Raw genomic sequence first — 72,089 nt, 5'->3', positions numbered from 1 at the left:
CATTGACCGTGTTGCCCCCCTTCCCCCAATTCGTTGAGGCTTCCCTGGATCATATGTGGCAATGCCTTCGAAATTTCGACACTTTTTCTAAGTAACTGTCTTCACAATGGCTAGAGTGTATGGCTTGGAGACATCAAGTGAGAAAAATTAGCTAAATTCACTTCTCACTTGTACATTCCTTAATTAATACAAGACAATTTTCTTTTCGTAGAATCGCAGAGAAGGGCTTGCTTCTTGATTATTGAAATTTCAGAGTTACAGTTTGAATAGTTTTGCAGATTCTTCTGTAATGCGTGACCAAGTACAGCCATAAATTGCCAATTTTAAGTAATAATAACTCATGAACTATTCATCAGAGCACAAAACAACTTTACAAAGATGATAAGTGCATTGTAGCCTATAGAAAACCACTAAATATTGTTGTTCTGCGTTGAAAAGGGGAAAAGATATGAATTTATGAACTTTTATTGTTTTGCCCATCTTCATGAGCGCCTACATAAATTTTTAATTGCTTTACACGCAATATCTCTTCATATAAACTTTGTATAACAGTTGATTTAAAGATACAGCAAACTTCATTTTGTTATGTTCAACAGTTTTGCTGGAAACGCAGTACAAAGGAGGCTAACACAGAAAAAATGTCGTTTTTTGCTCACGCTGTTTTCATTGCCGTCAGGTAACACTTCAAGCTAGGCGATAATACTAGGTGACCTTGCAAAGCGCAAACAGCAAGCTTTCTAATGCAGTGTAATTTATATCCGTCGAATGAGCTTAGAAAGCACAGTGCGTCCGCACACAATGACTAAAATGCAAAGCGCATGGAGCTGGAGTGGGAACGCCACATTTAAAGACACCCTGAAACGATTTTGATAATTTTATACAAATGTACTTAGTCGTTAGAGTAGGTCCTTCTGATCATTAATTGACGCATCTAAGTACTCCGCATAAACAGTGTAATTTATTCTAAGGTTTTAAAAATGTACATCGCTGCCGATCGCAGCATACTGCTCGGCGGAATTTTCAGCCGCCCCTGCCCATACACGGCCGGTCTCGAGGGGAGCGCGCGCTTCTCTTCAAGAAGGAAAGCCCGCGCTCCCCTAGAGACCGGCCGTGGCGCATATGACATAAATCACGCAATTGACGTCAGTAGGGCGAGCTATCAGGTTGGCTACACAGGGCGCGTCACCGATAATTTTTCTGCCTTTATGGTGAACAAATGATGTTCGTAATAGTTGGAATGTTAGTTAATTTGTTTCTATAAAAAGAAAGTAACAGAAATATAATGCACAAGAACAATTTCTCACTACACTTGAGCACTTCCGGCACACCGCAAGTGTCGTCTGCTTGTGTTACAACGTGCTCCATTTTCACGAGGGCTCCGCAGTCAGAGTCGGTCTCAGTCTTTTCGTGAGCACTATGATTCGACTTTGTTGCGTTGTGGACTGCAAACGTAGCGACTGGCAATATGTCAAGCTGCGAAATCGTGTCCCTCTGCAAGGCAGCAGACGAGCGGACTCGCTGCTGCGCATCGGACTGCTGCTATCCTATCGGCGCCAGGATTTGCGCGTCTGCGGCCGTCACTTTACATCGGAAGATTACTAACGCTGTAAGGATCGGGGTCAGGCATGAAATAGATGGTAGCTGGCCCATGCCGTCGTCCAACTCATCCACGCTGAGGACGTTGTTGAAAAGAGGGACTTGTGCTCATCGAGAACGAGGAATATGGGATTTATTTACAATATCTACATGAAGGGTGGAGAACGTTACTGTTCATCAGTCTAGCATGACTGAAAGAGAATGCACACCCAGCAGCTGCGTAACGGCTCCTTAAAAACCCTCTGTCCTCCCTAGATCTCTAGGTGAGGGAAAACGGCCGTTCAACCGTCGACTAATGGGGGCGTCCAAAGTAATGTCTTTGAGGGGGAGGGTTTACACACTCACTTCCGCACAGGTTTCACTGAACACACCGAGGTGAGAGGGGTCTCGCAGACAGGGGTCTTGCCCCGAGCAAGCGCCTCTTGATCCCGGGGTTGACACTGCAGTCAGTGGCTGCCGCGTCTGTCCATTGACTGTGACGACTTCTGGGGCCCGTGAGACCACACCGCAAGACATCCCCTTCCAGGAATTTCCCCGCTCCAATCAAACCCTGAAGGCGATGGCGAATCCCCTAACAATACTTGGTCCGCCGACCGCGTCTAGACATGCCGGCGCCGATGGGCCGTTGACGAGGTGCATTGTCGTTCTTACAACGCTAGCTGGTATGGTTTCCAAGGTCGCTGCTCCGACTATCGCCGCACCCGCAGCTGCGGCAGGTTGGGAAAATTTTGTAGGTCGGTACCCCTGCAGGCCGATCGTAACAACGCAATAACGTTTCGCGAGTCCGGTATTAGGGTAAACGCAAGCGCAAGGGAACAGGGTCTGGCCGTTTGACCGTGTCCTTTCACGGGATGGGCAGAAGCGCAAATGTGAATGGTCTGCACGGTGCAGCCACCTGGTGGCACAGAGCTGAACCACACACAGTAGCAGAAATGAAATGTGTTCTTCTTTGCTGCTTCTGTAAATATTTCGCAGGAGTGTAATCGTTAACACGTTCTTTTTGTATATGTTTAAAATGTTTTACACTCGGTTAGAGCAATATTAGTTCTTTGTTTGACTGGTTAAGCTCTGCGCCAACGTGTGGCTGGACCGTGGGCACCGATCAGGCAGCTCACGTGCGTCTACGCTAATGTTCCTTCATCAGCTTGAGTTTAAGCCTCCACCGTACTGTCGAAACGTCCAACTAGTCTGTGGTTACCGGAATACCCGACACGTTCGGCGCTGCGACAGAATGCCCGCAACGCACGCTGCTTCGATAGCTCTCGCTTGGGGTCGACTACCAAGCGGCTGGCGGAGAGTTTGGAGAGGCTTCGCATGCTCGCTCCTAGAGAACCAGAAGTCTACGACACGACGCGCCATCATGACGCAGAGCCAGTGAAGGCGAAGCTTCCCCCGAATGCAGAGATCTAACTTGGATCGGGCTTGGACTTGACTTGATGAAGTCGGCCCGAAGCAAGAGGCGGACTTCAAAACGCCCAAGTCGGCTTTCGCGTTTCATAGACGCTCAAGCTGACTTGCTTCGTCAAGTCAAGACTGTGCTTCAACGCAAAAGCAGGTTGCTCGTCTGTGTTCGAGGTTAACAATACATTTATTAGCGTAAGGCACGTTTTACAGCAAAAAAGTATGTATCTTTCCAAATTTCCACCAGGGCATAAGTGCTGAAGTATAGTTTGCGTAAACTTATTCCATCTGGCTACGTCCGCCGCTGCGATGGGCAGTGTTGCTTGCGGAAAGCGCGCGTTCCCGGCGGGTTTAGGTGGTCTTCAAATTTCGGTGTTATGGCGCGCTTTTTGAGTTGCAGGTTTCACCATTTTTTCAAGTCGCCGCTACACTTTTAGGCGGCAGTGTATTTGAGTGCAAATCAATTTTATCGTCACACTTATTTTGGTTTTAGCTTATCTTTAACTCTGAGGTATTGTTGCGTGTTTGTATAACTGGCCGTAGAGAAGCGAACGAAATGGTTGGTTCGTATGGTGGCCTTTAAACGGCTTTTGTTCTCGATTGCTGCAAGACGTTCATGCGCCGTCTGGGCCGGCAACCGGATACAAGAGGCCGAGACGAGGCACACGGTCGGTTTCTGAGGGAGCTCGCGCGTCCCTTTTCGCCTATAGGCATTCCAGAGGAAGGCGACGGCCCTTGTTCTGCTCGGGCTACGTGACCCTTTGAAGAAAAGACCAACCTATTAGAACGCACTAGGCCGGAGGCACAAGCAAGAGAAAAACTGCACCATGTGCTGCGAACGAAGAGTACCGAGCGCCGTAGAGTCCCCCTGCCCGGACCCATATGGGTGACAACACCCGATAAAAAACAAAATAAATAAATAAAATGACACGTGCAAACGATTTGTCTACTTCGCATGGAGGGTTTGTTGAGAACAACGAGAGGGAGAGTGTGGCACAGTCGTAAACATTGCAAATTGGCAGTGCGTGTCGTCTGCTAGGAAAGTGTCGTCTGTTAGGAAAACAAGTTTTGGGGCTCGCGCGACGGCCGCGCACCGCATTTGGTACGAAACTGCTGTTCTGTCAACAGGCTTTGACGCTGAAATGTCGCACTCACGCACGGTCTGCTCCCAAGAGAATGCACCGCAACGCAAGACGGCACCCCGTTTTACAGAAGACGAAAAGAGCCTGCTGACGACACTCGTGAACGACTACAAGCATATTGTGGAATGCAAGAAAACTGATGTCGCGTCGTTGACCAAGAAGAATCAGACATGGAAAAAAAATAGCAAAACGTTATAATGCCAACCACGGGATTACGCGGCGCGATCCCCTGCAACGGAAAAAATGCTGGACGAACCTGAAGCAAAAGCGGTAAGAGGAAGCTGCGAACGAAAAGGGAAAGCGCCACAAAACTGGTAAGCGCACATGTACTGCATGACTGACTTATTGGGGCTACTTTTTATTATGTTAATGCGCATGTTTCGTATTCGGTGGATGAGTGCGTGACAGTTCGGCATGCTGAGCGTAAATATGGTCGTGACCGCTAATAACTGGTGATGGCATGTGTAGTCACAGGAGATGAGAAAATACGCTCGCAATCAATCTTTCCGCGACTGCGGGAAGCGCACCAGCATCGGGCGCGGGTGCTTCGCGATGAGCAGAGTCACTATCCAACTGCGCGGCACACTGTTGACTGAGGAATGCGGACCGGACCTCCGGTGACTGTTTGAAACGTGCCAGCGCCGTAAAACATCACAGCCATCAGCAACTGCAGCATGGGAGGCACACAGGCGGTCCTCTGTTGTCCCCGCTTACCCGGATAGGCAACATAGCGAGAAGTCGCACGGCGTTCTTCGTGAATCCGTAGCGACCGAGGAATTGTTCGTCGCTGTACAGCTCCATCCGATTCCCTCGGTCACGTAGGGTGGGTCGCGGAATTTTCGGCAAGGGCTGCGCCTCTGAAAATGCTGTATCCATGGCGTGGCAAGCAAACTCGAAAGCAGCTAACCTACGCGCGACGTCCGTTCGGGAGGCTGCCATGTTGGAATAACACACGAAGTCAGTTTCAAGCTAGCGCGGGAGCAGACTTGGAACTTGAGGGGATTTCGACGCAGCCAAGTCGTTCGCAAGTCGTCCGCAAGATCAAGCACGATTTACGACGCGCGGCGAAGCTGTCTTGAGACTGCCAGAAGTCAAGTTCGAGCCAAGTTAGATCTCTGCATTCGGGGTAGTCCCGATCACTCGGCGAACGAGTTGAGGAGAAAATGCATCACTATGGAGGAGGGTAACTTGTAATCGTCCCTAGCTCTCTTAATATGAGACGTTTCACACAAATTGTGGTGCGAACGATTAACTTTAGCTGTACCCTAAGCGTCTACAAAATTTGTCCAAACCATTTCAGGGGCCTTTTAAAGGGGCCCTCATCAGGCCCCATAACAAATTTTGGTTATACGCTGGAAGTTACGTGTCCTCTAGGGAGCGTTCTGCCGCAAATTTTTTTCTAATCGGCTCATTAACAGCCGAGATAGAAATATTTCAGTGCCGCGAACCCATGATTTCAATAGGTTGGCTCCACTGCCAAGCAGGACGCTCTCTCCACTCGGCCTTCGCAGGCGAAATCCCTTCCCTGCGTTCTCCCGTACCAGACCTCGAGGATCGCGTGACGTCACATTGATGCATTTTTTTTTTCTCCTCCCTTCCTTGTTTGGCGCTTCGCACTTCCACTGATGGCGCCGCGCGCGAGCTGTTGTCTCGTTCGCGCAGCGCACGATTTTGCACTCTGTGCACAAGGAAACATGACTAGCGGTATAATTCAGTGCTACATGAATACTGAGGCAGAACAAATGGATCGTGGAGCATGATCACGCGCTGGAGCACGTTAAAAAATGGCATAGTTTCGGTACCTATGCGCGTGACCGCACGACCGTGGGAACAAGCAGACGAAGCGGAAGTACATCTCTCTTGCTTCGCTGCGAAGTAAAACAAAAAACACGCAGACATTCCGTTTGTGTGCTTTATTATTTCTCTAAACTTCAATTCGTCAATCCAAGCAATAGATCGCACAGATAATAGATGTTGTCTTGAATAATTCTCGAAGTTACGTGTCCCTACGAGCGACGTCGCACTGCGGACTCGAGTACCCAGGAGCAGGGACGCGCTACGTCATCCTCTGGTTTGGAGCGAGGCGACTGCGAGGAGAAGGAAAAACGGCGTTCGGTTTGAAATTTCAGATCGTTCCGCGGCGCGTAGCGATGTAATATTTTGCAGATATGATCGTTATCGCTCAATGTATGCTCTGCGCTTGTCAGCTCAATATGGCCAAACCTGGTGAGGAGCCCTTTAAGAGGAAGCTTTAGCTCGGGCCCAACTCCGACGCGGCCTATTCAAATACGTGTAAAACGCAAAAACACTTTTCTGGGATAATCCCTGGACCGATTTTAACGACATTTGTTGCATTTGAGAGAGAAAGTGAAATTATATAGTGACTGTTGGGAGTGGAATTTCTATTTAGGGCCTGAGTACTGTGAGAAAAAAAATCAAAATTGGAAAAAATAGACGCACGAAGCTTATAAATTAATAGCTCTGCATGAAGAACGGGTATTGCGGTTCTGTAAATGCCATCCATTAGATCATTCAAAGCGGACAAATTCAATATGACAATTTATATCTTACGCGAATTTGTTACGTGGTGTACAAGGGTTCTGCAAAAGCTGTATTTACACATTATTAAATTTTTTTTAGATTCATCTGTAACATATCAATTGTGTCCGATTCAAATGTACTATGAGACAGAATTCAGAGAATTGTGATATAATTTCTTTCTTGCTCAGTTAGAGAATTGTACTCGTTTTCTTAAATTTTTAAATTTTTGCCATTTTTTAATAAAACATTGACGACATAAATAAGGAATACGAAACTTAGAGTCACTAGATTTTAAGTGTTTCCTTTAAATGCAACGAATGTTGTCTAATTTGTTGCAGTGGTAGGCGTGAAAAACGAATTCTCCTTTTACATATATTTATAGATGAACTGCACCTCCGCCGCAGGTCGGCTCGGCATTGCGCTATCTTCGGGATCGGCTCACGTATGTGGAGGGGAGTCTTGTATTGCACACAAAAGCCCTTAACAGCTTCGCTGGAAAAAATATAGGATGTTTGGTAGCATATACAATAACTCTAGATGCCGACTGTTGCAGCGTATGTTGCAGCGCCACCACCGCTCTCGAGCTCTCTCCATGCTCGTCGTGACCGTGCGCGCCCGATGTAGAATGATCCAAAGATATTTGAAATACTAGGTCACTCTACCCAAAGTACAAAAGCTCTGGTCGATCGACTTGATCGCCCTTGTGACGGCAGTCGGTAGGCTGTCAGCTGTACAGCTAAGGCCCCTTCCTCGTCGTTCCCGCTCGCGCCTCTCTGGACGCGTTGCGTTCGAACAAAGGTAAGGCCAGCGCCTACTTTGGAATTTGGTAAAACACTTTACCCGGTCGCGCACTTTCACCTGGGGGCTTTTACCGTCTCATTTGCGACCAATGCGCATGTCCACACGGCAATTAAGCATGTCTTCGTTTCAGTGTCGATCACAACCACAGTATCGATGTAATCGTCATTGCCATAGTACAGGTGTTCTCTTATAGTACTTCACAGAAAAGCAGCGACTACCTGGACTGCTGGAAGTCCCGCGTCAGAATGAAACATATGTGACATTGATGTACGTATTCAAAAATGTGTCCCCGCGATAGTGCATCCTCCGAAATGTGGTTCGCCAATCGCTGTTTATGCTGATTTCCGATAACTCCGCATTATATTACCACTGTTGATCATGCCACATGAACCAACTAGTCTGCCAACAAGATATCTTGAAGTTCACCAAACCACGTCGTTTGCTACAATAAGCGCCCGTTCCATTTAAAAGCATTTTTTTAAAGCACTTCGCGGACACGCCATTGTATCCCTGAGGCCATGCCATGGGCCATGCAAACAGACATCAAGTAGTGACACCGGTTGTCGAGTTTCAGGAGCACGGTAGAAGTAGCACGCTCGCTACAATGTCAACTTAAGGATGTGTATACAAGACTTTCTAAAGGAATGCAACCAGATCAAAAATACGTTTTAAAATGTAAGCACGCTTGGAGGCAAAATATTATTTATTCATAAACTATGCATCCGTGTAGGCATCGGCGTCGGTGGTTCAGTGGTAGAATACTCGCCTGCCACGCGGGTGGCCCGGGTTCGATTCCCGGCCGACGCATTATTTTTCTTTTCAGTGATACTTTTTTTTTTCTTTTTCAGTTTACGTATTTTTGACAATGCTCCTAGCACAGCATACATGTATACACGCCGCTCACTCGTTCTAGCTGATCGCTTGCATTGTCACTCAATCATTGTCGCTCGTTTCTGCATATTCTAATCCCCGTTTCTCTCTCTCTTTCTCTTTCTTTAGGGGGACAGCTGAGTAGCGGCACCACAGAATGAACAGCACTTCCACTAATCAATAAGTACATTGTTATTAAATACGAGTGTCCACAGTGCATTTTGGATCACGATCGAGCCTGCTAATTTCTCCACAGCTTTGCTACCTTCGATAGCTTGCCCAAGGAATTTGATCCCGATCAGGCTAGACCACGATCGAAAACACACCCCGACGCCGCTACTAACGAAACTCCTACGCTTAACCTGGCCAACTGCATTTACCGATGAAGATTAAGCATAGGAACAACCCAACTTCCCAAAGAAAACACTTCCGTTGGACATCAAAGTCATATGTCCCAATGCCCGTGCATCGTTTCCGAGGCAAATAGGAAATCCACTGAACGTCCAATTTCGGATATACACGGACGTCCCACTGATATTGCACATATGGACTTTTGTAGGCATACACGCAAATAGTTATCTATCCTTCAATATTAAGAGGCTTAGTCTTTGAGTTTCTTCCAAAACAACCCGGACTGCATGAAAAAAATAAAAAAGCCATCTAGGACAAATAGCTATCTTCGTCCCACGAATTGAATCCGTATTTCGCGCGAGCGCACTTTCTCTCATATTTCTGTCGTCACTGCTTATATCTAATTACTCTGTTATTGTTTACCTAATTGTTTGTCTAATTCTTTCTATTATTTTTCTGCCCCCGTCAAGATCAGCACAACTACGTACATATTTGCCTCTTCGAGCGTCGAGTGTCGGGCGCTGAATTCATCCGCTCCGCGCCGCGCTACCTGCACGAGTTGGCCCCACGCCAGCTGTGCCGATGACGTCATCAGCAGCGCCGCTCGCCGGTTATCTTGGTCATTCATAATCCGGCGCGACAGCTGCCCCGCTGATCTTGTTCTTGGCGCTCTGCCAACATTTATGGCCGAGCTTCGTACACCCGCATGGCGAATCTTTAATATACGCTCACCCGTAAAAGCCACTCAGTTGTCTTCAAAACAATACATTTGTCCAACTTTTTCTACCACTGTTCGAAACAACACTGAAGCTCTATCATCAAGCTTAATGCTGTTGACTGCCTCCTGGGAAGTTGGGTGCCCCCTGGAAGATTGTCTTCACCTTGCGTTCAGTGATAAATATCCTTCATTTATTAAACATTAAATTCTTCTTTAAAAATGAAGAAAAAAAACAAATCGGGGACCTCAGTCCAATGAAGAGGGGGCGTGGGGAATGCCAGCTCATACCTAAGAGGCTAATTATCACGTCATAGCCACAGCAGCTGGAGCCTTACGTGGCACCGTCGTGATGCAGAAACCAATCACTTGCATTCCATAATTTTGTGCGCATCTCCTCCGAACATTTTTTCTTAATCGCCTTAATAATTCCAAGTAAAATTGGTGAGTGGCAGTCTGTCCATGATGAGTGAATTCTTGCCGCACAATTCCACAAACACCGAAGAAGAAAACAAGACACGATGAGCATCGCCTTCCCACAAGCACACTATAGTCACATTGTTTCGGTCTTGGTGAAGAAGACATCTTCAACTGGCCCGAAACTTGCTTGGTTTCGGAGTCACAACTATATAACCAGCTTACGTCACCCGTGACAATATTCAAAAGAAGGTATGGGCAACTTCCGACGCAATTTTTTTCAAGTCCTGGTACAAAATAAGACACGCGTTCTTTGTCTTGCTTTTTGTCCTCTTTGAGAAGGTGGGGAACAAACATCGCAGCAACACATCTCATGCCTAATTCTACTCTCAAAATCCACTCACCATGAGCTCCAATTTGCGCCACCAGCTTCTGAAATCTTGACAAACGTGTGGCGACGACTGTCGTCGGTTTTTTGTCGAACCTCCTCAACAATCTCGTAGGTATGACAGGTTGATAGAATGACTAGACAGAGTGAGAACAGACTATCACGCTAATTTCTCCTCACGGAACCACCCAAGCCACTGAAAAACTTGTTTATGCCTCACTGCCTCCTCCACAAACATTGTTTGATGCATTTCAAGTGTTTCTTTGGTTTTTCTAAGCAAGAATCAAAGCCTCAAGGAGATTCACTCTTGGTTACAAACAGACATCACAATTTCGCAAGAGTAGCAGTAGAATAGTTGGGACGATTCTCACTACAGACCCATACCACATCCTAAGGTGATGTCAGCTTGTGTATACTAACTTGCGAAGTGCCCACCTACACCCACACAGCAGAACACAGCAATACAATTACAAAGTGTTCTATGGAGCCAGTCTCGCCTTGTATGTGTTCTCATATCTTTGGATTATATAATCCAAAGTTATCATGTTTATGGCTCACATGTGCATTGCACTTTGCATATTATCTATGCAATTTACTTTGAAAACATCATTTAGTTAAATACACCACTTGTGCCTTGTGGAAAGCCTGCAATAAAAAGTACAGTGCACTTATGTGCACGCATGTGTGCAGGTAAATATACCCGTCCTTGCTGTGGGGGTGTCCTGCGCCTTGCATCCATCACATAGCGCATGCTTGTGAGTGTAATACACTAGTAAAGGGTAATACTAAAGGTAATCTAGTATTCATGAAGCAGATGCTCTGCTAAAGGCGGTTACACCTCTTGTGTTCGAATGAACGCTAATACCCTGGAACAAGCATGCTAGATAGGTGACGGGAAGATTGGTGAAGACAAAGCTAAGAGCCTAAAATGAATGGAACAATAATGCTCATGTCTATGGGAATTCGAAGCCATGTTGTCAAATATTTTGCATGCTCGGTACTGGAATCTCTTTCAACTTGCACTAAAATCAATGTACCCAGGTGTCTTTTACCTCTCCTCCTCGAAATGCAGCTGCGATGACAAGGAATAAAATAGTTGAACCACGATAACGATCCCAGATATACTAATGAATTATCATACATACAGTGGAGTGAATATAAAATGTTACACTGATAGTGTGACATGTAACATATGTTAGATATTACGAGGATATTTCCGTGCCAGATGCAACTTTGTTATAAGGAGATTCAACTAATAAGTATTCAGCAGCACATCACAGACTCTAGGCCAGGAAGGTTTCTCGCATCTTATCCAGATCAATGGATCCACATCCATATTCTCTCATACTTTCATGATATAGTTTCACGGCCACCAGGAGTACATGCAATACCGCAAATATATATCAGGATACCTTGCACCATGCTCCTTGCACATAATCATCAGACACCTGCGTACTCATTTGCTAACTAAATTTATACATGGGCTCAATTTGGAGGTTTGGGCATAAGGAAATATTTAGGGCAACTTCATTTGCCTAATGTTAATAGTCTGATGTGTATATCCATGTCAAATCCTACACACAGGATGTCCATCAATGTACAAAATCTAAGGTATAGTCAGAAGTCCTGAACATATTGAAGCCAGGTGTTAGGTTTATTACAGAAGTAATCTTGCTCTGCTGAACTAATTAACGGATTTTTTTGGCAGCCAGCTGCTGTAGTTAGATGCGAAAAGTTGGCCTTGCTTTAAAGTGTGTTGATAAATTAACATGCATGACAGCACTAATATGTAGTGCACAAACACCACATATTTTACGCAGGCACTGTTTTTTGTCATCACCACTGTTTAGATTAGGACAATGTAATTTTGTTTTAAATGTTAGGAGCTTAATTCAAACTCAAGACGGCATCACAGAAGGGCGACTTTCTATAGACCACAGCATTTTTTTGCATTTTACGTTTACTTTTTTTACATGTTTGCCCTTCCATGCTTAATGTGCAAGCTCGATCATTGTGAATGCAAGGTAGACTGCTGGCTACGTCGTCCACAAGTATATGCAAGGGTAGCATAATGTGATGTGTTTTGTTTAGCACCACATTTAGAAGCAGAGCTTGCCCTTAGTGTTTCTCTCAAAACAATGTAATGGTGGTGCCATCTGTTGCAAAACATTTATGCAATGTGTTTCATCCGAACAATGGCAGATGTTGCCACCATTCCTTTAATTAAGCTGCATTGATTGTCAATACTGCATAACCATGTATGGCACCTATTTGTAATTTTTGAAGAAACATGGACGGTAGTGAAACAAAGCATGGTGTTAAACAAAATAGTACACTGTAAACTGCTACCCCGGCCCACATGAAGTAATTACTGTGGATGAGCTAGTAATGTAGGCAGGAGAGCCTTACTTGAAATACACTCAGTATTTCACAAACAAACATCATAGACAATATCCTAACTCCATGTGGAAAAATTGCATTACAGTCGAATCTCGTTAACCTGTTCATGCTTACTTCAAACTTTCGGTTTATTCGAACCGACTCTGTGGTCCCGTCAAAGTTATGTGTATTCCAGTGGGCGAAAACGCTCAGCAGTTCGAACGCGCGCGCATTTGCGACGGTTAATTCGAACATACTGCGCTCCGACAATGCCCTCATCATAATAATCGTCATCATCATCATCATCGGCCTGGTTACGCCCAATGCAGGGCAAAGGCCACTCCCATACTTCTCCAACTACCCCGGTCATGTACTAACTGTGGCCATGTCGTCCTTGCAAATTTCTTAATCTCATCCGCCCACCTTTCTGCCGCCCTCTGCTACGCTTTCCTTCCCTCGGAATCCAGTCCGTAACTCTTAATGACCATCGGTTATCTTCCCTCCTCATTACGTGTCCTGCCCATGCCCATTTCATTTTCTTGATTTTAACTAAGATGTCATTAACGCGCGTTTGTTCCCTCACCCAATCTGCTCTTTTCTTATCCCTTAACGTTACACCTATCATTCTTCTTTCCATAGCTCATTGCGTCGTCCTCAATTTAAGTAGAACCCTTTTCGTAAGCCTCCAGGTTTCTGCCCTGTACGTGAGTACTGGTAAGACACAGCTGTTATACACTTTTCTCTTGAGGGATAATGGCAACCTGCTGTTCATGATCTGCGAATGCTTGCCAAACGCACCCCAGCCCATTCTTATTCTTCTGATTATTTCACTCTCATGATCCGGATCAGCAGTCACTACCTGTCCTAGGTAGATGTATTCCCTTACCACTTCGAGTGCCTCGCTACCTATCGTAAACTGCTGTTCCCGTCCGAGACTGTTAAACATTACTTTAGTTTTCTGCAGATTAATTTTTAGTCCCACCCTTCTGCTCTGCCTCTCCAGGTCAGTGAGCATGCATTGCAGTTGGTCCCCTGAGTTACTAAGCAAGGCAATATCATCAGCGAAGCGCAAGTTATTAAGGTATTCTCCATTTACTCTTATCCCCAATTCTTCCCAATCCAGGTCTCTGAATACCTCCTGTAAACACGCTGTGAATAGCATTGGAGAGATCGTATCTTCCTGCCTGACGCCTTTCTTTATTGGGATTTTGTTGCTTTCTTTATGGAGGACTACAGTGGCTGTGGAGCTGCTATAGATATCTTTCAGTATTTTTACATACGGCTCGTCTACACCCTGATTCCGCAATGCCTCCCTGACTGCTGAGGTTTCGACTGAATCAAACGCTTTCTCGTAATCAATGAAAGCTATATATAATGGTTGGTTATATTCCGCACATTTCTCTATCACCTGATTGATAGTGTGAATATGATCTATTGTTGAGTAGCCTTTACGGAATCTTGCCTGGTCCTTTGGTTGACAGAAGTCTAAGGTGTTCCTGATTCTATTTGCAATTACCTTAGTAAATACTTTGTAGGCAATGAACAGTAAGCTGATCGGTCTATAATTTTTCAAGTCTTTGGCATCCTCTTTCTTATAGATTAGGATTATGTTAGCGTTCTTCCAAGATTCCGGTACGCTCGAGGTCATGAGGCATTATGTATACAGGGTGGCCAGTTTTTCTAGGACAATCTGCCCACCGTCCTTCAACAAATCTGCTGTTACCTGATCCTCCCCAGCTGCCTTCCACCTTTGCATAGCTCCCAAGGCTTTCCTTACTTCTTCCGGCGTTACTTGTGGGGTTTCGAATTCCTCTACACTATTCTCTCTTCCATTATCATTGTGGGTGCCACTCGTACTGTATAAATCTCTATAGAACTCCTCAGCCACTTGAACTATGTCATCCATATTAGTAATGATATTGCCGGCTTTGTCTCTTAACGCATACATCTGATTCTTGCCAATTCCTAGTTTCTTCTTCACTGCTTTTAGGCTTCCTCCGTTCCTGAGAGCTTGTTCAATTCTATCCATATTATACTTCCTTATGTCAGCTGTCTTACTCTTGTTGATTAACTTCGAAAGTTCTGCCAATTCTATTCTAGCTGTAGGGTTAGAGGCTTTCATACATTGGCGTTTGTTGATCAGATCTTTTGTCTCCTGCGATAGCTTACTGGTATCCTGTCTAACGGAGTTACCGCCGACATCTATTGCACACTGCTTAATGATGCCCACAAGATTGTCGTTCATTGCTTCAACACTAAGGTCCTCTTCCTGAGTTAAAGCCGAATACCTGTTCTGTAGCTTGATCTGGAATTCCTCTATTTTCCCTCTTACCGCTAACTCATTGATCGGCTTCTTATGTACCAGTTTCTTCCGTTCCCTCCTCAGGTCTAGGCTAATTCGAGTTCTTACCTTCCTGTGGTCACTGCAGCGCACCTTAACGAGCACGTCCACATCTTGTATGATGCCAGGGTTACCGCAGAGTATGAAGTCTATTTCATTTCTAGTCTCGCCGTTCGGGCTCCTCCACGTCCACTTTCGGCTATCCCGCTTGCGGAAGAAGGTATTCATTATCCTCATATTATTCTGTTCCGCAAACTAGATCTACTAATAACTCTCCCCTGCTATTCCTAGTGCCTATGCCATATTCCCCCACTGCCTTGTCTCCAGCCTGCTTCTTGCCTACCTTGGCATTGAAATCGCCCATCAGTATAGTGTATTTTGTTTTCACTTTACCCATCGCCGATTCCACGTCTTCATAGAAGCTTTCGACTACCTGGTCATCATGACTGGATGTAGGGGCGTACACCTGTACAACCTTCATTTTGTACCTCTTATTAAGTTTCAGAACAAGACATGCCACCCTCCCGTTAATGCTATAGAATTCCTGTATGTTACCAGCTATATTCTTATTAATCAGGAATCCTACTCCTAGTTCTCGTCTCTCCGCTAAGCCCCTGTAGCACAGGACGTGCCCGCTTCTGAGCACTGTATATGCTTCTTTTGGCCTCCTAACTTCACTGAGCCCTATTATATCCCATTTACTGCCCTCTAATTCTTCCAATAGCACTGCTAGACTCGCCTCACTAGATAACGTTCTAGCGTTAAACGTTGCCAGGTTCATATTCCAAAGGCGGCCTGTCCGGCTGCCTGTCCGCCCGCCCGCCTCGCCCGCCCGGACGGACAGGCGAACCTTCGCCGACCGATTTTCCGGTCTTTTTGCCCTGATCGCAGGTCCGAAACGACATTAATCGAAACTACCACCACCACCATTTCAATTATCTCGCGGCCTCGAGCCGGAGCTCTCGCACGTAGATCCGCCGGCAGCTGTAGCTACACCGCGGCAACACTAGGCCTACAGCTACTTCGACGTTTGCTACCAAGCTTCTTGCTGTTCACTGCCGTGTTTTTAATTGAAATAATTCTCCGCTGTTAGAAATGGCACTGACTGCACCTTTGTAATCCTCGCCAATGGCTTCGGAGCGCGTAAAGCATGGCGCGTTGCACAACGCCGGTTTCCGAAAGTCAGCTTCGCCTCAATACGGCAGTGTTAGGCGTTGAAGCATACCAAACGTTAGAAAGGGCAATTGTTACGAGACGTGGTGTTTCCTTTAATTATACACGCGTGCACCCGCCGTCTCCTATCACAGTACGAGCACGATGCGCCTAATAAGGGTACTGACAGGTCTTTAGAGCTATTTCGTACGTGCCTGTAGCGATTTGAGCCCTCGGGGACACAGCTCTGGATTAGGGGGGGGGGGGTCGAAGGGGACTGTAGCCCAGGGCCTCAACTCGGACAGTAGGAGAAAGGGGCTTAGTATATGGAACCATGGGCAACGGAACTTAGAGTGACATGTATGAAGCGAGAAAACCTGAACGAGCAGGTGGGGCCCCCGCCTGATGTAACGTACACCATGCGTTCAGCCTGATCATTTGGGGAAAGCTTGTCGAGCTGCAAAAACAGGAACCCCCCCGCCACCCAGGCGGGGCCCTATTTCTTACGAAGCGAGGTGCGTTTGCTTGGAAGAGTTTTCGTGGTTTTCTGACTGTCCGTCTGTCCAGTGCTGTCTGGAGATGAGGGGCAAGGGGGAAACACCTAAAATATGTAATGTGGGATGAGGACCTAAATCTCTCTTGCCCCTCGTCGTCACCCTTCACCTCTCAAATAGTTATGCCGCTGTCCTTCTCATAGAAAGGATGTGTTGCAGTACCCAACAGTGCCTCCCATTCGACTTTTCTTTACCGCGTGATGGTAAGGCGGGGAGGATGAGTCCGTTAGCAGATGATGATGAGCCTGATGGCAGAGTCTAGGCAGGGAAGGAAAGAAGACGTCACACGTGCTTTTGTCCGCGTGCCGTGGGGCGTGGAATGTTCACTGTTCGTGCTAGGGTTGTGGAAGAGTGAAGGGGGAAGTTGGAGAACTGGACACAAAGGCCTGTCTCCAGGGCCCATTCCTGCCTAGTGGCTGCGCACCATCGCGCGCGCTCGATGGAAAAAATATACGTCAGACTGGTCGTCGAACTTTCCAGAAAGAAGTCGAAAAAGATGACTCGGAGGCGACGGAGGGCCCGTAACTTCGCCCGCGCTAGGAGTGGCCCTCTCCCCTTCGTTCTCGCGCTCGGCGTCGTCGGGGCGAAAGAAAAATCGAGAATCTCCCAGAACAGACAATTGCTTCTAGCCAATAGGAAGACGAGACCGGAACGGGAGAAGGAGTGAGTGTGTACGGAGAAGGAGGGAATTTGTACAAGGATTTCTATGCGTATGTGAACGCCTGCTTTAGCGCTAGTAACAAACAGACGCGGCGCGTGTCTATAAAAGGAAGTTGATCGCGGGCTGCGATTCAGCCCCGAACCGCCGGTTAATTAAGCTTGCATAAGCCCGCCCACTGATCGAGGAGCTCCCGGGGGACGCACCACTCTCGGCCAGCCACGGACCATCCAGGCAGTGTGCGCCTGTCATGGGGACAGCCACCGTTGGACACCTGCGGTCGCGTCGGACTGACGAAGTGTCCGGTGAACAATTAGCATCCATTCATGCGAAAATGCTCGGTCGGAAGCATCAAAGTGGTGCGTCTAAACGAAAGGAGAAGTTAGAAAGAGAAGAGCGTGAAAAGAATCTACCAAAGATGACAACGTACCAACTTAATGCAGCTTCCGCGGAGCATTATGATCGCTTTACCCAGAGTCCGTATCAAACTCCCAATAGTACCGACTGTGCTTCTGTGGAGGACTTGCCAACTCCATCACAATGGTTTCCTGGCAAGAAGCAAGGTTTGACTCATCTTGGTTGTCTGAATCCTGTGAAAACGGTGCCAACCTCGGGTGTCCATATTTGTGAGCAACCGACGCTAACCGAGCTCTGTCCTGTTCCTGAGTCAGCAACGTCTATGCTACTCGGCTGGGCCCCTGCCACAGAGCTCCAGGTGTCCGGTGCGCCACGCCCGATTTCTACTACTGCTGATCAACAGGTGCCAAACCTCCCTGATGAGCCTCCTTCTACTGACGAGCGCCAGGAAGCAACGCTCCAAGAACCGACTCACTTGTTTCCTGTTAGTGTGGCTTCAAATAATCATGTTCCCACCTACAAAGTGTGCCTCGAAAGGACGAATGAGACGGCTTCTCGTTGCGGCAACAGAGAAGTACAGACACCCCCGCAGCAAGAGGTACGCTGCGAGATTCTCCGAAGTGACCCTACCAAGTGGCCGGACGTTATTACTGACAGCTTTCGGAGTGTATGCCTTGAGAAAGGGCCATTGTATTTTCAAAATCGGGCAGAAAATTTTCTGTCTTCCGAAAGGCGATACAAAACTCAGAAACACTATATGTCACCTCATCTTTTTGTGTGAAAGGCTTTAAATGGGGAGGCATATGAGTGACACTGGTTAATGTACTCAGAGTCCAAAGGTTCCGTTTACTGTTTCATGTGCAAACAATTTTTGATTTCAAGAAACCCCAGTGCTTTCACCATGCATGGCTTTTCTGATTGGAAAAGAGCAGAAGAAAAGGTTTGCGCACATGAAAATAGCGTCGCGCACTGGAACTATGTGGCTGCATGGCTCGTCCGCTCTAACTCGAGCAGCACAATTGACAAGGAGCTGGTTAAGCATCTTGTCACTGAGACCACTTACTGGACAGAGGTGTTGAAGTGCGTAGTTGTTGTAGTTAAGCTTCTAGCTGAGCGCAACCTAGCATTTAGGGGCAGTGAGGACATTTTTGGTTCACCGAGAAACGGCAATTATATGGGAGTGCTTGAGACCATTGTCAAGTTTGATCCCTTTCTAGAGGAGCACATCAAACGCTACGGGAACAAAGGAAAAGGTCACCCATCGTATCTGTCAGAAACCATTTGTGATGAATTTATCGAGCATATGGCAAAGGCTGTCAAGGAACGTCTCGTTGACGAAGTGAAACGCACAAAATACTACAAAAATGATTTGTAGCCAGCATATTCCGCTGAAATCGTTCAGTTTGCGATCTTTCTGCACAATTCTGTGCGCCAGAACACGAGTCCCCTGGGAATAATGAAGTTGCTGCACGAAAGAAAGCTTATTGATGTGCTTCCGAACCTTTCTATTGCTTTGCGAATGTACTTAAGCATACCCGTGGCAAACTGCGACACCGAACGATCGTTTCCCAAGTTGTCGCTCATTAAAAATCACCTTCGTTTGAGCCTCCTTGACGACAAGGTGAACTCGCTTGCTATCATGTCCATTGAAAGTGACCTCCTCCGCGATCTATCCTTCGAACAGACTTTATCTGGTTTCGCCAAAGCGAAGGCGTGAAAGATGGCATTTTAAAAGAGAACTGTTTGCGCTATACATGAAGAGTTCCAATAAGTTTGTTGTGTCGCCTCCCAGCCTCCATGTTGCCAATGAAACGCTCAGCAGTGTAATTCAAGATATGCAAATCTTTCTTGTTCATCTCTTGTTTGTTCTTGCGATATTTAGCGTGCTTATAAAGAACTGTATTTTTGTTGTTTTTGATAGTGCCACGTTTATTTGGTGTTGTCCTTGCTTGCCTTACCTTTAATGAAAATATTTTCAAATAATGTTTTGTAATTACAGTTCATAATTTTCTTCTATATTCTAGTGCATTTTTATGACGCTTGCCCCAAGTATTATATATATCTATTGCATATTAATAGAGTAACGTGTATAACGATTACTGCAGTCTGCTGCTTGAATTTTAATAAAGAATGTTTTGGATATAACTATGCATCTTCTCACGAGATTAAACTTAGTGATGCAGACAAAGCCTAGCTTCACAAGGATTGACATCTGAGCTGTGTTGTCTTTTCTACGTTCTTGTTCGTCTTGAGTCACTAAACCTTTCCTTAAAGCCTAGCTATTGCTGAAAACACAATGCAGATTAATCACAAAGTGAACGTATGTGTTGGTGTTTACAACAGCACGTGTTTCAAGCAAGTGTTGTTTTCCTTATATTAATAACAATACTAATCCCGTTGATCGCACTTTGTTCTTTTTAATTTGGTGGAATTAAAATGAAACATTACATATTCCCAGTAGCGTAGCAGGCGACAGGAGGGGGGTGGGTCTGTATAGGGAAAGGGGGCCTGCATGCGCATTAGCCCAGGGCCCCCGTTTTTCTTAATGCGGCCCTGCGGGGACAGCAAAAGGCATGCATTAATTTCTTCGGACGTTTTCGCGGCCCCCTAGGAAGTCGGAAAAGTCGAACGTTGACTGCGATTTGTGAACACGTGCAGCTAAATCTTCTGGAACTTCCAACTCATGCTTTAGCTCAGTGCACATGGGCCACTGCAGCTAAGTCCTCTATTCATTAAGCTTCCTTCAATTCGAACTTCTTTCAATTCGAAGAAATTTTCGGGCCCCTTCGAGTTAGAATTATCAAGATTCGACTGTACAATCAAATCCCTCTAATTCAAGTTTTACGAGCTTCTCACTGCTGTGCACGCACTTTAATACGGAGCTATCCCAAGCAGAGTGGCATTAGACTACACTCGGTGTGAAATGTGAAGCAGGAAAACCACACTTGACAGCTCTGCACAATATACACCGTGACACTTTGCTTTTCTTTGTGAACCTGTACAGGCAAAGATCACTGGAGAGGCCAGTCGACAAGGTGGCGGCATATCCTCGGGACCGTGGTTGCATCACATGATCGTAACCGAAAGACGAGGCAGTAGCCAACAGGCATCATCAGAAACTTGCCGTTATCGTGTTGCCCCTATAGAGTCCAGCTTTGTTTCAGTGCACTGTTTTACAAGCTTCCAAAGTGTTAGAGTACACATCCCACATTACCATGGTCCTTTTCAGTGGAGCACGGGCACGGGGATTTAAGGGTTGTAATGACACCTCCCCCACTTCTATCCTTCCGTGGAAGGTCCTCCTCTTAATGGTCGCAACGATTTCCATGCCAGAATTCCCCCTTCCAATAGAAATTATGGGAGTGCTAATGGCTCTTTCAAAGCATTATTGCTTTTAACAAAATACCGCTTAATTACGAGACATATCGTTCCCTGTGGTAAATATTTTTCTGCCCCATTTTAGCTTTGCTCAACTGGGACTTTTGAAGTGCACCCATAGCACAGTGCACAAGTGTTTTTAAACGCCACCCCGATCGGAATTCAGTTGCTGCAGCCAGGAACCAAACCCTCAACCTCATGTGTGGCAGCAACACAGCCACTCAACCGCTGCAGCGGGTCTTTGCTAACTTTGGGCGACAACGCGAGTCGCTGCTGGCAAAGCTGACAAACAGCAGGAAACAAGACGTCAGCATTTAGTAGCAAACACAACATACAAGCAATCCTTTATTATACAGCATGCAACGCATACAAAACAACAGGTTCAAGTAATATACATGTACTATATTGAAAAAAAACTAAGAAGAAGGAGGTGGACGGTAAATCCACATGCCCGTTGTTGTGAAACGATTTTGAGGCATGCGTAACAAAGGCTTGGCCAGCGGCTTGATGAAGGAAAGGAAAAAAAAGAAGGGAGGTGAAATTCAGCCACAGCAAAGACTCTACAAGCTTCTTGGAGGAGGCCATAGAAAAGTAGCGCACGTTGAATGCAGTTTTGTTCAGCATCAGAGAAAACAAGCTTACCCAGTCCAATGAGTGAACAGCCGCATATCAGTGATCAGTTTTTTTTTTAAATCGCAGCTGGTAGAGGAACTAGTACTGATACTGAGCATTTTTACCTTCATGTTGTACACACTACAGTCAGAAGAAAAACAGCAGAAAAGCCAGTTTCATGTTTCTGCTTCAAAGACCACTCAGCGTGGTGTCCACTCTGCTCCGTACAGAAAAAATTTACTTTAGAGGAGTGTTTGCTACTAACAAATTGGATAGCACATTGCTTTCTTTCTTTCTTGAAGCTGCTTTGGTTCTCTTGTGATGGTGACCGCACAGAGCTTCATGCTGTTTCACTAGAGATGCAGTTGTTTGACCACTGGGGAAGTTATGGGTAGCACAAACATTTTCAATGATCTGGCTCAGTTAAGAAAATAAAGCGCTTTGCAGGTTCTATTACTGCTCTTTGTGGTTCCGTTTCATTAACTGCTTTCCTAAAAATTTCCTTAGAGTGTAGCTGAGCCTCACTACAACAAACACAAATGACAAATTATTGGGTATAACAAAGCAAATTTAAAATTTGCTTGGTCATGCCTTATTTCAATGAGTCCTGGTTTATGGAAGCCAAACATGCGGATTCCAAAACAGTATCAGTATATTGAAGCAAAACATTGTTTCTATGTGGCTTAAAATATGTATTCTAGTAGCAAAAATGTCAAATATCTCAGCAAGAGTAACTTGAAATGGCCCATTCTAAACTTGTGAGCACTTATTGGCTACTTAAGGGGTAAGCTCAGCTTGGGTACTGATGTCCGACTATACTATACAAATGGTTTTGTTTTCCAATTGTACGAATGTTTTGAAAAGAGTCGTACGATCGAAGTTAACAGCTAAGTGAGGCAAATCATTGCTATACCAAGAATGTCCAATGACAAATTAACTTCAACATGGTCAATGGAAGCCAGAAGGACGATGTTTAAACAAATACACATACCAACCATTTTTCCCGTGCTGCCTTAGCAGATCTCCCTCTAGCAATATTACTATTAAACTCCATGCTTCAAATGTCAGTTTAAATGCCTTGCAGTTCTCTTTATTTGATCTCTCTTTATGAGCCCATTGCCCCACTTGGAGCAAAGAAAATATTGTGTTTGCCTGTCATTTCTTTGACCTGCGTCTATGCATCGTCCAGGTTTTCCCTCTCACTTGTGCAATTCGCAACCATGCATGGAAAAGAAACAAGAAGGATAGAACATGCAAGCCTTTACCTCCCTTTACTGCCATCTTTTATCATATATCATATAAGCTGTTTGTCGTGACCTAAAACCTTCCGAGTCGTGACAACCAGTTTTGAGCCCGCATGATTTGCTCAATATGGCACTTGCATCCTGCACATCTTCCCATTAAGCATCCAGGAAACAGTGCAATCATTGAAAGTAGTGGTCAGTCACATCCAAACACTAAGTAGACCTATAAAGAAAAGTTGATTGGTTAAAATGACTTGGCTCCTGATTGGCTGCAAGTTTGAGTGACACTTGAGTGGGAAAATGTGCAGCTCTGCACAACGAAAACAATCACTCCAATAACGTGAAGAAGCGTCACTGAACTGCGTAACAAAACGTTGGTCCCGCAAGTCTGAACAGGTAAGGAGGAAGCCTGTCCTCGATAGCCTCAAGGCATAAAGGACCAATATGTCAGGGTATCAAGCACAGTACCGTTGTCATGGCAATTAAATAAGTACTACACCTACAGTAGCACAGTGCTCAAAGAACCAGTTTATCAAGGCTTATTAAAAGTTGGATGCCGCATGTGTGCCTTCAGCATCGGGCTAACATGTGCTGGCAAGTCCAGCAAAGGACCTTCCATATCTTGAGGCCTCAAGAAGTCAGAAGTGCCAATGGCGTGAATTTCGGTTCCAGCCCAGCCCAATGCTAGAAGTAGGCGTTCCACAGACTGTGTGAACATCATTTGCAGTCACTGAAATGATCTGTGAGCCAAAATGTGTAGGATCCCAAACGGCATGTCAGTGGCTCTTGTTAATAGTAGTAGTCGGCGATGTCAACAAACAGCGAGAAACTTTTCCCTGGCTATAGTCTTTGGGTTTTGCTGTAAACGGTGAACATTTAACTGCTACATCACCCTCTGGTTAACAGAACTCGAGATGCCCGCGACGACTTGAGCCACATATAGGGGGCACATGACAAAGGTTTTCCGTCTGTCTTCCTTAAACAAATGCACACATGAAACATAGACCTCGCAATTTTCACCGAGAAGGCATCCATAGCGTATGTTTCGCTCCGATTACCACCGGTAACATTTGAAAAACGGCATGTGCGTGCACAGTGCAGGCAACAGTGGAGGCTGGCCATAGTTGGTGCTGGTGGGACTACTTGATGGAGAAGTAGATGACCAGGGCCACTACGGCAGCCACCACGACCACGAGAACGAGCAGACAGCAGGTCTTTCGTCGGTACTTCCTCTGTTGGAAGAAGAAAAGCAAATTGTCACTTTGGCACTGTCGACAGATAGCACCTACAGATAGGGCTTCCTAACACTTCCATCAGTTTGAATCATAGAAATAGTTTAAGTGCCTCTTTCATTCTTAAGTGCGGTAAACTATTAAAATATGGGGTTAACAACCTGAAACTGCACAATGGGCTATGAGGGACATTATAGTGGAGGGCTCCAAATGAATTCAGACTACCATTGGTTACTGAATGTGCATGCAAGTGTAGTAGACACATGTTTTTGCATTTCACCACCATCAAAATGTGAACACGGCAGCCGAGATTCAAACTCGTGACTTCAGGTCCTCCTGCATTCTTAAAGGACCCCTCACCAGGTTTGGGTACTGCAAGCCGACACGTTATGTAGATCACCAGGTGGCAATCACATCTTCAAAATATAAAACCGCTGCACCTCATGAAAACAGCTGAAATTTCAAACAGAAATCCTCATGCCCTTCCTCTCGAGGGAGCCCCACTTCCAGCCATAGAGCTAAGGTTGCATGGAGAAATAAGTCTACGAAAAACGGACCGCCTGCAATGTCACCAACTAGGGCATGTGATTGTGGTATATCAACCGAGGCAGAAAGTGCAATATATACTTTGACTGGGAGTGCATGACGCAACAAAAAGAGGCAAGGCTGGCGATGTAACGTGATGTGATCCCTTGGCTGCGGTGCTGGAGGAGGCAGGGAACGAATGTCGGTTGTGGATGTTATACCCCTGCCACACGGGCACAGAAAATGACATTAACTGGCAAATGCCTTAAACTTTAATGTCATTCGTGGGGTGCCACACGGACATGCTTAATGGCATTAATGCTTAATGCCATTCGCGATGTAGTGCATTCTCGTAACTAACTTTGCCGTCAAATGCGTACTCTCGTTCCCAATGTCTCCACATTCTGACGTGACTAAACAAACTATTAGTGAAGAACAATTAATATATTCTTCACTTTCTTTAAAAAATTGCTCTTTCTCGTGGCGCAGTGCATTCTTACAATTATTACAACTCACTTGGTCATCGAATGCGTACTCTCGCTTACAATGTCCCCGCCGTGGCTGTAGTGACCATATTCTCACGATATTAAGCAAACTTGTAGATAAAAACAACTAATATTTTCTTCCCTTCTTTAAAAGTAGCTCTTTATTTTCTTAGAGGTCAGCAGGCAATCTTGCCGCTACTCATGGCTAGAGCACTAATCATGAGTGCGTTAGCCAGGAGAAGCTGTTCGATTGCACGGCGGCGGCTCCTTGCCTTGTTGGCCTCATACTGAAGCCTTCGAATTTCTCGACGATGCTTGACTCGAAGAAGCACATATGCCAGAACAAACTGGAGCACACGGTCAAATTCTTCAGGATCGCTGCTTGAGAGCTCTGAAGCTGTGAGCGCTATTTTTCCAATTTCAATGCTTTGGCTACGCTATGGATTGGCCGTCGAGCTAGCTTTGGCTTCAAACAGTTTACGGCTGGGTGCAACAATGACATTCCTGAAGTAAACTACATACAATACGTCGATTAATGTTTCTCACGCCATTTCTCAAACATCTGCTCTCTAGATAACTGTTTTTTATTGTATTACGATTGGCAAGCAAACTTTACCGTTTCACTGCTGCTATCGCCATCGCAACGCTTAATCTCATTAAGCGTGCGCATGTATAGCAGCGATCGAAATATAATGGCACTAAGAACCATGAAGTCTTAAACCTTTAATGACATTAACCTTGCCCGTGTGGCACAGGTATTAGTTGAGGCGAAGGAAAGAGTGCCTACACTGGCAGCGAAGCCCATCTACTGGCAGCATGGCAATGTCACAATTCAATTTCTACTATCACCTCTAACAATTAACTAATTTACAAAATTCTTGTAGTAAGACAATCTCTAGGTGGCACTCTAAAGCTTCCAGTCTACTGTCACCAAAATTTACAATTCGGACTAACAAGGAGCCCTTTGAAATGCCATCCAACTTTATGCAGTGATCGTGAGGGGGCAGACAGCTTATTCGTCATGGACTGTACAAAGAACCTATCCCCTTCATGCATTGCGTCTAAATTTCTACATAAAGCCAGGATAATGCTTCAGAATCACAAACACTTACGAAAATATTAAACTTTACATTGAACGGCATATCACCTCAAAGCACAAATGATTAGACCTGCTCTGAAAAATCAACTGCCACATGCAAAATGCATAAAAGTATTGACTACAAACCACTGGAAGATAATTGATAAAATAAAGCACTAGCATTTCAATACATCTGCTGAGATGTGCTGCTGGGATACTTATTACTCTATCGTTTAATGCTATGCGGTTTTAGAGTGCTGTAACATATGGCCATGTCAGAGTGCACTTGGTAGGTAGTCTTCAGCCTCACTGTGAGACAAGACGACAGACAGGCTGACGTATTCATTTTCACTGCACCTATGGTTACATCACAAGATATTCTGTGGCCAGCATATTGTGAAGTATTATCCATGCTGCGAAGTGCATTTTTTAAATCCTGCGTTAATGTGCCAGTGCTCCAGCATAGCACGTCATGTTCGAGAGAGGAACGCTGTGAGCATTATATGTGCAACGCCTGTTTTGCGTTCTCTTTCATTGCCCAATACACGGAGGAGGTGGCCAGAACATGATGCTGACACCGTAAGCGTGGCCGAAAGGTCGGCATAATTGCTATCGTAATCAAACTGGCATGTCTAGGTTCCAACCTTTCTGCTCAGTGTTCTGGCTTGTCGCCTTCCTTGGCTCCTTGTTCTGGACAGACATTGTGAGCGGTTGTCACGTAGATAACCCTATCTCATGGTTATCCTGGCTACTATGAAAAATATGCGATTGTCGTGAAGCTGTGGATCCCTAACAAGCCATCGCAGAGCCCTTCCGTGGCCATCCAATCATCGACCGCAAACTGCACAAGTTGGTGTGAACTTGATTCATACTTCCCAGTCCTTCATACTTCCCCAAAGAATCTGCTCGCTATGCCACGTCTCGGCGGTTTGTGGGGCCATCCATTAAATGAGGACCCTACACCGTGCCAGGGGGAGCAAGTGTGGGGCACCCCTAGACGGGCACTGTCCGAAGAAAAAAAAAAAAAATTCACCGACGACTACAATACTCCCTATTGGGAAAGTTGATTGTAGCTCTATAAGTTTTTCTATTTCGCAATATATTGGCTGGCGCGGACAATCTGTCGCATGCGGCATGTTGCAAACAGAGCGAAGTGTGGCGCAACTGCCTCGCTAATAGGGAGATCACGAGAGGCAGCGCCTGGCTGACACATGGGCGTGATCCACAGCAGCCGCCGCAGACAGACCACTGCTCATGCAGCGCTTTGTTTCCATACAAACAACACGTGCTACTCTGGTGCCATCTCGTAGCTGTCGATGCCACAAAGGCCGTCTTGCATGGCACTACGCTTTTCTTCTCACGCGTTTGCCATACCCCCCCCCCCCTTATCTAGTTTTGCCTCATGGTGCCGCTGCGCCCTCCTCCTCCGCTTTCCCTCTTTGTGCTCTATTCGCTATCGTCGTCTTTCATCTCCCGCTGTGCTCCGCGTTCGCTTTCATCTTTAGCTGTACTCGTTCGCTCGGTTACGCCAAGGGACAACGCCAACGCTTGCTGCAGGAGTGGCCCCCTCAGAGCTGCTCTCTAAAAGACTGTGTGGCGCAAGAGAGCTTACTTAACCTCTTGCAGTAAGCAGATGGCACAGACTGAGAAAACCGGCCTGGAAGAATGGGCTAAGCATTGTCGAGAACAGTAGAGGCGTATTCAACACCAGCAAGAATACTACTACCTCACTGCTGCAAGAGGAGCACACCACGTGACAATGACATGGCGCCTTCGTCAGGTGGTGCAGTGCCGTGAATCTCCCTGCGGAGACGGGGAACGTTTCTTACTGAGCTACAAACATTTCCAGACAGCCGGAGAAGGAGAACTGCTCAGCCTTCGCGTGTGCATCTGCTCGGTGGCAGCGATCGACTTGCACCTCATGGGGGAGAGGAAAGAGGGTTGCCAGAAACGACACCATGGGTGACTCCTCCCCTTATCCCTTGGAGAAGTACCCCATGTGAATTGCCCTTAGAGTATGTTTCTTTTCCTGGTCTTGATGTTTTTCTTGGTGGCGGAGTCTGGGAACACACGTCCCCACAATGTCGATGCTGAGCAATGCAACGCCACGTGACGCCAGTAGAAGTGCTTAATGTGGGTTGCCCTTTAACAATGATTTCACGGGTGTGCAGCTACAATCGGATACAATACCGTTTCTCCTTGCACTTTCCTTATCTGCATGATGCTGTCATATGCACCGTCCCATCGTGCACTTCCCTCTCTCACCATTCTCACCATCGATGCTCACATCTTAGCATATTCATGCAAGATTAAAAGTATGAAGGCACCATTAGGCACAAATGAGCCCAGAACTTATTGGCAAGCGAAAAATAGAGGTTTAGCTGGAAAAATGTGACTCCCTGAGGGACATATAGTGTGCTCCTCCACATAACTTATTGTGTGTTATGTGCACTATAGTTGCGAGAATGAACTTTATCGTGCTGTTGGGGATTTTAAGTATTCAAAAGGTATTTCATATTACAAACAGTGACACATTTGATTTGAAGACTGAATCGAACAGGGCAATATTCAATCCATTATTCAAAAATCTCAAATATTCACACACCCCTGTCGTCTACAGAGTCAGGGCCATCAGCCATCCAAAATGGGTGAAGAAGCGTTGAGAGTCAGATGCCTGGCTGAGGGACACCAAGTATGTATGGTATTGTGTATCAAGCTCCACTTTTTTTTCAGTCTTAAGTTGCATGATACTCTGAAAACCTTACCCACCAATGTATGAACTAAGTTCGGCTTTGATGGCACCAAATCAGCTCTGAACGATGTTAAAGAAGTGCTGATCTGAGTAAAGTAAGCCAAGTAATATAAATGTGATAATCACACGACACCTCTCTTTATTTACACTGGAGCAGTGACAGTGACATGAATTGAAGCACGCGAGCAGTTGTTATACTATATATAACACTGGTTAAGTGCTTGAATGTATTTCACTATCGCTATTTCAAGGAGTGTGCGCGTGCGCACACGCACGCACGCACGCACGCACGCACGCACGCACGCACGCACGCACACACACACACACACACACACACACACACACACACACTACCAAATTGTTGTACACTGTAATACTGCGTAACAGACTTGTAAAGAGCATGAGTTCTATGGCGTTGACGGTGGCGCTGAGAGAAATTCGAATAATCAAGCAGGTCTGACAATTTAGTCAGCTACTTATTTTCCTCTATGTCACATTTTTTTTACAGTTTTACTTTGTCTGCTCTATGCAAAAGCCATGGGTCCTCAGACATTAACCTTTCAACGTTTGTAAATTTAAACAGATGCAAACATCCCAGTCTCATGCTTTGATCATCAGATACGCGCAGTAGTTTGGTCATGTTTCGCACATGTGGAGTCTTTGAAAAATGGTGTTTTGGTTATAGCATGGTACCGCTTACAGTGTGGATATTTGTGACTCCGGCGACTTACACTATAAGCAGTCTATGCTGTGTACGAATTTGTTAGAAAAAAAAAAGAGGAAAGGAAGCATCTACCAAAGTGGTTTAGAAGGGTTATGACAACACCAAATTGGTGTAGTCAAATGTTTTTTTGTTGTTGTTTTGATTTATTATTCGGCGAGTATCACAATGTTTGCATCTTCTCAAACCAATGTGCAGCCACATCAATAAGATGCTCCTTTACTTCAACGAACACAGCACTATACGTGCACCTGCTGATGAGCAGCTCCCTTGTTTCACTACTTGCATAGTTGTGATGCTACAGATAATCGAAAGCAGTTGTTATTTACTTACAAGTTCCTCAATTGTCTGGATGTCCAACAGCGAAACATACACGAGCCACACTTGTATCACCAAACAAGCTCTGCACAAAGCTTCATACTATTTCACTTTGTTCAAATATAAGAAAACATTCTATTCGATCTATACTTGGAGGTTGTCTTTCTCGAATTATACATATTGAATTAAATTTGGGAATTTCGCTATTCAAACGCCCATAGTAATGACACATACATGTGAGAACATTCAAAATATTGAGTGTTAGTCTGTCAGTGTGTCAAGATGTTGCTTGAAGAAAGTTTTGCCACATCTTGTTGCTGTTGGTTGACATGTGTAGCGAAACCCTGTGGCTAGTATGAAGATAGTGATTTTCAAAATAAAGTGTCAGAAGTTGGTACCACGTATGCCCAGTTCATTTTTTGTTTACCCGTGTCCAGTAATGTGCTATATTTACCGCTGCTCTTAATGTCTCTGCGATTTGTATCATCTACTCCCTGCACTGCGTTCGGCTCCATTCCCTTTTTTTTTTCTGCCTCCTCTATACTGCGCACACGCTGCCTAGGCACTGGAACCGCCCAAACAGGCAAAAAAACAAAAGGCACAAAATGCTGCTTTTCACCTAAAAGCATCGGCAAGGTTATTGTAGTTGAACACTCACAACGAGAAGGTCTTCAGCGAGCACTTATTGGACGCTGCATCCGCTTGTCCACTAGTGACGATGAACAGCGTTGAAGCAGCATTGTTTTTGAAGAAAACATTAACACAGCGGTGAGAGGGCTCTCTTTACAATCAATAAAGTGCAACACAAATTGCCTGGGCCAGACTCGCAAAACGACCCTTTTATATACCGTGTCTGTACAACATCAGCATAGCTTATATTCACTGCAGGATGACGACTTCTTCAAGTGATCTTCACATAGAAATCTTCATACACGCCTATCTTGTGCCAGCTAATTTCACCTTATTCCTGTTAATTTTCTTATTTGATCACATCGCCTCTGCGTCCTTGACTGCACTTCCTTCCTTTCCCTTGGCAGCCATTCTGTAAGTCTAACAGACCACCGGTTATCTGCCCGCGCATTACATGGCATACCCAATTCTATGCCTTTCTCTTACTGCCAACTAAAATATCAGCCAACCACAATTGCTCTTTAATCCACACTGCTGTCTTCCTGTCTCTCAACGTTATCGTTACAATTTTTTCATTCTGTGGCTAACTGCACGGTCCTTAGCTACACATATACTGCAGATATAAACACAGTTATTTCTAAACCTCAAATCTGCAATGCAAAAATGCACCTGACACCATAAGCACTATCGTGCGAATAAAATACAAAATTTTTTTTCTCAATGCACCGGGGTTGACCACCGTCTGGCTCAACTGCAAAGAAAAAAAATATAGCGAAACTTTAGCACTTGCCGAGAGTTGCCATGCACCGTGTTGGCACCGTGTTGCCATGCACCGTGTTGCCATGTTGGCTGAACATAGGCAAGGTGCTTCCGAAGAGCTGCCATGACTCAACACGTTTGCACATTCTGAAACTAAACATCTGCTGGCACTGATGATGCAGTGTTCCAAAAAACAAGCCAATTCCTTAATATGTTCGCTGTGGCAGCATTTTTAAGAGTCTCGATTCCTGTGCATCGTCACCTACCGGTGGATCACACGTCACATCCCTCTGGTACATCGTGACTGGCCGGTGTGTCACCGGGGGTCATGGACCTTTCAAACTTTCTCAAGCTCCAGAGTGATGGCCTATCCAATCAGAAGTGACAATAATTTTAACCCTCCATTGATCTTTAGCAGTGATGTCACTTGTGCACTACAGGAAAGCTCAGTGCATAGCTGCCCAGGAGGAATAGCTATCTTTCTGCTCTCTCCTTTTCCTTTCTCCAGCAGCTGTTAAAAGCGCTAAATGCACGTTCCACTGCACGGGCAGCAAAGCAAGAAGAAATAACTTATGCACGAGCAGCAACGGTGCCCGTCGACCAGTTAGACTGTGCCTATAATGCAAAACCCTTTGGCCATCCCGTGAAAGGCATGTAATCGCAGTGCATCATCTCATTATCCGTGGCTGAGGAATAACGCAATGAGGCTATTGTGGCACTGAGAGCTCGCAGCAATGTCAGCGTTGCGAGGGGGACACCTGTGCAGTGCTCCGTGGCCGTTGCTGTGGGTAACACAAAATTACAGTGCCGTCTGTGTGTTGCTCCTCGAAGCTTGAATCAGCAGGACAGCAGTTGGAGTACCTGATATAGTTGCCAACCATCCCGAATTTAGCAGGACAGTCCAGACTTTCCAGTAAATTTCTAGAGTCCCAAGTTGACCCAATCAGGACGGCCAAATGTCTCGGCTTTTGCTTTTTTAAAGTGTTTTAAAGTGAAGCTTTCTTTGTGAACCACCCCGAATTTTCCAGAATGTGGCTTCTGGGGGGGGGGGGAGAGTTGCTGCAGTGTTGTAGAATATCGCATAGTTCAAAAAATAAATAAATAAAAATAAATTGAAAAGATGAAATGCATGCTCGACAGTGCAATTGAACTTCGGTCCTCAGCACAGCAGCCTGATGCTCTGACTTTTAGGTCACACGCACATACAAAGTACTACTACCATGCCAATGCTAACTAAGTCTTTGTGTTGAGATGATTGCTGCATGGCAGTTTCCTGTATGCCAAAGGTGCAGAAATGAAAGGGGCAAATTTATAGCATTTCACTAATCACTTCACGAAAACTCTGTATCACATACATTCCAAGATGTGCGTCAGATCTGCATAACGTTTTGTTTTTCTACTGGATAACAATAAATAGACAAGATTTCCCTTTTATAATGCCTGACAGGTTGTTTGAACATTCTTTTCTTTTTTCTTCTGTTGCATTCGCATAAACAGGAAAGTGGTCTCATTTTTTGTCTTGGTTCTAGCCTATGTTGTGTTTTCTAACCATTCACAGCACCTCTATCTGAATTGGTAGCTGTGTTAGCCAAGTAACTATTACTGCACCTCTCTTGTTGTAAATCACAACACAACAGGACTAAATGCTTGCTAAACTTTGTTACACATACAAATTCGTGGTTCCTGGAACCGACAGGGTCGGACGTCGCCAGCTGCCCCCTTCTCAAACCACCCCCTCATCCACTCAAAGAGTTGCAACCCTACTGGCTTATCAGATGAGAGTTGACCCTCCTGTCTATCGTATCTCGTGGCCTGCATGTAAACAAAGAGATACAAATGACCTGTTTTTCTGGAGACTACAATGTTCAAAATGTACGGTACAGTCTACTGGTAAAAGAGGAACACAACATCAATATTTTGGGAGCAATTAAGTCTCAGTTTTGATGCGAAGACCTCGGAAATACTGTACAAACTCTCGATGAGATGCAACCCTTACACGAGGGTGGGCCACATCCGTCCAATTTTTTTCACTGTAAGCAATCCTGGCGATCTCTTTGCACAAGACGTGCAAACGCAAATGTTTCCATAATGCATTTATTTGCTCACACAGGCACATTGTGCGCTTCGTGCCTGCCTAATCCTCGCAACGGTCACTTTTTCTGCTGCTCAGGCTCGGCTTGGCAGCACACTCATGGATGCAATCAGTCCCCCGTGCCTTTCATGGTGTTAGATATGTGTCTGCTGCTTCAAAGCTTTTCATGACAAGGTCTGAAGAGTTTGCACACCATGCACCCAGAATCAAAGAGCAGACAAGTTGCAGCAATGCTCTCTATTTTTGTTGTTTCAAACATTGTTGTTTTTTCTTGTTTACATTTTTTCGGGGGATGGGGTGTAGCCAAGTTGGCAGTGTGAATCTCACATGTGAAGTGCAGCCCCAACTCAAGTGTATACAGTCATTTTGAATCAGTATAGGTATACATAAGGCGTCACATCAAGCACATTTGTCCTATAAGGTTGTTGACATGTTGAAGTTATGTTGGTTTGAATACTATCAGTGTCAGCCTGTGTCTTTTAAGAGTGCACTGTGCTGTACCGTACAAGTAACGCAATATCAGAAGTGAAAATTGCATTACGGGAAAATTGTGATAGCAGCAGCCACACAAAGCAAAGAAGTGCGGGGCAACATGCTTAAAATTTGGCAGGAGATTACCTGATAGTTGGCCGCACTACGTAGTTGATCCACGGCTTGTGCAGTGTTTTGCTGGGTGTTCTCAATGTTGCCCTCGATGGTGTCTGCAAGAGTGACCATTGTGTAGCATTAGTTATAGCTGTTACGACAACCAGACCTGAGCCATCAGTGAAGGAACTTGAAGATTAATGTTCACGTGCAATGTGTCAGTGTCCCTGACAAAGTTCTGCCTGCAAAAAAAAACATGTCTCTCTTGGACGTAACATATCCTTTCGATGCATTAGACTTTGTACAGTAGAACCTCATTCATACTTTTTGGAAAGAAATGCAACAAAACATGCTGACTGAGAACACGTACAATCTGAACTAACTGCTACAATCGGACGACCTCAACTGTAGTTGGCATCTACATAATGCGAAGCATTGTGAAAACCGTTGTGCACAAAGGACAACACATGTACTTTGTTATTTTGCCATTGGGTAGTGCTTTAATGCGGTGATGGCAAACCGTAATGAAATCAAGCTGGTGGGTGACGCTGGATGCCGCCGAACCGAAATGTGATGCTCACATCACACCGCCTGTTGCAAGGAGCAGCGGCGCGTTTGGATTATCGCCTACTAAAAGGGTGCAGTATGTTACCAAGGACACTAAGCCTCATGCGCTGTGAAACAGATAGACGAAGATGCTTACTGCAATAGGTTTTGTCGTTGATAGCTGTGAATGGAGCATGCCACAACCCCGGAGGAGATTTGCTGGTACTGGAATAATAAACGAAGTGCGTGCCTGCGTTTTCACGTGAGACGGGTGGGCAACTATTACGGGGAAGCTGATGCGGCGGGCGGCTACTGTTCTCAATCAGACGTGCTTTGCGCCCTTTCTTGTTTACACGGGATCTAGCAGCCGGAAAACATATACGATCGCAGTCTTCAGCATGGAATGGTGATGTGTCTGAGTTACCGCCGATTAAAAGTGTGCAGTAAGCTTCCAACGGAGCCATGTGCTATGAAGCAGATAGGCGACCATGATTATCGGAATAGGTCTGGCGGCGATAGCAATAAATGTGGCATTTGACAACCTCGCAGACGATTTGCTGGTTCCGGAATAAGAACTTGAGTGCACGCTGGTGTGTTTATATGAAGCGGGCGGGCATTATGGTCAAGCTACTGTGGCGGGTGGCTACATACTGTTCCCGATTGCGTGCGCCTCGCACATTTTTTTTAGAGGCGATCTAGTGGCAAGAAAACATATCGTACAACTGCACTTTGGCAATGTACTGAACGTTGGTGCTGAAAAGTGACGTTTTCCGGGAATGTATGAACCGGTAAAAAACAAGCCTAACTCTATTGGGTCATTTTTTGCATTCACAGTCGCGAACATTGCCGCTGGGAAATCGTATGTAACGGGATCGTATTAATGAGGTTCTAGTGTATATGCGTTTTTAAAATCTAGATGTATAGCCCATGTGCATATATAGTACTGTTTTGGTTTCTCTAGTAAGATTTGAAGCAAAGCTTTCTTTGCTCCTTAGCCCCCCTCTTGGTCACTGAGTGTGTGTCAGTGGGTATGTGCATGAACAGACAACTGAGGCTGTTGGTCTTGTACCAATGTGAGGCAAGAAATATACTAGCGGTGTGCGAATATTCGAAGTTCTGAATATGAATCGAATAGTTTTCTACATCAGATTTCATTCGAGTGTTCACTATTAGAACTTGTGAAATATTCATTTTATTCGAATACTAAGGGACAGAAACAGTTTTTGCAGTCTACAGAGGAAAGACTGCTGCAAGTGAAGAGACTTCCGAATGATTCTACTGCAGAAGAACCGTGGTTGTTGCGCAGACACACAAGTTTATGAGCGAACGCGTGGAGGAAATCATTTGTGCACACCGATTTCCAGTTAACACGAATTGGCTTGCCTTAAGCTGCCTGCGAATTTTCTCTCTAGATTTAAGCAAATCTACCTGTTATTTCACATGTCACCATGTTTGGATCCATTTAAAATGACATGTGGTACTGTATGGTAATGCGCTTTGACCTTTCAATGAGCACTACAGTTCTACGTGCACTTTTCGATGCGCCTTTCCTTTTCTTTGATTATTGTCTCGTATGTTTTGTATATTTTTCCATTTCTTTCCTCTTCTGCTCCGCCTTCTTTGTGTAATGGCAGCTTCTGTTTGCTTTACTTTCCCACTACTGCTATTACGATACCCAATATTAACGATAGACATGTTTTTTGTTGCACTCGCTTCGTATTTCTTTGTTTGAAAAATGGCTGCCATTCTGTGGGTTACTGCATTTGTTTTATGACATGTCCTTTTTGTTATCCTCGTCCTGCCCTTATGTAATGCCATGTAAACGGCCCTTAAGGGTCATATAAATGATGATGATGAATTACTGTCATTGTCATAGTATGCCCGAAACCAGTCAGTCTAACACAGTACATTCCCCACGAGCCCATACCGTGACTTTTCAGCAATCATTTTTCCTGCGCACAACACGAGACTGGAATGGCCTGCCCACCAAAGTTGCCGCTATCATCGACCCACTTGCATTCAAGCGGCTCATTGAAAATATCCCATTGTAACTTGTAGCATTTTTGTTTGCCATTATCCACCCATTCCCTCATGTAATGTCTCAACAAGAGACTTTTGAGAAAATAAATAAATAAATAAATTTCTTTTGTTCTCATTTAAATGTTTTTCAAATGAGCTAATGTCCAGTTTATAAGGGCACTAAATGTATCAAATGAAGTAAATAATCCTTTCTGTTGCCGAACAGACTACACTTTGCTTTCATTAGAAGTGATAAAATATTTTGTATTTAATTCGAATGACCATTTTCTTTATTATTCGCGTTCGATCTGATTTTAAAATTTCTCTGTTTGCACACCCCTAGTACTTAGACAAACATCACACTTTTAGGTGGCATACACCGGCTTACAAGACAACGCCTTACTCTTCATGACACAGACAGCCAACAGTGAGAGGCAGCGAGCCCGTGAGCATTTCATCAGCTTCTGCTGCTACTTTGCTAGTGTAAACAAGCTTCATGTTGTTTAGATTTTAACATTGTGTTGAATTTGCATGCTTACTTTTTTGTTTATAGAAATTTTCTCTGCTGTCATTTCACGGCATCTACTTTGTGTTGTACGACGTCTGTCCCAAAAGCTCGCGCAGCGAGTGAGCAAAAAAGTAAGAGAGGGTGTAGAGGCACCCCTCTCTCTCTGTTCACTCACCCACTTGACCTCTAGTACAAGACAGATCGCTTTATGACACAGCAGAATGTTATGCCTACACTTCTTGTGCTTCATTTTTAGCCTGTCAGAATAGAAATTGACAAACAGGGGAGAAAAAAAAAAAGGCTAGATATCAAAGTTCTTGTGAAATTCGGCAAGAATGGTACAGAAATTTATGAAATGTCACAAAAGGCCTATAGAAAGGATGCCCTAAAGGAAAGAAGTGTTCTGCAAAAGGTCCAGCCTTTCTGAGAAGGCCGTGAACACCTCAAAGACAATGCAACAACAGAGAGCCCATCAATGTCGTGCAAAGACGAAAACATCGATTGCGTGTGTTCTCTTGCATTCAGTGGCCACCGAATGAGTGTTGGAATGACAGCAGAAGGGCTTGGTTTAGGAAAATCGTACGTTCGCCGGATTCCGACACAAAAATAGGAAATTAAGAAGTTTGCATCAGTGCCGAAACTGCAGACTCCCGAGCAAAAGCTACGTCGAAAACAATGTTGTACTGATTAGAAAACTTCAGATGACAGCGATGAATTCTTCTAAAAGGTTGTCTTGGTTGATGAAACTGCGATTTATTAATACCAAATTGAACTGAAGTCGCAGACCAAGGAGTGGAAAAAAAAAGAAAGAGAAAAAGTGTGGAAGAACAAAGCCAAAGTCTAAATCGTGCTTATGCATTTTTTTACTGCCATGAAATACGAGATATTCAAAATGTCAAGTGTCATCTATCGACTTGCAGCAAAGCACGATCCGCCATCTTGCCGAAGGTACAGCAACTCGGAACTGCTCGCTTGACAGCACAGCTATACCAATAGCTGCTGATTTCACCCTCTTCTTTTTTTTGGTGCCCTCCTATTACAGTCGAACATGGATATATCAAAGTCGAAGGAGATGCCAAAATAGTTTGATATATGAATAATCCAATATACAAAACTGTGCCAATATAAGCTCCTAATAAAACCTGTGCACGTTTCTGAGATTTGCCTACAGTTACAACAAACGGGAGCTTGCCGACTGGCGCATCCAAAAGCAGCAAAGTTGACAAGCACACCACAGTGATGAATACCTCATTTTATGAGCAAAAAGTAACCTAATTCGCTGACAAAAATTCAGTAACCTTCACTTGCTTCTGGCATCCAGCCAGAAAATTCATTATGCTCGTCTCTATTTTGTTCAGGTTGTCCACGTGTAGAATACTAGTGCTTTCAATTTTGACACAACAGCCACGAATCAAAGCAAAAGCCAAAGCGAGCTCAGCAGCTGTGCATGAAGGTGCCATGTCCTGTTCACCAGCATCTTCACTGCGACTTGACTCAGCATCTACAGTGGAACACTCGGCACCAGCTGTTAAATCTGCCGTGAAGTCTGCCTACCTCAGCTCCACCACAGCTTGCACCTCGTCGTCAATGCTTACGCAGTCTCGTGCAGTCACCTCAACCGGCACAGCACTTCAGAAAGCTGACAGCTGGCGCGAAGCATCATTCAGGGCCTCGCCTTCTTTGTCCTCTGAAACTTCAGCATAGTCTTCCTTTGGGGCGATCACAAAGCCCGCTTTACAGAAGCAGTTAGCCATTGTTTCCTGCTTGACTTCGGACCAGGCACCGGAAATCATCTGGATTGCTCCCTACAGGTGAACCATGAGCTCAAGGCTTATGCAAAGCTTAACGAGGAGTTGCTGAACAAGATGTCTTCTGTAGTTAATCTTAAATGCCTCGATAATTCCTTGGTCAAGAGGCTGAAGTATTGCTGTTGTATTCGTTGGAAGAAATCCGGCTTCGATGTTCGTCAGCTGGCAGGTGGTGTGATGCACCGAGCAATTATCGAGCAGAAGGCACACTCGGCGGTCAGACTTGCCTAGCTTGACGTCCCAGTCCTGGAGGCATTTTGAGAAAAGCTTACGGGTCATCCATGTTTTTATGCTGAAGTCGTAGCACACTGTGAGGCTCCTGCAGTTCTTCATGCACCGTGGCGACTTAAACATGCCAGCCACGAATGGCTCGAGTCTGCATGATCGGTCCACATTCACCACTAACAGGATGGCAATGCGCACTTTACTCATCTTCCCACCGTGGCATGTGCTGCTGTGTAGATCGAGGGTCTTGTCTGGCAGCATCTGTCAGAAAAGTACAGTTTCGTTGGCATTAAATACGCCTGAAGGAGAAAACTTCACATAGATTCGCGGCCACTCCTTGGAAAGCCATTCTTCTATGTCATGGCCGTTGACGGCCTCACTTTTCCCTGAAACCACTTTTCCAACAACGTTGCAGCAGTTCTTGACACACTGGAGCCAACAACTTCTGCCACAAGGTTGTCTGTCATTAATTGTCATCTTCCATTAATTCCCAGCATACACTGCTTATATCACAATAGACGCCGTAATAAAATGTGGCCAGTAACTAAAGGGGAGGCAAAGGAGGTGGTTCAAGGCAATTAACAATATTCATTTGGAAAAATCTGTGGAAGACTCAAGCCTGCTGTTTTGAAGAAATGACAGAAGTGTGTAGAGGAACACATCAAGCAAATTTTCACCTGAAGAAACTTCGTAGAAAATACAGCGTGCATTTTGCAGAACACGTTGAATGAGCTGGGAATTGCTAGGTGTTTCTTGGTGTGGTATAAGTCGGCAAAATGAACGGAACTCATTCAGGCTCACTCATAAAGTATATCTTTTGCTTGGGGCTCATTCTGGCTCAGATTGACTAATATTCTACTTATGTGGGCTCACTAAAATTCTGCTCAGCCACTCAGACTAGAGATTTATGGGTCGTTTTTTTGTGTATTAATACTGTTAACCCCCGAAGGGTCATTGCAGGAAATGGAGATACAGTAAAACCTTGTTAATTCGGCCCCCGTTAATTCGGCGATTCCGTCTGGTTCCATCAAATTTGCACATAACCCTATGGCACGAAACTCTTGTTAATTCGGATATATTTGGTTGCACTTCGGTTAATTTGGACAGTTCGCAGAGCTCAGAGGCACATGAGGCAGATAAGATCAGGTGGCACTAGGGGGAGTCCAAATCGAACCTCCTATGACGGCGTGTCTGAGTAGCGTGTGCTGATCTCAAAGGCCATGCTTACATGTGCTGGAAGTGCCAAAAGGCCGGAAATACGTCAAGGCCGCCATGTTTATTCTTTATTATAATAGACAAACCTGACCAAAAAAACATGGTGGCTATGACGTGCTTCTGACTTTGCAAACGCTTCTGGCGTTTGGCACTACCTCTGCATCACTATGGTTGCACGGTAGTTATTGGTCTATGCTAGTTACCCAACTATACGCACTTCTTTTTACATCATTCCTCCATGTTTATTTTACTGTGCTACCGTCCGCCCATCTGCCATTTTCGACGTTGCCTTTTGCATGTGCGGTTGTGTGGTTGCAGAGCTGTGCAGTTTTTTTTTTGTTGGCATTTTTATCATGTTCATCACTTTACGTCAAGTGCATTACGAGGATTACAAAACTTCTTTCTTTTTTTGTGTGTCTGCGCGCTAAATTTTGCTTACGCTTTCTTTTTTTCATTGATACCTTGTCTTTTGTTGGCATCGTGTGTGTAACTGTTGCTTTGCTGCCGTGCCGTGCGAGCGAAGTACAAGGCAAAGGATTTGCCAGAGGAGGTAGAAATATTGAAAGCCGAGAAGGCAGGGGTGCCGCGGCTAATCATAATGAATAAGTTCAACATGAAGAGAAGCACACTCAGCATGTACGTGAGGAATGAAGCTCAGATTGTACAGGCGTATGACAGCGACAAGTTCACTGACAACAGGAAACAGCTGAGAACTGCAGCAGACACGAAACTTGAAGAACTGTTGTTACGATGGATTACTGATTCACGTGGTGCACAGCTGCCTTTGAGTGGCCCCCTGATCTGTGCGCAGGCAGAGACGTATGCACCGAAGCTCAGCATCGAAGCCTTGAAGGCATCGGAAGGCTGGATGAACCGATCCAAGAAAAGACGCGGTCTGGTCTTTCAAAGCGTATGCGGCGAGAAAGGAGCTGTCAGTGAAGGTGTTGTCGAAGACTGGAAGGCCGGATTACCCGTGCACCTAGCCGATTATGATGCCTGTGACATTTCTAACGCAGACGAGACAGCCCTCTTCTAGAGAGCCCTGCCAGATGAAACAATCACATTGAAAGGGGACCGTTGCGTTGGTGGTAAATGAAGCAAAGACAGGATAACCGTTTTGCTGATTGCCAACATGACTGGCACGGAGCGTCTGCCACTGATGATAAACGGCAAAGCCGAAAAGCCGAGATGCTTCAAAAGTATCTAGAAGCTTCCGGTAGACTATCGCTCCAATTGAAAGGCGTGGATGACTTCAGAAATATTTCAAGCCTGGCTGTGCGAATTGGACCGCCGCTTTTCTGCAAAAGCGCGCAAGGCGTTAATTGTTTTAGATAACTGCAGCGTACATAACAATGAGTCGGGACTGACAAAAAATAGAGCTGCTTCTTTTGCCTCCGAACACACCGGCTTCCCTGCAGCCTCTGGATTAGGGGATTATGCAATATGTAAAAAGCCGATACCGGAGACAAGTGCTTGAGTGCATGCTGCTCTGTATGGAGGCACGGAAAAAATACACTGTGACTCTACTCAGCGCAGTGCAGATGGTGGCGCATGTGTGGACAAACGCACCACCCACAGTAATCGCGAACTGCCTCCGACACAGCGGCTCTGTCCGTGACGCTGAAGCCTTTGAAGCCGGGGACGCGGACCTTGAGGAAAACGGCGAGGAAGACTACATTGTTTCGACAGACTCCTGCCTCCAGAGGTCCCACTGGACAAATACATCCAGATAGACAGTAATGTTGCCATTGCCGGTCACCTCAATGACGACGAAACACTTGATGTACTCGGCGACGAAGTCCCCGACTCTGATGGTGAAAATGTGCCTATCGTGGATGCGTGTGAAGTTCCGCACTGCATTGCTAAAGAGGCCAATGATGCGCTTAAAGTTTTGGAGGAAAACTGTGCTTTCTCCCGACAGTCTGTACGGACTGCACCACCTACAAGAACTCCGAAAAATTGTGCTTTCCGTGAAAATTTCTCACTCTAAACAAGCAAGAATAACCAGTGATTTGACGAAGTAAAGGTATGTTGATGTTTTAAGCATTTTTTTAGTTATTATTGTCTTCACCTCGTTAACTCGACGTTCGGTTAATTTGGACATTTTCTTCGGTCCCGTGAAATCCGAATTCACAGGGTTTCATATTACAATCAATATTTACAATACAGTGAAGAATGGCACGCGCAACATTATAGACAATGATAGTAACAAATATAAAGGCACTGCTTATTTCCCATATATTCACAAATTAAAAAAAAAAATGATGGGGTTGTACGTGCCAAAACCCCGATCTGATTATGAGGCACACCGTAGTGGAAAACTTTGAAAGTTTGGACCACCAGAGGTTCTTTAACGTGCACCTAAATCTAAGCTCACGGTGTTTTCGCATTTCGCCCCCATCCAAATGTGGCCGCGGCGGCTGGGATTTGATCCCGTGACCTCGTGCTTAGCAGCCCAACACCATAGGCACTGAGCAGCTGTGGTGGGTGACATACATTCACAGTAGTAATAATCCGAACACAAATGCCAAGTCTGTCTGAGTGAGTCGACTCATAAGTGAGTTCATAGACTTACGGTCTTCAGACGGTGAGTGTGCCACTGGAAAATACATTCATGGGTTTCATTTCAGTCGGTGCACACGTGCCCAGTGATATTCTAGTGCAGGGTTTGCCTACACTTGAATTACACTGATGCATACCAGCTACCCAGCCTGGGCCATCCACTAGTTGCTGGGACTGCGTACGGAAGGGGAGTGTCGCGCCTCAGATTTCAGTTTCAGAACAAGTGTCCCAACTATTGCAGTCACACCTAACAACCACTGTCACCACTGATGCGTATGACATCAGAGCATTGTGCGCCAATAAACCATAGCTACTGCCACGTTTGTGGTCTGCATCTTTGCTCGCTCCTTCTCCACACTAGTTGAGGCCTCGACACTTGTCTCTTAAAGTTTGACTCAACCTGTGTTCTTCCCAAGCTCACCAGGAAATTCCATGCTTTATTACTTTGCAAATTCGGTAAGTATAAAATAATCCTGAAGTAAGCAATACTCTAGGAGGGTCCCAACGTTCAAAGACTGTTAGAAACATGGACACCTTAATATAGAAATATTAAGTGCTGTCATGCTACAATATGCAGCATCAGTTTAATGTGACGACATATCCGTAGAAATAGAATGACAAAAAAAAAGGCACTGTTAATGTCCTTCATACACACTCTGTTAAATAAGCTCTAAAATATATTGGTTGAAACAACATCAATTCAAATGGGAAGAACAGAAGTAATATATGACATAAGATAATACCAAAACAAATGAAAGAATTATAACAAGCAGGAAAGATGCAGAAATCTGAAGTACAGAATATGACAAAATTGAAACGCAATTTGAGCATAACAGGTTTCCTGCAATTCTAATTACGTAGCGAGCTCTAAAGAAATGTCCTTTCTAATAAGACACAAATGCACGCGCGGAGAGCAGGCGAGGTGCAAAGATACATTTCGGCTGGTGCTGGCATGGCCAGCAGTATTTTGGGCCCAGCTGTAACAGATGAGAAGATGACGACGATGTGTGGTGTTTAATGGTGCAAGGAGCCCGTCTAGCCAAAGAGTGCCATGCAAGAAAAGACGAGAAGAAGAAAATTGCAAGGATCGTACGCTACCAATGACATCCCCTTGTTCGTGCACTATGTTCGCCAGGTCTTTGAAGATCTGGTTGCAGTCCAGCATGTCCGCTTCAATGCGCCGAATGCGCTGCTCCCGCTCCACCAGCATCGCCTGCAACCAAGGAAGCAGGGCACAATGAGTAAACCCCAGCACTCGTTATGAAGGGCAGGCAAATGAAGTGTACACTAGTTTACTATTGCAGGGAACATCTAATTAGCAGTACACCAACAATTACGGCTAATTTATGCCTCAAGGGCCTGTAGCTAACTTTTCTTTATTTATTTGAACATACTGCTAGCCTCACATTTGAGGCTGTTGCACGAAAGGGGCAGGATACGTATTCGCGAGAACACAGTTCGAGTGGATGCATGGATGTCTGCCGAACAATTTCTCTCAGTCAATTTTTTTGCAAAATAATGGGAAAGTCTAGTCATAGCCTAGAGTCCAGGCCCGTGCTTTTGGATATGTAAAGTGAGGCCTAGATGGCCTGAAAACTAGATTTACAGTCACACCAAGGGTCCATTATAGTGTCCTCTGGCCACAGTTGGCTTTCAAGACGGGCTAAATTATTGGTCAACCTTTGTCAATATTCCATGAAGTGAGGACAGTCTCACATGCGCACATGCTTTATAGCCTGTTGGTATGCATTTTGCGTCTTCCCTCTGCACTCCCTGTCACCCAACTTGTTCCTCTTTCTTCCCCTTCCCCCGGCACACAGTCGGTGGCTCGACCAATGTGCCTCAGGCTGACGTCACCGTCTTTCTTCTCCCTTTGAGAAATCGTAAAAAAAAGGTATTGCAGTTATACTAATACATTTGTTATTCAATATGTGTTGCCTTTAAGTGCTTAAATGCTAACTGCTTCAATGCTAATCGCACTGATGCTGACTTTCATCGTGAGGTGGTCTTGCTTCAATTTTGTTAATGAGACACTAGAGAGAAAAATAATTTGAGCAGTATTAGTGATTTACTTATTTTACCGTAGCGAAAAAGCCACTCTTTCGGTGAAGAGGACGTGTGATAAGTCACAAAAGATACGAGGAAAAGAGACGGGTGGTGACACCGTAAAGACCTGGTGACACTGCAAGTTCCTGCATCAGCTCACCATGACATTGTGGATTTTGACAGCATTTGCTTGGGCCTATTGAGTTTTGTTTTTTAATCTATGAAAATGATTTACATTGCACTCTAAAGGAGCCAAAGACCGAATGTCACATGTTTCAAGAACTTGCACTACACCACAACAACCCAATTCGGTCGGCAACTACAGCTGCCGTCCGAATTTTCAGACCTGGCAGGTACCGAGAAATTAGTCCGAAAAATCGAACAGCCCGAGAAATTCCTTGAGCTGAAAAAAAAATGAAGTTTATGGGCTTAGAGCCTCTTAACGAAAAGCTAATAATACCCTGCGTTATGCTACACTCAGACGCAATCATACTTGCTCGTATTTGCACGTACTGCATGTTCATTGTAGTTTGGAAATTTGAGCTTAAAGTGGTTTAGGGGCCCTGCATGCAAGCCCCGGTCTCAATAAAAGTGATGCTTTATTCCCGTTTGAGCAACAGTTATTTCAGTAAAATTTGGTTGCTATATAACTCGGTTTCCCGGAAAAAAGAAAAACATATATCCCAAGGAAGTGCCACTCAATTATTCGCAGTGCTGCTATATATCGCACCGGGAATGTGTCACACACAGAACACGACATTTTTAAATAAGAGATTAAATCGTGCTGTTCAACGTTACGAAGCCGCACAGCGGGTTACGAGAGAGGCTGCAGTGGAGAGGTCCGGATTAATTTCGACCACCTGTAGTTCTTTAATGTGCATCCAAGGCACAGTGCACGGCTGTCTTTGCCTTCAGGCACCGTCAGAATGCAGCGGCAACAACTTGGAATCGATCCCACAGCCTTGTGCTCGGCAGCAGAATGGCACATCCACCCAACCACTGCAGCTGGCAATGTGATGCAAGTTCCAATGAAAACCAAATAAACCACACACACACACACCTACCTGCTCATAGTCCACGTCCTGCCTTAAGTACTGCTGTTGCTGCTGTTGCGTTGGTGACTGGGGGCTACCTGCGTCGTCTAGCAGCGCAGTCGTTTCCTCGGAACGTGGTTGTTGGCCATCGAACCAGCCGCCACTCTGTGAGCCTCCGCCACCAGAGGGTCTAGCTGGGACACTTGGTCGCGCATACATTGTGTACTTCTGCCGGGTGGCCACAGTCTACCCGCATGAGGCGTGGGAGAGAGCAACACGAGAGAAGCAAATGAGAGTGGTTTGATCAGCATGATACCGTATTTACTCGTACAATGTTCGCACTCGTGTAATGATCGCACCCCTGAATTTGGTCGTCAAAATTTAATTTTTTTCTTTCCTGTGTAATGATGGCACCCTGAACTTGTCGCGGAAATATGTAGTGTGCCAAGTCTAGCTAATGCTGATCGCGCTTACCATCTGTCAAATGCTACGCTAACGACTCTTGAAGACATACGAAGCGGTCTGCACACACCCAACATTCTTAAGTAGATTCCCCATTTCATTTCTTTCATCACTTCCCGCACTTCCACGAAAAAAAAAAAAGCTACAACCCAACTTGCCTCGGCTTTATTATTTGTAGGCTTCATAATGGTTTTGGTCAACAACAACAACAACATAAAGGGCATGTTTCGATTTTTCTCGTCTGCACTAGTGGGCACGCAACAGATCGCGAGCAGCAACGATAGTGGCCACGTTTACACTGATACGTTACAGGTGTACCCTATTCATACGCCGATGCTTGTAACGCAGCTAAGATATTCGCCCACCCTTAGCGGAAACGTGCTGTATTAGGATAGCAGTGAAGACAAATGCAACAGTTTCTGCAGCATGCCCAACGTGTGTTCCTATGTCACTGGCACCTAAGCGCACCCATCTCTGTTTCTGTCCCCTCAAAGTGGACATGGCTGCGTTATTGTCACAAACTTGCTGATATTAACGATATTATTCATTACTGATACAGAAGAAACTGTTTCAATGCACGTAATCTACTCACGAGAAGAAAAATAATCGCATTCAGCGCATTTGGCTTGCTCTGCCGGCCGCCATTTTTGTTTTGGTGTCCTGCACTGACCGCAGCAGCTGCTTGCTTGTCATCCCGCAGCAAATGCGGGATGAAAAAAAGAAATGTTTCTTTTCGTGGGAAATTTAACCCGCGTAATGATCGCACCCCTGAATTTGTGCAAATTTCTTTGACAAAAAAAGTGCGATCATTATGTGAGTAAATACAGTAATTAGCCCCCTACTTATTTGAATTGTTTTAATTCACACATTAACCAAGAAAAAAAATTGTCTCTTAAGAAGAGGATGGCAGCAAAGCACTCAACTGACATGCAGTGTTGCCACTCCAGCAGATTTGACAATAAATTTAATGACTGTTTCTATAGCAGACGTAGCCGACTTTATTGGTTGCTTGGCAACAGAAATTCATCTTTATCACATATTAAATTTTTTGGGTGAACTGCCCCCCCAAAATATATGAGTCTATTTGGTTTCTGAAACAAAGAAGGTGACTGCCCACTCATGTGTGGTTGATGATTGCTACAGAAACTGTATAAGCAGTCACAAAGACGTGTCGAAGTACATGGCAATGAACTCTCATAATAAAATTATTACATTCTGAGATTTCGGATGCCAAAGACACAATATGGTTATGAGGCACGCTGTAGTGGCAGACTCCGGATTAATTTTGACAACCTGGGGTTTCTTAATGAGTGATGAACTCTCATGTGCCTTCACCAGGCCTTGCGTTGAACACAGAGGCGAAGCCGCACCAGTTTGTAACACACCGCTGAACCATGTGAACCAGCATTACATTTCAGCTCAGAAACTCCCACAAGCTTTCTTGCCATGTTTCTTCTGGATGCAGTCATGCTAAAACATCACGCGCACTGTGGAAGCACAGATTAAAGTTCAGCCATGCAATACCTGCATGATTTAACCAGGATACATACACTGCCGTCTAGATATATTGAAGTGACGTTTTCTTCGCGAAACCCTCCTGCACTTTACTGACTATAGCTGCTGGATGCTGCTGTCTTGTCAAATAGCCCACACACAGAATAGCACTTGTAACAAATTCATAGAACAGATATCTGCCAGCATAGCAATAGAGAAGTAGCAATACTAGATGTAGTTATCCTGGTAGAGCGGTTGGCCAAGAGGATGGTGAATCGAGGAAGAGTGAAGCAGACATGGGCAACTGCAATAGGCGCTTACTCACAGTGTGCAAATTTCAAAGAGGTAAAGATTGAGTTGGAAATTTACAATGGAATAATTTAATTTAATCCCACTACGCCGAAATACCATTCCACAGCAAAGAAAGTTAAAACCTGTTCACCTCTATTTCTGGCCTTGAAAAATACTTCATAAGAAACAACTAATAAACAAAAATAACGATGAAAAGTTATTTGAGTTCTAAATTAGTATAGTAATTTAATTAGTTTTCTGAGTCATCCAAGGCTGAAACTTTGCTTCAGTGTGTCAGAACACTACTATAGGTTTCGTATAAACTATTGAGTTTCCTGTGCTAAAATCAGCATCTTGAGGTACTAAACTCAATGTATAAAAAAAAATGATACATTGGATGTAGTGGGGTTGATAAACGAAAATTCCGTACACGTTACCCTGAACCAGTTGCCAGGAAGTTCATACCTTCTGCAGGTTGCTGTAACGCTTGACAACTTCCTGGAATTCATTGCGAAGCCGGCTTGACTGCAGTTTTTGTTGCTGAAAAAGAGTGCCAGGCTCACAATGAAACTGCAGTGCTTTAAGCCTGCATTAAGACGCTCGCATATTTACTTCTTATGTTTCTGCAGTTATTATTAAGCAATATTCGGTCACATGTTGTCATAAAGCTCAAGGATATGAGCAAGAAGAAATTAAGCACACAAATGCAGAACAAAATTAACCTTTTTTCATTGGTTACACAGTAAAACCTCTTTACAACAAAATTGCAATCAGCACGAAAACACATTCATTATATACACACTTCACTAATGTTATACACTCCTTACACATTTATATCGGCGAAAAATGTTTCAAATTTAGTTCATTACACCAGTCCTCTTTATAAGAAGTTTCAACTGAACCACAATTTTACATTACGTTGATGAAAACAAAATGATTAAAACCACTGAGACAGGAACTAGCTTTAAGTACTGCATATTTACTACACCTATGTCTCAGCTTAGCGTAGCTTTTGTAATTTGCAAGGGCACAGCAAAAGAAGTTCTCAGCTGCATTCCAAGGCGTCGCTGATGCCAGTTACTAAGGTGACAAAGCAAGCTAGTCACTGCGTGTAACTTGTTTTCAAGCCACAGAAGCTTTGCGACCAGCTTGGCATTTCATTAGGCCTACAGACGCATTCAATATCCAACCTTGAAAATGACAACTTTGACAAACAGAAAGATGGTATGTTTCAATTAACAGGGTGGAGGTAAGTTAAAGCAAAAAAATCAGCACACTTCAGCAACTCTTACAGCTGTGAACTTATTTGCACAGACAGCGAGTTCTTACTGGGGAGACATTCTCAAAAACTCGTTTGCAATGCAGTTGGCATTGAATTCGTCCAGTACAGTATTGCCTGCTTTGGCCTCTTACGTATAGTAAATCTTGTAGTATACCAAAAGTTTCATTCAACATAAAAATAACCTTTGTTACGTCCAATACTTGCTATAAACATGTTTTGTGCACACTGAAATCAGCAAGAACATTATTTTATTTCGTGATATATTTGTGTTTGTTATACTGAGGTATGAACGTGCACAAACACTGCCGCTCGCACAGTCTATGTTGCATACAAAAGCCTGCGCAAATTACCAAGCGCAAGTAATCCACTGCAGCTTTGCCACGTGGGCAGGAGTTCAAATCCCAGTGGCCATTGTGCTTTTTCTTTGCCCTATGATGAGGATGATGAAGTGGCACAGAACGGTGACGTGATGACAAGGATGGACAGATGGACATGCCAATCTCAGCTATGAGCTCTTAACTACCATCACAGCAAGGCAAAACGCGTCATGCAAATTGCTTTTTTTTCTTGCCAAATGCATCATGTAAGAATGCTGACACATTTGCCGCAATGTGGGTGGCTCTCACTTCAAGGTGTGGCACCATGTTACTCAATGCCACTACAGAGCGTGCAATGAACACTTACACGCAAGCCGACGTACAATGTCCGAGGGCATCCTTAGGTTGGGCGCTCATATTTCAAGACTGTTTATTATAATGAAGCAAGCAGTGCAAATCTTAATAACAACAAAAAGTTTTTCCCCTGCGATTTCTTAAAGAGGGTTTCCCCCCTTGATGGACAAGTTACACAGAAGAAAATAAAATAATAAATGCTTGAAATCTGAGTAGGTGTGGTCAGGTGCTAGCACCTCGAAACTTTGCAGCGAAAAATTTGAACAGCAGCTGTAACTAATTCTTCGATTGCTATGGCGTTTAACTGTTCATCGTTCCTTCGGCTCCGAACTAAATTACCGAGACAACGTGCTCTCACACTGGATACTGCAACATTCTCGATAACAACTGCGATGAAGACAACACTGAATTTGTCCATTAAATTGCGCTGTGGTCCCCACACTGGTTTAGAACACCAAAGCAAGGAAAAGCCACTGAGTTCTTTTTCTCTTTTTAACTGCAAAAAGCAACAAATAGGCTCACAACAATGCACAAGGTTTCAAGGCTGCTCTACGACTAAAGAAAAAAACAAGTATGCAACAGCGCTCTCATGATAATATGCTAATTATTTGCGTGACCTCATGGAAAAAGGACAATGAGAAAGCAAACCTGCACTTGCAGTTCCCCTGATAAGTGATATGATAGCAGGCATACTCTTATCTTCTGATAAGAGTGCCTCTGACATGTTTGTGCTAAAGCAGGGAGGCACGATCTTCTAAACTAGGATGGCCTACAGGCTACATTTTAAACAAAATACTGGAAGAGGTTAACACATCATTGTCTTAAAAAAAAAAAATTGCTTATTATTAATTCCCAGATGGCTGTATACATTGTGATAAGAATATTGTCACGTGGTGGTGACGTTAAGAACACAGTGGCAATACTGTGAAAGGCAAAACTAGATTTTATTGGGCGAACCTGTGCCCACAAAACAGGCTACACTTATAGCACAACGAAAACGGCGAACACAGTCGGCGATCGTCGAAAATCTGATCAGCGGGTCAAGCGCGTCGGCTTTTATAGAGCAGTCGTCGAATGTTCCAGACTAATCGTTCGGACCCGCGTGCCTTCCACAAAGTTCTACACCATTCGCGTCAGGTGATGAAATCAGATAACATAAGGTTCGGCGACAACAGACAACGGATAGAAGCATCGATAACTTTCCAGAAACGTCGGATACATGCAGGCACGTCCGTCGCTGTGCGATTACAGTTGTTAAGCGGCGAAACGTGGTCGCCCGATAACGATAAGTACACGTGTCAATATGAAAAATTTTTAGCAGCAGCTGTGCGATTGTTTGGGCACAGAATCAAACATTTTATTTGTTTTTAATTATGAGGTCAAAATATTTTTACACACTCATAGTAGAAAAACAGCCAGCTATTATAGATCCCTGCTCCTGGAGAAAGTTTTCGGATTTGTCTGTGAACCCTGGATGTTTCTGTAGCTGTTAATCAGTACGTTATTAACATGAACTGATATTTTTCACTCAAACAGCACAAACATTTAACCCTCTCGGCCCTGGTGTCCCATAAAAAGGACACAAAGAGCAATTTTTTTTTTATATCGTGACACAAATGCTTAGCAAGCTCAAGAAAGAATTTCAACCATTCTCCATACACCTCCACCAGCATACATGACAGTTTCTTCATCCTTGTCTACCTCAGAAAGCCCTAGTGGTAAAAACAAAATGGCGGAAGGCAAGAAAGATGAATGCAGCAGTATCCACGTCTTTTGATAATATTTTGCTAATACCTACTGTCTGAATGGCGATTATAATTTTATTTGCTGTTTCTGATATGCTTCGAGGTGTATTTATATCAGGAAGTTTTGCCTCTCATTAGCGCATAGCCCACAGCACACCATGATCTACGTGTCCTAAATATAGGACGCCAGGGCCCATGGTTGTTAACGGACCTACATGTGTTGAATGCAGAGTGAGGGAGCTGTTGCTTGTGACAGCTTCCCATTTCTTGTTTTATTATTCCAGAGGTGATAAATCAGCCTGAACGGGATGGATGTTATGAGCATCCCCTTTGGAACGGGGTGGTGGTTTGTGCCACCAAGCTCCTGCTATTTTATTGCCCAATGTCCTACCTAGATTAAAAAAGCAAAAAATAAAAGGAAAAAAAAAAACACGATGAATTCCCTAACCAAAGTTTCTGAACCCCTATTGGTAACTATGTTTTGCTCTTGAAAAGACAGTTCCCTCTATCGTTGAATGGCATTCTCGGTACATAAAATCAAACAAAATGCCACCATATTCTGCAGCAACCACATATACTCGTGTAAAACCCGCTCTCATGTAAGACCCATAGCCCTTACTTTAGAGGTAAAAAGTCAGAATTCAAAAAAAGTTTTACCAATGACTTAATTTTGCACACACTGCGTTCGTTTTGAAACCGAATCAAATATGAATGAAATAGTGCCAGAAGTGAATTGAACATATCAAATATTTGCTTAACTGTGTCCGAATAAGGAACAGCTGTTCTCACAATTAATGTTCACAGTTAATATTCTTAACGATAGCATGTTTCTGTCATTACATTACATGTCATCAAGTGTTCACCTGTCGTGGTGGCGTAGTGGCTTTGCGGTTGCACTGTTAAGCCAGAGGGTGCAGGATCAGATGTTGGCTGCGTTGGCCGCATTTCGGTGGGGGCGAAATGCAAAAATACCCTGTACCGTGCATTGAGTGCATGTTAAAAAACCCCAGGTGGTCAAAACTAATCTGGAGTCCCCCACTATGGCGTGCCTCATGATCATATCATGGTTTTGGCACGTATTAAATTTTTTGTTCATGCCCAGAACAATTAATGAGTGGAATATGTTTGATTTACAAGTTTTGACAGATTGCCAATCAGCCAACTCTCTTCAGCAACTGCTGGAAACACTTTTTACATAAGTACTGCATAAGGTTGTGCATAATATATTGAATTGTACTTTACATGTCCTTCTGTATATTTTTGTAGTATTTTCGCACTCCTGTAACAGCCCGACAAGGCTTATGTATTTTTCCAGACTGTACTGTGTAGCTACATGTAGCGTATCTAGTTTATTGTACTTTGTATACACATGTTCTATGAAAAATGTATCAACGCTTACATTGTAACAATATGCCCACCTGCTATGGTCTCGATAAAGAAACTGGCAGTATTGAAAATAAATAAATAAATAAATAACATAGAAAAATAATAAAATAATACCCCAGAACTTATTTTAATTAGCCATGAGGTGTCGTTTATTAAAAGCACAAATGAAGCATTAGGAATAAGCAAGTAGTTTCTTCGCATGCGCAGGACTGTTCACAGAGTACAAATGACTGCGGTATAGTTTGTAAATTATGGCTACGTAAGTGGTGCAGCCTGCTCCACTACACAAGTTCTCAAGTTTCTTTGTCTATACTACCGTATTTACTCGCGTAATGAACCCACCTTTTTTCCAGATAAGTTGACATAAATTTGGGGGGAGGGTTCATTACGCGGGGAAAAAAAATTTAGATATTTTTTAGGTCGAAATTTCATGTCACAATGAAGATAGGAAAATCGCAATCCCAACCTTACCTTTATAGTAAAAACACGTACGCGATGAATGTGAATTAAAAATTCATTTTTATTTTCATGCTGCTGGCTGCTTATGGTCTGTCTCACTCGGGCTCGCTATCTGAATCCACGCTTCCACTCATATCGCTTGCGACTTCGTCGGCGTCGTCGTCTTCCCGCCTTCTGAGGCACAACACGTTCCGGCGCATGAAACGAGTCGTCCAACCACTGCTCGCCTTAAATTCACTCGCGGCAATGCCGTGACTTCTTGCAGTGGCCCGCGCGTGATTCTGTATCAGCTCGTGGGATACGGCACATCCTTCGTTGCGGAGCCTCTTCACATAGCTCAGAACTTCTTCCTCGACGCGAGGAAACTTGCCCTGCTTCGGCCCGCGAAAGGCCCGGCGATCTTTCTTCGTCGCTCTGAGTTCCTCTTGTTGATTCCTCCAGTAGCGCACACGCACGGGGTCTACACTAAAATGCCGTCCAGCCGCGCGATTGCCATGCTCCAAAGCATGCTCCACGACTTTGAGCTTAAAACCGGCCGTGTAGCTAGCGTAACGCCCCATCGCACAACGCGCAGAAAATGCACAGCACGCACGAAATAATGCAAAGGTCGTAGCGAAGCACTTAAACAGCAACAAAATAGGACTGGCGAAATGGCGACCGACGCTGTCCAAGTGCGTTGTCTTTACTTCGTTCTGCCGCCGCCGCGCATGCATGGCGCTATAAGCAGAGGTTTGCTTTGCATTTAATAGATGGCACTCGGCAACCTGCATCATCATCATCATCATTGTAAAAAAAAAGAATCTAGAGAAGTTTGACAAATTGGTTCGAGAAATACAAAGAAAATAGCCGAGCGTGGTGGAAACTGCCGTCACCCCATTTCAAAGAGGACGCCCCAGTAAAGCCCTTTGCGCATCCACCAACGAATCATGCAAGGTCAATGAACGATCAACGAAAGCGTGCAGTCGACGCCCGCGTCACCCGCGTTCGCGTCGCCGGTGTTCAGCATCGTTGGCTTCAAATGATGTTTATTTTATCACTGCGCGATCAGACAATTTTATGATCGTCGACAGTCGACAGCGCCGGCCAATTGAGCCGAGATAACGCGAACATGCTGAACACCGACCCTGCGGGCGGGTGCGCGTTATTTACGCGACGTAAAAAAAAAAAAAAATTCAATTTTCGACGACAAAAGTGGGGGGTGGGTTCATTACGCGAGTGGGTTCATTACGCGAGTAAATACGGTATGCATGTGGGGGTGAAAATTTACTTTACTTTTGCTCCAACTTTGTTTAATTGGGGGCAGTTGATGTTTTGAAATATTTTAAATGTATTAAATGAATATTTGCATTTACGAATGATGACTACATTCGATTTGAAGACCGAATCGAATAGTTTCCCATTTGTTATTCGAAAGTTTCCAGTATTCTAACACATTTATTCGTTATGAATTAGTACCGTTGCTAAACATATGAACGTCTACTGATTACATAATAACATGAATGGCACCAAGGATTACAATTTTGGGGCGTATGCTGATGAGGCAGAAAGCTGCAGCAACATCGAGAGCGACAAAGAATGAAGCAGAACTTGATTAGCAGTGCCGAACCTCGCATAAATGTGTGTGTAGTGCGTAACCGCTGTCTGCATTATTTCGCACATCATTTGGCACAACGTTCACAGTTTTACAGGGCAGTCATGTGCCGTGCACAACTCATGCGAGAGACGTACCCTGGCAAATTCTCCCACCGCCCAAAAATGCAAGGTGCGGGTCTTACACGAGTAAATGCGGTAATAAGTCAAACTGGCCCCTCAGGTTTAGACTGAAGGGTCACACCCAACTTCTACCATACGTTACAGCGGTCACATCAACCACAAAACAACCCATTAAAGGTCTGAAGGCAAATGTGTGACATCCGTACCTTGTCTCCCTGGGCCACCAGTGTTGCCAGGTCTTGCAGTGCCGTTGTGGTACTCTTGATGGTCAGGTTGGCATTTTGCTGCGTCATGTGGCTGCAGAGTTTAGCATGTACATTGTAAGGCAAAACAATGTTAGATGCATTGATGCTAGCACTATATAATGACATGGTGGTGCATCTGCAGCTGTTTTGTTCCTTGCTTTATTTGCTGAAACGAACTCCTAAGGGCATGAAATAACTGGGCACGTTAAGTTAGCGCGCTTCGAACTCCAAAGGAGCACACTCGAGTGCACTCGAGTGCGACGCCTTCGGAGCTTAACTTAACGGCCATTTTCGCCGACTGTTTTCGGGTGCACGAACGCGCCGTCTGGCGAATGTTATGTTGCTTCCGCATCCGCTATCGCACTTCGCGCGCTTTTCGAAAATGGCCCTGCCAACCGTACTCCTGCAGTTCTTGTTAGACGATGAAAAGGTAGAAGAACTTGACACACGGTGACGGAGGCAGCAGCAGCGGCTTACGTATGCGCATGATGCAGCTCAACGTTCGCGCCAACACATTCCCGATCTCGCCTGAAAGCAGCTTAAGATGCCCGGCTGCGCGGCGGCGGGAGGAACGAGTGGGCAAGGAGAACGGGCTTGCATCAGTGGAAAGAGTAGAAAACACGTCATTTTTCCGGAAGCCGTAGCAGGCGCGCGCTCTTGCGCACCATTTACAGGATGGGGCACGTAGAGCGTGCTCCACAATCACTCACGGGAAGTCGCATTTTAGCCGTTAAGTTTAAAAGAGCGCACTCTGCTGGCTATAGCGCGCTCAAGCGCCTTAACTTAACGCGCCCACTGTGTTCATTGCCAGTGCGTGGCGAATAACTATGGCTTACTTTCCGGCCACATTATTTTCATGCCGTGTAGTTGACAAATAGCGTGTTAGATGGACAAGAAGCGTAACTCCACAGAGTGCCATTTGCTACATTCAGCCATCATCTTGAATGTTCGACTAGTTGGAACTGAAAGCGTAGTTGTGGGCGACTGCTCTCGAATGCAGTTTTTACTTGCTGCAGTTAAGATCAACTAGCAGAACTAGCAAGCAAAGCGTAACTCACAGCTTCTCTCTGAAGGCGTCGGTGTCCGCCTGCGTACCCAGCTGTCTTGCAGCACGATCGAGAGTGGCAGCTGCAGGGAATAAAAGAAAGTATCATGGCTGGGCACTTCTTTTTTATTTCTTTTTTTTAACAATCACAGATGTTATGATCACTCCTGAAACAGTGTAAAAGGGATAAAAACATGGAAAGAATCATCCAGGACAGGGGCCAACTGACAATTGGTATTTTCTTAGGAAAAATGCAAATAGGAATGTTATTCGGAATAAATAACAAAACGTCAACCGTGCAAGTATATGCTCAAGCGGCGACACCTTCGTGCAAGTGTATTTCATTGTCAAACAAGCAATTAGAGGCAACTGATATGCAAATATCGGACGTTTTTCTAATGTATAATGAGTGCATAACTTAACGTACCCTCCGACTGTCGTGCCTAGATATCACAGATGCTTGCCAAAAGAAGGACTGCAACCATAGAGCCTACAACAACGTTATGGGTTCTTTGAGGTGTCACTGCATCATCACGAAACAAGCCACCTTGCAACCTTCACAGTTGCTTCAAGTATTCACACGGAGGTTGCCTAAATGTTTCGCGAACGCCTGTCACAGTTGCAAACTATACTAACTATACTAAATGAAAAATTAAGTACAAACATGTTTTTTTTTCCCAAATATAGCCATTGCCACAAAGCTGGGCCCTTATGTCTGAAAGCATGAGCAGTACTTATCATAGTAAAACTGATTCTGAAGGGGGCACTCACAGGTAAATTAAAGGTATGCATGCAAACATAAAAACAAATGCGTGAACCCACCCAGGAAACAATGCAATATAGTGGTGAACCAGAAAGGCACATTAACATCCAGCATATACATACACTGTTTGAAGCCAGTTTGGAAAAGAAAAGATTGAGGAAGCCAATTGAAGCAACACCTTGGTTCTACCATTGAGGGGGGATGCTATTCGGAAAAACTTTTCCTTTCAATACCGTATTTATTAGAATCTAGGCCAACAGTATTTTCAAATAATCATATACCAAACTCTCGGGTAGGCTTAGATTCGAGGATCTTAAAAACGCGCCAGTTTGTAATTGAACATGATAAATATGTGCATAACTACCACCATCTAGAAAAGTCAGCATCGCAGCCGCTATTAGCCACGAGAACGAACTACAGGGGCGCTGCGAGTGCCACTCTCGTGACGTCGGGGCACGGACTTGTACCTGTTGTCTGCTGCAGTTAGGGCGGTCGGTGTCCGGGTGCTTTCTGCAGTGTTTTCGTTTGTTCACCTTTGTTCCATCTGCTTGTATCCTTAAAGCGGTCGTCCCAAATATATTTTTACGACATCTTCGTTCACGAAAATTTATTCAAAGAGCTTATTTCTTAGACGACAATAGAGCTTTCAAAGGTAACACTACAGTGCCAGCCGAAGGAGTGCAGACCAGCCCAGTGCGGGTTTTTCATGAGCGGATCCACAACCGCAAAGACATAGCATTTAATAATAATCCAGTTATGATACCATACATGCCGCGATGCAACAAGTATGTCACAAACGCTGGCTATATATGACTTCAACAGTTACCTTGATTTTAATCCACTAAAACACGTTGGCTCATTACGAGTAGTTCATGGCATAATATCAAATTTTTGCATTTCTTCACAGAAACGCTCAGCAATAACACGAGGTCTCAACGCTGCAGTTCACATTCTACAAGCACCACTTGCTTCTTTATCTGCTTCTCAAGATTAGGCGGTTCTTCACGTGTTTATTTTAATTGGTGGTAATTTGAAGTAAAGCTAATGGAGGCTTACAGCTATTTGCAGAATACGAAAAGCAATGTACCAATATATATTCCCTTTTTCGTGCTACACGTTCGACTCCATCACTTGAGAAATTTACTGGTGCTTGTTGCTTGAGGAATATACATGACGAATCTGTTTGGCAAACTGACACAGGCTGCTTGGCCCAAATTCTTTAGTGAAATATGCCTTTTGGACCATATGGCTGCAGCCAGAAAGAAGCCGACGTGTCAGTCATTAGTATTGTGGGGCATATTGAAGATATCATAATTCCCCACTGGAGGGTCAAAAATCAAATGAAATATGTAAGGCTTGTGTTGTCTTTCTTATGAAGGTTTGCGAGGTTCTCTTTTATGTACCAACAAAGTGAATAGTTTTCCGTTTGTATAATTAAACAATGCTGGATCGAGACCTAGTGAGGCAGAAGGTGCTTGAATTTTACTTTTCTAGGCAGCCTAAGCTGAGCTGTATAGTACTGGAAGTATATTTTATGCATTGCAATTGGCGCTGTAAGAAACTGCTTCATGGTTTCAATTTGAAGTTGTAGTGAACTGATGGGTTTCCCTAACAATGCGTGCCTTGCCATAAAAACAGTTGGTTGCTACCGTTGCATGAGGGGTGTGCCATATAGTAGTTGATAAAGGCTACTGAGGGCCACCTTGAATCATTTCATCACTTGCAATTGATTGGCTCTCAATCTTAACCACGAAACTTTTCTTTCAGGTGATTGCTACTATGGTATTTGTGAATTAACTATGTAAATAGTCTACATGACACGCCGTCGTGTTAGCAGCCACGAGCAATTCGTTTTACGGAGGCCTGTTAAAGAGAGCGGTGAAAGTAGCAGCAAACCTTTTCATATGAAATGCGCACCTAACTTTCTTTTACGCATTAATAAAGTGGCCACATTTGACTAGAACAACTCACCAGAGTAATAAAAATCATGATGACAGCTTCGCTGGGCAGTGTCTTTCTACACAGATAACATGTTGACAGCAATTACGAAGATTTTTCTTCCATGTAAAATGAAATGGCTCTCATAGCTAAGTACTAAGGGAATGTTAGGTCTTTAGCGAAGCATCACACACAAATTCGCGTGTGGAATTTGCAGACATTCATTTTACGCAAAATTTATTGAACAGACACGGCGCATATATGCATTGCAAAACCAGTGGACCCCTTCAATGCTACGTAGCTTGCGATATCCAAGCTACCAATTTTGTCAACTCGCGCGCTTTTGAAGAAGAAACTATGGTTCAAGCATGGCAGCAGAAATAAGCCAACATATCCTTCAATACCTACAGCTCGAGTTGCCCATACCCCGAGCATACATGAAGGGAACGAGCGCATACGACAGCCAAGTGAGCCGGAGCGAGTGGTGTCATGGCCGTGACATCACTTGCGAGAGGGCGCCATTCCAAATTCTCGCTGCTAATTAGTTGTGCCAGTAGCCTACTGAAGTACATGAGCGATGTCACTATTTTGACCTGTGTCGTATTAGCGTGCAGCATCTCTATGCGTGCGGTGTGGCCCATAGCATGGCGTTATCGTAATGGCACCAAACAGGCGATGCCACTATAGTGCTGTTTTCAAACGAAAAGTTGTGCTAGCTGGAGAGGCATTGTCAAATGCTCAAGCCAGGTGGGACTTCGGCATCGATGAGAAAAACGTCCATCATTGGAGGGGCCAATGGGGGATGCTATTTGCGTGTGCCGCAACGAGGTGATCACAGCGACAAGGAAATGAAGCGCACAATAACAAAAAGGAGCTGTTCACCGAGATCATGTTTCGATGCATGCGAGCCGTGCCACACTGTCTGCACTTGCGGACACGAGATAGCGCCCGTCCGCAAGCATGCATGTGGTCTGGGCTAGGAGCGATGATAATGTAGAGGGAGCTCGGCATGGTCATATTAAACAAATGCTGTTTTCATTTTATGAATGCTGTCCTCATTTTCTTTTGTTTGGCCTACGTTCGAGGTAAGTTTATAAATTTTTTTCTGGCTTTGGACATTCGGGGGCGGCTTGGAATCAGGGCTGGCTTAGATTGGAGTAAATATGGTACTTGCGGCAGCTCAATTAAAGTTTCACCAATTAAGAGTTCGAGCTATTCTTTAATATCTGCTTTAATTTTTTCATAGTTCATTTGGTTACTTTTTTTGCACACCATTCATTTGTAAAAACAATGCAGTTTTATGCAAGCTAGGACAATAGCAGTTACTATTGTAACTGTAACTGTTGCAAGGTAACGTAATCACAGCAACTAGTAATAGAAAATAGCCATAAAGGCAGATTGTTGCAAAAAGCAAGCAGTGGACCAACTTCGGTAACTGTTCCCATCATTTTCTGAAGCAAAAATTTCTTTGTCTCTGCAGTGCACTACCATCGAACACGGTTATATCGAACTCGCAAAAAAAAGCCTATCAGTTCGATATAGGGCATAATTCGATATAAGCCTGCTAAAGAATTGGACTTCATAAAAGGACATAGCATTTATAAAAGCACTTTATTGATGAAACTAGCTTACTTCCAGATGAAATAGTCCTGTATTCTGCTTGGGAAACTTTGCTGCTGCGACAGCACACATTTCTCCACATTGTCTAAAGGGTCGGAGCAGCTGAGGCCGCAACCTTCCACGTTCATGCAGAAGCGCTGGACTAGTACTAGTGCACCAATCACCTCGGAGGATGTGAGCAAAGGATTGTTGTTGCATTCGTCATTGTGCCCACTTCTACTTGTGCTCAGTAGGATGTCAGCAATGTAGTCTTCATTTTTGGGCTCTCCCATGGTTGCGACACCATCACAGAAGTGTTGATTGGACATGCGACTGCTTTCGTAGTGTCGCCTGGACCCTGTGGCTCTGCTTCTGGATGCCCTGCCTAAGTTGTCCATTTGACATATTCGCATGGTGCTTATTTTTCAGAAATAGCAGAAACGTACTGTACCTTACCATTAACTTAAGTTTATTCAGTTTCCTTGCAACCGCTGTCATGTTATAGTGGTAGCATTTCCTTGCCATTCTCACATCACCTTTTCCGTATCCTGCCCCCTACCCTTTTAAGGAAACTGCCTCATCTTCCCCCTCCTCTCTACAGTTCTATCTACATCCCCCATGGACTCGCACATCAGTAGAAAGGTAAGCGCTGCAGTTTCTGCAGCGCTTACCTTTCTCATTACAAACTCATTTGGACCCCACGGCGGGTTCAAATGAGTTTCTCGCATGGCCTTTCGATCTTTGCCTAGCTCCTGTCATGTATACACACACTCTAAACCACTAACCAACGCAATGTGCCAGACAGCAGCAGCAACAGCAGCAATGGGGAAAGTCGACAGAAGAGGCAAAGAAAGGTTCGCTTGAAAAGCGGTGTACTTGCACTACGAGGGCACAAGAGCCTCTGATTGGCTGTCCGAACAAGCGCTGAGGATAGGCCAGGATCATATTTTGCAGCTGGGTGTCAACGGCTCACCCAACGTGGCACGGTCATGGTAGGGAGAGTGAGTGGATGGAGCAGCGCCGCCGGGCTAAACCACTTTTGAGATATGTTGGCGGGTTTCCCTGCCACTGTGAGGGAAAGCCAACTTCTGGGGGCACATTTGTGCCTCTTGACGTTCTATGTAAGTGTACCTTTTGCTCTATATACTCATTGTAACTATTCAGTGTTCTGAGATTGTTCGACATAGGGGATAAGTCAATGTAAACGGGTTCGATATAGTTGGCTTCGACTGTAAATAACTATGTGCAGCTCTCTTTTCTTGTACCGAATGGCAAGTAGGACATTTTCTATCACACTTATCTCAACAGCAATCAGACAATTTTTGAGGGTTAAACGAAATGTTATGTTCGCTCGTACAAGTATGGTGGCAGCACCCACATTGGGTAGGCGATGGATGCCATGCTGTAGATTTGAGCTGAAAGAATTCCTAATGTAACAAGCTTCGACCATGATGGTGCCACACCTCTAAGGTGTGCAACTTGGGGAAGCAGACAACCTGTTCCAGTCAGGTTTTGGCGCTTGTGCCAACTCGCCTCACACGTGGAATCATGTCACCCGCAGAGACTACTCACAGCGCGCAGTTGTCCTCAGCCAGTCACACTGAGCTCGGAGAGTAGGCTCGTCGTGGCACCCCGCAGCAGCTGCGGTACATACCTACCCAGCAGACATGCAACTGTGCGCAATGCTTGCTATGCGCACAACAGGGCTGGAGTGTGTGCTCGCGCTCACATGCCTGGCCGTGCTATGTAGTGCGGACCAGCTTTGCCCAGCACCAGCATGACCGACGGATAGTGGCCACATCCAAATTGTGCATTTTGAAGCACTGTCAATAGCTCAGTACAAAGCGATGTCTGCCTAGGCGTCTGGACGTGAGCGCACACTGCCAAGCATACGTGTGGTCTGACCTTTAGTTTCACGTGTTTGAGGCTAGTTGAGTGTTCGAAACTAATCGAAATTAGCGAGACTCGACGGCTTTGACAACATGGCTGCGCGTGAGCAGATGATAGCCGGCTTCTTCTGGAAGTACGTAATTCTTATCTTAATCTGAAACACAAATTCTCACTTCCATAGGCCTATTTATTACCTATGCCAATAAATGTAAACAGCAACAGTTGGAAGAAACACACTGATGCAAACACCTGATTGATGTCAGCTATCAGCCAATAGCAGTTGTCTATGGGAATCTCGCATATGATGACATATGCAAGCTGCCGGCAGCTTCGGAATGGGTCAGGTGAAGGCCTAGTTTGAAAATGGAGTGTTTCGCGCACTGCTCGTGAGCTCTATGCACCGCACATGACTGCGCAATTTCGTTGAGACGCTCACAGACGCATATGCTATCAGTGGACTGTGTTTTTTTCGCCAAGACCAAGGGGTGGCTCAGGCCCCTCTCAGAGGGAGGTTTAGCTCAGGCCAACTCCGACTTATGTATTCAAATAATACAAGGAAAACGCAGAAATTCCTTTACACATATGAGACAATCGCAGGGTCAATTTTAAAGAAATTTATGGAATTTAAAAGAGAAAGCTAGATTGTAGTACTCTAGGAAGCAAAATTTTGGTGTGGGGCCTGGAATCTTTTTCATAGGCGGCCCTGAACCACTTTTTGTCGAAGTGGAGAAAGGCATTCTAAATGAAAACAGGCTATTTCAGAAATACTTTGCCACAACAGCACTTCAATGCGTTCAGCAGAAGCGGAGCTATTGGCAATCAAACATGGCCTCCGCTATGCTCCCGTTCCTTCTTCGATGCCTTGCACTGCGGAAGCTATGCCCCCAATGCTCACAATGCCCACAATGTGCCCACAACGCTCCGCCTTCTAATTGTCATCGTGGTGCGCAGTTCAAATTTCATTTTGGATGTTAAAGTAGATGGCATGACTTCCGATTTTGGTGCCTACGATGCACTAAACATAAGCCAAATGTGGTTGTCCTCAGCAAGCCGCACTGCACTTCGCTGACCACAGCTGCCAATAGCAGCCGCATGTGGGAATCTGCTTTGTCACGAGATAAAGTGTAAGCATGCCTCCTTAAGAGAGTAAAGGAGGCAGGCTTCTGTTGAAAAGGAAGCATTTGAGAGAAAGGTAACTTCGTGATCAGCTTGCGAGCTCCTCGCACATTGTAGAACAGCAAAACTTGGCTGATATGTTCACAGCAGCGTAAGCTATTTGTGGTCTATGTTACTTCACCAAGCCCAAGGGGTGGTTCAAGGCCCCTTTAAGAAAATTCCTAAAAATTTTTCAAAAGAAATTGAAGCATGAAGTATGCAAATCTATAACTGCGCGCCAGAAAGATATCGCAGTTCTGTACCGCTCATCCATTTGGTTAAAAAAAAACTGAACCATACAATCCAATACACAATAATCTGACTTGGAATATAGGAAAGGCAAGTGCCGCTTTAAATTAAATGGAGACTCCAAAGCCAAATTATGTGGTTTAATGTCCCAAAGCAACACACAAGCTACAAGAGGCACGCATAGGTGGCGACTCCAGAGCAATCTTGACCACCTCAGTTTCTCTATAACACATAGCTAAATTTAATACACGAACATTTTTGCATTCTGTCCCCATTACAATGCAGTAGCATGGCTGGGAATCCAACCCGCAACCTTGTGTTTGGCAATGGAATGCTGTAGTAACTGAGCCACCACAGTAGGCAAAGAAACATATCACACAAATAAAATGCAGATTTCACCAACACATTCCTTCCACGCTGCCCTTTGTCCCGTATTTCTGCAGAGTACAGTTGGAAACACTATGAAAGGACTTCAGTGCACAATCAATTCCAGCTACTTGGGCTTCAATGTCTCCGAGACAGCATACTAAATCAATAGAGGCATGTGCTCCTTTTTCGCATTGTTAAGTTTAACCAGGATGTTCAACCAGTACCAACTTGCCCTAATGTCGATTCTTCTCCCACACCATTTGTAGGATTTCTTATTCAAAAGCAGTGAAAATCCCGTTAAAAGTTGCATACATGCAGCAATAGTGAGGCGACTAGAAAGGAGGAGACCACCTGGTCCAAGCACTGAAGTCGAATCATCAAGTTGGCTTCATCTTCTAGGTCACTCTGCGTGTGCAGGTTACATTTTTGTGATGCAATTTTTCAACTGCTCATACAGGGAAGGCAGGAAACTCATTAAACATTGGCAGCATCAGAAAAAATAAGAAGGCCGGCCTCTGCCGGCCGAAAATGGGGCAAGTTACAATGCCAGTCACATATGGGCTTTTGTGTACATTAAACAGAACTAATTCATTCATGCCTCATGACGAGTGATGGCTGGCAGCAACCCGAGAAATGTCACGTGCAGTACTACTGAAAATTGTCTTTATTCAATACGTTATTTATGCTCGCATAACTGTCAGTAGTACAGTGCGGGAAGTTTCAACATTGGTTCCCTGCTACCTGTGGAAAGCATGCAATTTTTGAATTTACTCACAGTCATTGTTGATGGCAAATATGCTGGAGCTGATGTTGTCGCACAGTTGGTGGTACCGCTGAGACGTATCTGGTGGGCAAAATTGAAAGCAGCAGGTCTTGGGGTCAGCGGCAAAGTTGACAGCATCATTTTCAAGCGTCAGTTGAAACACACAGAATCACGAGGCACATGTAGCTATACCTCCCAACATTTAACTTAGACACTAGGTACTCTCACCAGCAGAACTTCTAAAAATACTGTTATTGGCGAACAATAACCATTTCTCCTGGCAAGCGATAAGATAAAGCATCTCTTTTTAATCACATCTGCAAATGGACAGCGCCTGAGACAAAGAGGAAAGGTATGAGGGGTTGATATTTAAACAGTGAAATCAAAGAGCAACGCCACATTGAATGACGGTGACACCATAAGAATAACAATATCCATTTCCCTGCATGTTAAAATTATAAAAGCAGCGCGACAGGTTTACAGGCGCAAATGATTTGTATGCTCATACACTGACTGTTTCAAATATCTTGCACTAGCTGTTCTACTAGAGATCAATGTAGCTGTCTTTGCTTTTATTTACTAAACAAGTGGCCATTCTTCAGCTCTCAATATTGCAAGCTTACATTAAAAGCTTCGAAAGACCTGCCCAACTGTTACACATGAAACATGTGCTGCCTTCAAAGAAGAACATAAGGTGACTTGACTCGAGTAGAAGAGGTTTCTCCACCAATATCTTTAACTGATGATGCGAGGAATGCGCTGTACTGCTTCGGCTAAATTTAATAGACAGGTAAACAATCTATGGCCGGGTAAACGTGGCTAGCCGTGTGTCGTGCTTGCATCCGAACATTTCAAATGTAGTCGCTCATAACCCGCGTTTTCTAGAATGCGCCACGATGACTGCGATATGCAGGTAATGTCGCCGATAACAAGTGCTATAGACAAGATCGCGTGCGCCGTGTAATGAAAACGCGACTACACCGCTGACCATTTCGCCAAAGATATACAATTTCCACGGTCGCAGTTGCCTTGCTCGTTTGCTAAAGCGTGCCCGCTAGCGAGAGCGCAGCCGAGGTAAACCTACCGATTGAAGCTCGTGATGGGCTTTCCATGCCGCCGAACCCTCGCTGCGTGCTGCCGTAGTTCTGGGCGGTGCGACCGCCGCCAGGACTGTTCCACAGAGACATCGCGCTGCCGGAGGGAGTGCCTTGTCACAAGCAGCTGCCGGAACGGGCACACCCACCAATCAGCACCGGCAAGACCGATGAGGCGGTCGCAACACCGGTATCACCGCTGTCGCAGCGGTGACAATCAATGTCACACCGTTCAAACGCTGCACGACGAAATGAGAAAGCAATGTCACTATGCTACGGAACAAACACACGCGCACCACCCCGCGAGCGGTGATTCCCAACAGCTGTTATAGCGGGACGGACGGACGAACGGATTCCGTACGTGGGGTTGAAACACGGGCAGTTCTCTTGGTTTCAGGTTTGGTGATCAGCTGGTACTCGTCATTTACCGAAAGCGCAAACTACTCAGCCGTCTTCTAGGAATAAATTCTGTCCGCACTACGCACAGCCGCCGACAGCGGCATGCACAACGAAGAGAAGCAGAGAAAGATTGTTCCGGAATAGAGATTAGGCGATACTGATATGATTGTACCCGGCAAAGAAAGAGATAGGTGATCTTGTAGGCTGATTAAGTATTGGCGGTAGAGGCCAAGGCCCCTACGAGGAAAAACAGAAAGCACTGCCGTGAGTTATTGGACAATTGGGAAGTGATTACGCGCAGTGACAAGCCCATAGTAAACAGCAGCAGAACACGAACGTGACATAGCAAACAAAACAACTTTCTACAGCAGACAAGTGGAGGAATGAGAGCGCACGGAGTGTAGAGGGCGGTAGAATCGCGGTAACGTGCGCAACTCTCTGGAGTAATGTCTAACGCTTCTTTCTTTCTATCATAGATGACGCCACATGGTAGGCGAAAATGAAAGCGCCGAGTAGCAGAGCAACAGATTGTAAAAGCGCCACCTACGGCCGCCGGTGCAAGCAGTCCGCCACAGCAGACGACCTGGCGAGCGCATGTGTACGCCGCCCGGCAAGCCTCCGAGTAGCGGAGCAACCAATAGACCTTTCCACAAATTGCAGCGCCGCGCCATCCCCTAGCGGATCCGCGCAAAGCATGATGGGAGAACGGAGCGATCGTCTCCCCCTTTTTCTATGCTCGCCTGCCGGCTGCTGTCAGGTGTTGCGTTGTTCTGCCGCAGTTTTCTGGCCTTGTGCGTCTTCTCGTGCGTGTTGTTGGTGTTTCTTAGTAATATCTAGCAGTGGACTGTAGTGGTGGTTAGCTGTTAATCTTTCTGCAGTTTTGTGGTGCTTTTTAGACGTTCGACATGTCCGCAAAGGAGAATCGCGGTGGCGGTCAAACATGTTGCGTGCCCGGCTGTAGCAACAACACAAGAAAGGACCAAAACATATCATTCCACGGATTCCCCAAGGACAACAAGCTGAAGCAAGAATGGGTGCGCAGGATAAATCGGCAATCAGTGATGATCTAAATGAAATTGGTGTTAGCCTAAATGTGCCACCCATGCTGAATGGAAAGCAGCAGTTTTCAGTCGCTGAAGAGACCAAAACAAGGGAGATTGCCAATCTGAGAGTACACGTTGAACGCGTCATCAGAGAAGTGAAGTTTCGCATACTGAAGAGCATTTTCCCCAATGTTATGGCTCATAAACTGAACAAATTGTGGAAGATTTGCTGTTATCTAAACAATTTTACCAATGAGCCCTTACTTAATAGAGAATAGAGTACTGCAGCTACCTAAGAAAATAATGCAAGTTTTCCTCTGCAGTATTTAACAATCGCAGTTTTCAGAATATGTCCAGTGCTTGTAGTGCATTTGATGAAAACCACAGTCGACAATCGATAATTTGCATTGACATAGACCAAATTTCATATGTGGAGTTTAACTTAAGGGGGTCTTCATAATATCATTGACAGGACCAAAGTTGAGTTTATAAAGTATTTTAAAAATAGTGATTGCTCACTACAATGTACAAATCATATGCTGTTCGCAAGCAATATGCGCATTTTCAGAATGAAATCTGTTTAAGGCTGTCCATCCCCACAATACTTCCTTCCGCCACATTTTTTTCGTCACTTCTTAGCCTCTTAATATTAATTTGTATCTTACTTTTGTTTGCACTGCACAGAAGCATAGCCAAACAAAGACACCCCTTTTTTTCCTTATCTGTTTGTTGCTTCAGTCAGTGAAACTTGACAGAACAGTATCACATCAGTATGAATGTCATCTATTTCAAGGCCTGAAGATGGCCAACTTGTATGTTGACAGAATGGTCATCAAAGCAGCAAAGGCTAACTGGTGATGCTGTTTCAAAAAAGCTCGTGGGCATAGTCACTTAATAAGTTTGACCATCACTTGGTTTTCATGAGCACATAAACCAGCTGATTATTGAGAATCGTACCAAGAGTGTGTACCAGAAGAGGATGCTAGCAAGCAGCAAATAAAAAAATAGGCTCTGAAAGGCCTGTGATCCCAAAGCTGTCCATATCAGCTTATTATACTTCAATACTACATTTTTAAAAATCAAAAGTATTCAAATAAAGGCATGATATGTTACAGAAAATGTGTGTCAGTTTGCATGTTCTACTACATGGGAAATGAACAGGTACTGCAGTGCAGTATTCGTCAAAAACAAGCTTTACTTCTCAACACAACATTGAAAAGAGTAAGGAATGTGAACACTTAGTATGCCTGACGCATTGCATGAATACTGCTGTTGTTTTGTAAAGTTTCACTCCTTTTACAGCTCTAAAATGACTAAACAACCAAACTGCCCCACAACCATCTCAATCTGCCCACTTTTATTGTGGAAGTGCTTTTGTGCTGTAATGAAACAACATGCACAAAATATTTAAAATGGAGCATATGCGGGTAGAAGGGAAGAACATTGCAATGAAATAATTGTTTACACTATGTATTGCAAATAAATAAGGAATCTGAGCACTGAACATGACTACATTGAGCACACAATTTGATGAAAGTTGTAAGCTTATCACAGTTCTGTAATGATTAGCAAAAAGAAATTGCAGTTTTTGTCCGTCACTTAGTTTTGTACATTGTTACACAACGCATTTCTGTACTGCACTGAAAAAAACATACAATAAAAGCAATATGGCACAAGTGGAGAACAATGCAATGAAAAAATTACCAAAAGCAGACTGCAAATGAATGATACGTTCAGAAGTGTAAACACTACTGTATTACCTCTGTGGAAAAATTAAAAACAAAATGCACACACAACTCTTGTTTGTCTTATTCCAACTGCAAAAATACTGCCTCTTGGCTGTTTACATGGTTTAATCAGAAGCATTGAGATCTAGAGGCCTTTTAACAAAAACTGCTCACCGCCATAGCAAACAGTCATTGTGCACATGCATTAGGGAAGCAGTGTGACTTCCATGTGTTAAAAAGTCTGCTGTGCGATATGAGCGCGTGTTAAAGAAACCATAGTTTGTCTGAATTAATCAGAAAGCCTTTCCGGTGGCCGGGCGCAGTCGGAGAGGCGGACGGAAAGACGCGAGCGCGGCGCGGCGGCGCTCCGTTTTCCCAGAGTGCTTTGCGCGGCCGCTTGGGGGCGCGGCGGAATTTGTGAAAAGGTCCATTCCCTTTGTGGTAGTCACGCGACGCCAGGGCTTTGTCGGATACGAATTGTTGCTGGCGTGGACCGAGACACGCACCTGTTCTCGTGGTGCCATCGTCTGGCGGGAGTGTTTGCCGCAGCAAGTGACTGCAACGTCAAGGAGTGGCATGCCGTCCTTTGACCAGCGTAGGCTTCCCGCAGTCACCTGCCCCCTCTGATTTTAATGTGTTTGTATATGGAGCGTTCTTCGGGACCGCGATACCATGTGAGTGTCTAACCGTTATCGTGGGCCAATCATGAAGATTGTGCAGTCAGTGCAGCTCCTGTGCTTCCTCTTGCAGCATTTTATTCTGGCTGGCTCCCTTTGGGATGAAATTCCAACCTTTTCTGAAAAATAATTGAAACATTCTTCATTTTCAGCTGACACGGCAGCGACATAGCCGGATATCGCTCGGCAACGTTTCGTGATGGTCCCTTTTTTTCGTGGATTAAACTCAGCGCAGCGTAATTCAAACATGTTGTGCAAGCGATTGCAATGAGTTGTTAATAGGTCGCGGTCGAGCACAACTTTAATGGCGTCGGTGGTTCAGTGGTAGAATACTCGCCTGCCACGCGGGTGGCCCGGGTTCGATTCCCGGCCGACGCAGTTTTTTTTCTTTTTTTTTTTTGCGCGAGCTGGTCAGTTATTTAAATGAATGAATTATTTTTTAGTAAGAGAAGGGAGTACCGAAGGTTGCTGGTGGGGTAGGAGGGACATACGATGGATAGGTAGACACCCACTAAATCGTGCGAGCCAGGCCGCTTGCAATAACGCCAAAGTGGGCTAACTTTACTAGGCGATCGGGGTTTTGGAGAATGTCGTTCTGTAAAGCTTCACTATGGCAATGCAGTAAAATATTGCTGTCGACTTGGTAATTATTAAATGTGGGACAGTGTAAAATGAGATGCTGCAAGTTGGCTTCGGGCACGGATTGGCAGAAGGTGTATTTTCGGGGGGCAGAGGCCCTTCTTTCGGTCAGCCAGCATCTGCCATTTATGAATTATGTCAAGGGTACTAGATGTGCTTGCAAGTACTTTATTTGTCAGTATTTCCTGGGATTGGCTGAGAGCGAGGTCCTTAAAGGAGTGAGATGCTTGAGTCTTTCCCTATTAGTGTACTCGAGGAAGCGGCGTATTCATGCCATATGGGTGGTCACCAATATTTCAATCGGCGGTGTTTGAGGCCGCGCAGCATTCTATATGACACTAAAATTGGTCCTTCTATCACTAAAGTTTCTTCTCTTTGTCTTATATTCTCTACAAACTTATTCCTAGGAATTTTGAGAATGACAGGCTACAAACAAATGTGATGAAACAAAACAACGACAGCGCATACCTTTTATGTTAAAACTTCTCAGACTGAAATATTAAAAGTGCGAAACAATAACAACAGATCGGCAAACGCAAGAGGCAGCGTTTCTATCAGAGAGCTCGCCTTCGTGCATAGCGTTTTGCATAGACGCCGCTGTGCTCACTGTGCATGTTCGTGGCGTCTCTTTGCATGTCTAGCACTTGCACTTTCCCTGTGGCACTGGCAGGCTGGCACTCTTCCTTCCTCCTGGACCCGTGCACATGGCTCATTCATCCCCAAAGCCGCCAAATCTATTGCCCTTGAACACCTCCGCCGCCCCATCTCTCTCACCTCCTGTCTCGGCAAGCTGTTCTAACACATCATCATGGTCCACCTCCAGACCTATCTGGATGATCATGACGTGTATCCGGACTCCATGTTCGGTTTTTGCCCCCAGTTGCTCACCCAGGACGTCATGCCCCAGCTTTCCGAGGATATCCTACACCCCTCCCACCACAAACGCACTCGAGC

The 72,089-nt window shown here is 44.8% G+C and overlaps 1 protein-coding gene and 2 non-coding genes across 5 annotated transcripts; 2 read left to right on the top strand and 1 right to left on the bottom strand.

Annotated features, from left to right (window-relative positions):
- Positions 1–8,217: 8,217 nt before the first annotated feature.
- Positions 8,218–8,288, top strand: TRNAG-GCC (transfer RNA glycine (anticodon GCC)). Its single transcript has one exon. It is a non-coding gene; the product is annotated as a tRNA-Gly (tRNA).
- Positions 8,289–21,354: 13,066 nt separating this feature from the next.
- Positions 21,355–67,383, bottom strand: LOC126538272 (syntaxin-12-like). Of its 3 annotated transcripts, XM_055074635.2 has the most exons (10): positions 66,641–67,383; positions 65,569–65,637; positions 56,844–56,913; positions 55,747–55,837; positions 48,750–48,824; positions 46,068–46,283; positions 44,056–44,170; positions 34,108–34,190; positions 30,667–30,717; positions 24,041–24,129 (listed from the first exon to the last, which is right to left on the bottom strand). In XM_055074635.2, exons 1-9 carry the CDS (start codon positions 66,741–66,743, stop codon positions 30,691–30,693), a joined length of 849 nt encoding a protein of 282 aa, XP_054930610.2. In that variant the 5' UTR covers positions 66,744–67,383; the 3' UTR covers positions 24,041–24,129; positions 30,667–30,690. The 3 variants fall into 3 exon arrangements, with proteins under 3 accessions (XP_054930609.2, XP_050041104.2, XP_054930610.2); XM_050185147.3 differs by lacking the exon at positions 30,667–30,717 and having other exon boundaries at positions 23,941–24,129; positions 66,641–67,381; XM_055074634.2 differs by lacking the exons at positions 30,667–30,717; positions 34,108–34,190 and having other exon boundaries at positions 21,355–24,129.
- A 3,420-nt stretch (positions 67,384–70,803) lies between these two features.
- Positions 70,804–70,874, top strand: TRNAG-GCC (transfer RNA glycine (anticodon GCC)). The gene has a single exon. It is a non-coding gene; the product is annotated as a tRNA-Gly (tRNA).
- The last annotated feature ends 1,215 nt before the right edge of the window (positions 70,875–72,089 follow it).

The sequence above is a fragment of the Dermacentor andersoni genome, chromosome 4 (genome assembly GCF_023375885.2).
Source record: "Dermacentor andersoni chromosome 4, qqDerAnde1_hic_scaffold, whole genome shotgun sequence".
Taxonomy (NCBI): domain Eukaryota; kingdom Metazoa; phylum Arthropoda; class Arachnida; order Ixodida; family Ixodidae; genus Dermacentor; species Dermacentor andersoni.
Note: the sequence above shows the minus strand (reverse complement) of the source record. Positions and strands in the feature narration are given on the sequence as shown.

Coding starts and splice junctions, on each gene's coding strand:
- LOC126538272 (XM_055074634.2), bottom strand. CDS start 66,743: ATGTCTCTGTGGAACAGTCCTGGCGGCGGTCGCACCGCCCAGAACTAC. Junction 65,638..66,640: donor CCCATCACGAGCTTCAATCG/GTAGGTTTACCT, acceptor TTTGCCCACCAG/ATACGTCTCAGCGGTACCAC. Junction 56,914..65,568: donor ATTTGCCATCAACAATGACT/GTGAGTAAATTC, acceptor TATTCCCTGCAG/CTGCCACTCTCGATCGTGCT.